Source organism: Bufo bufo, chromosome 4 (genome assembly GCF_905171765.1).
Source record: "Bufo bufo chromosome 4, aBufBuf1.1, whole genome shotgun sequence".
NCBI classification, from domain to species: Eukaryota; Metazoa; Chordata; class Amphibia; order Anura; family Bufonidae; genus Bufo; species Bufo bufo.
In genome coordinates, this window is record NC_053392.1 from 527605372 (window position 1) to 527677460 (window position 72089).

Here is a 72089-nt window from a genome sequence, read left to right on the forward strand (position 1 = left end):
CCCGCAGTATGTGGTTCCCAGCCGCCACTACTTCTCCAAGACAGCCGTGCCTTCCCTGCACATGCAAGTGTCCGATAAAATCAAGTGTGCACTGCGCAACGCCATTTGTGGCAAGGTCCACCTAACCACAGATACGTGGACCAGTAAGCACGGCCAGGGACGCTATATCTCACTAACTGCACACTGGATGAATGTAGTGGCGGCTGGGCCCCCGGCGGACAGTTCCTTGGCGCACGTCCTTCCGCCCCCTAGGATCGCAGGGCATCATTCTCTGCCTCCTGTAGCCTCCTCCTCCTACTCGGCTTCCTCCTCCACTGCTTCCACCAGCTCATCCGGTCAGCCACACACCTTCACCACCAACTTCAGCACAGCCCAGGGTAAACGTCAGCAGGCCATTCTGAAACTCATATGTTTGGGGGACAGGCCCCACAGCGCAAAGGAGTTGTGGCGGGGTATTGAACAACAGACCGACGAGTGGTTTCTGCCGGTGGGCCTCAAGCCAGGCCTGGTGGTATGCGATAATGGGCGAAGCTCTGGGACTAGCCGGTTTGACGCACATCCCTTGCCTGGCGCATGTGCTGAACTTGGTGGTGCAGAGGTTCATTCACCACTACCCCAACATGTCAGAGCTGCTGCATAAAGTGCGGGCCGTCTGTGCGCGCTTCCGCCGTTCACATCCTGCCGCTGCTCGCCTGTCTGCGCTACAGCGGAACTTCGGCCTTCCCGCTCACCGCCTCATATGCGACGTGCCAACCCGGTGGAACTCCACCTTGCACATGCTGGAGAGACTGTGCGAGCAGCAGCAGGCCATAGTGGAGTTTCAGCTGCAGCACGCTCGCGTCAGTCGTACTGCCGAACAGCACCACTTCACCACCAATGATTGGGCCTCCATGCGAGACCTGTGTGCCCTGCTGCGCTGTTTCGAGTACTCCACCAACATGGCCAGTGGCGATGACACTGTTATCAGCGTTACAATACCACTTCTATGTCTCCTTGAGAAAACACTTAGGGCAATGATGTTAGAGGGGGTGGCCCAGGTGGAGGAGGAGGAGGAGGATGAGGGCTCGTTTCTAACACTTTCGGGCCAGTCTGTTCGAAGTGGCTCAGAGGGAGGTTTGTTTAAGCAGCAGAGGACAGGTTCACAAGTCGCCAGCCAAGGCACTGTACTGGAGGACGAGGAGGATGAGGAGGAGGAGGTGGAGGGGGACGAGGATGACGCAAGTTCACAGCGGGGTGGCAGCCCAGGCCCATCACTGGTGCGTGGCTGGGGGGATACGGTGGACGATGACGATACGCCTCCCACAGAGGACAGCTTGTCCTTACCCATGGGTAGCCTGGCCCACATGAGCGAATATATGCTCCAATGCCTGCGCAACGACAGCAGAGTTGCCCACGTTTTAACGTGTGCAGACTACTGGGTGGCCACCCTGCTGGATCCCCGGTATAAAGACAATGTGCCCACTTTAATTCCTGAACTGGAGCGCGACCGTAAGATGCGCGAGTACAAGCGCACGCTGATAGAGGCGCTCTTGAGAGCATTCCCACATGTCACAGGGGAACAGGTGGAAGGTGAAGGCAGAGGAGTGGCAAGAGGTCGCCAACGCAGCTGTGTCACGGCCAGCTCATCTGAGGGCAGGGTTAGCATGGCAGAAATGTGGAAAAGTTTTGTCTCCACGCCACAGCTATCTGCACCGACACCTGATACGGAACGTGTTAGCAGGAGGCAGCATTTCACTAACATGGTTGAACAGTATGTCTGCACACCCCTCCACATCCTGACGGATGGTTCGGCCCCATTCAACTACTGGGTTTCGAAATTGTCCACGTGGCCAGAGTTAGCATGTTATGCCTTGGAGGTGCTTTCCTGCCCGGCGGCCAGCGTTTTATCTGAACGCGTATTCAGCACGGCAGGGGGCGTCATTACTGACAAGCGCAGCCGCCTGTCCACAGCCAACGTGGACAAGCTGACCTTCATAAAGATGAACCAGGCATGGATCCCACAGGACCTGTCCCTCCCTTGTGCAGAGTAGTCCTTATTAACTGCCTAAAACATGTCTTGTTGTGCTACGGGCCACTTCTTTATTTGATACAAATTTTATGAAACCCACAGTTGAATGAAACTCTTCTCTGTCTGGGCGCCGGGGCCTAACCAGATGGAAGTGGCCGGTTAAACTAACGGGTGACATGAAGCCATAACCTCTGCCATGCTACCTCTGTCTTCTGTCTGGGTGCTGAGGCCTAAGTCAAATAAAGCGGTCTTCTGCTGTGCTGGGGGATATGAAGCTAATCTCTGACCTCTCTCCTCTGTCTGGGTCCAAAGGCCTAAATCACTGAAAGAGGCCTTCTCCTGTGGTGTGTGATATGATGCCAGAATATGTGCTGTGGGGCCTCTCTCCTCTTCCTGGGTGCAGGGGTCAAATAAACTAAATTGTGGCCTACTCCTGTGGTGGTTGATATGATGCCTGATTCTCTGATGTGGAACCTCTCTCCTCTGTTTGGGTGAAGGGGTCAAAGTAACTAAATGGTGGCTTCTCCTGTGGTGGCTGATATGATGCCAGAATATGTGCTGTGGTGCCTCTCTCCTCTTCCTGGGTGCAGGGGTCAAAGTAACTAAATGGTGGCTTCTCCTGTGGAGGCTGATATGATGCCAGAATATGTGCTGTGGGGCCTCTCTCCTCTTCCTGGGTGCAGGGGTCAAAGTAACTCAATGGTGGCTTCTCCTGTGGTGGCTGATATGATGCCAGAATATGTGCTGTGGTGCCTCTCTCCTCTGTCTGGGTCCAAAGGCCTAAATCACTGAAAGAGGCCTTCTCCTGTGGTGTGTGATATGATGCCTGAATATGTGCTGTGGTGCCTCTCTCCTCTTCCTGGGTGCGGGGGTCAAAGTAACTCAATGGTGGCTTCTCCTGTGGTGGCTGATATGATGCCAGAATATGTGCTGTGGTGCCTCTCTCCTCTTCCTGGGTGCGGGGGTCAAAGTAACTCAATGGTGGCTTGTCCTGTGGTGGCTGATATGATGCCAGAATATGTGCTGTGGGGCCTCTCTCCTCTTCCTGGGTGCAGGGGTCAAAGGAACTCAATGGTGGCTTCTCCTGTGGTGGTTAGTATGATGCCAGAATATGTGCTGTGGGGCCTCTCTCCTCTTCCTGGGTGCAGGGGTCAAAGTAACTCAATGGTGGCTTCTCCTGTGCTGGCTGATATGATGCCAGAATATGTGCTGTGGTGCCTCTCTCCTCTTCCTGGGTGCGGGGGTCAAAGTAACTCAATGGTGGCTTCTCCTGTGCTGATTGATATAAAGCTGATGGTTGTGCCATCTGACATGGTTGCCAGGGTCTGATTCAATGGGGGCCTACTCCTGTGGTGGGTGATCTAAATGCCTGATTCTCTGCTGTGAAACCTCTCTCCTCCGTCTGGGTGTAGGGGTCAAAGTCTTTCAAAGTCGCCTTCTCCTGTGCGGATTGATATGAAGCTGATGGTTGTGCCATCTGACATGGTTGCCGGGGTCCCATTAAATTGTGGCCTACTCCTGTGGTGGTTGATATGATGCCTGATTCTCTGATGTGGAACCTCTCTCCTCTGTTTGGGTGAAGGGGTCAAAGTAACTAAATGGTGGCTTCTCCTGTGGTGGCTGATATGATGCCAGAATATGTGCTGTGGGGCCTCTCTCCTCTTCCTGGGTGCAGGGGTCAAAGTAACTCAATGGTGGCTTCTCCTGTGGTGGCTGATATGATGCCAGAATATGTGCTGTGGTGCCTCTCTCCTCTTCCTGGGTGCGGGGGTCAAAGTAACTCAATGGTGGCTTCTCCTGTGGTGGCTGATATGATGCCAGAATATGTGCTGTGGTGCCTCTCTCCTCTTCCTGGGTGCGGGGGTCAAAGTAACTCAATGGTGGCTTCTCCTGTGGTGGCTGATATGATGCCAGAATATGTGCTGTGGGGCCTCTCTCCTCTTCCTGGGTGCAGGGGTCAAAGTAACTCAATGGTGGCTTCTCCTGTGGTGGTTAGTATGATGCCAGAATATGTGCTGTGGGGCCTCTCTCCTCTTCCTGGGTGCAGGGGTCAAAGTAACTCAATGGTGGCTTCTCCTGTGGTGGCTGATATGATGCCAGAATATGTGCTGTGGTGCCTCTCTCCTCTTCCTGGGTGCGGGGGTCAAAGTAACTCAATGGTGGCTTCTCCTGTGCTGATTGATATAAAGCTGATGGTTGTGCTATCTGACATGGTTGCCAGGGTCTGATTCAATGGTGGCCTACTCCTGTGGTGGGTGATCTAAATGCCTGATTCTCTGCTGTGAAACCTCTCTCCTCCGTCTGGGTGTAGGGGTCAAAGTCTTTCAAAGTCGCCTTCTCCTGTGCTGATTGATATGAAGCTGATGGTTGTGCCATCTGACATGGTTGCCGGGGTCCCATTAAATTGTGGCCTACTCCTGTGGTGGTTGATATGATGCCTGATTCTCTGATGTGGAACCTCTCTCCTCTGTTTGGGTGAAGGGGTCAAAGTAACTAAATGGTGGCTTCTCCTGTGGTGGCAGATATGATGCCAGAATATGTGCTGTGGTGCCTCTCTCCTCTTCCTGGGTGCAGGGGTCAAAGTAACTAAATGGTGGCTTCTCCTGTGGTGGCTGATATGATGCCAGAATATGTGCTGTGGGGCCTCTCTCCTCTTCCTGGGTGCAGGGGTCAAAGTAACTCAATGGTGGCTTCTCCTGTGGTGGCTGATATGATGCCAGAATATGTGCTGTGGTGCCTCTCTCCTCTGTCTGGGTCCAAAGGCCTAAATCACTGAAAGAGGCCTTCTCCTGTGGTGTGTGATATGATGCCTGAATATGTGCTGTGGTGCCTCTCTCCTCTTCCTGGGTGCGGGGGTCAAAGTAACTCAATGGTGGCTTCTCCTGTGGTGGCTGATATGATGCCAGAATCTGTGCTGTGGTGCCTCTCTCCTCTTCCTGGGTGCGGGGGTCAAAGTAACTCAATGGTGGCTTCTCCTGTGGTGGCTGATATGATGCCAGAATATGTGCTGTGGGGCCTCTCTCCTCTTCCTGGGTGCAGGGGTCAAAGTAACTCAATGGTGGCTTCTCCTGTGGTGGTTAGTATGATGCCAGAATATGTGCTGTGGGGCCTCTCTCCTCTTCCTGGGTGCAGGGGTCAAAGTAACTCAATGGTGGCTTCTCCTGTGGTGGCTGATATGATGCCAGAATATGTGCTGTGGTGCCTCTCTCCTCTTCCTGGGTGCGGGGGTCAAAGTAACTCAATGGTGGCTTCTCCTGTGCTGATTGATATAAAGCTGATGGTTGTGCCATCTGACATTGTTGCCAGGGTCTGATTCAATGGGGGCCTACTCCTGTGGTGGGTGATCTAAATGCCTGATTCTCTGCTGTGAAACCTCTCTCCTCCGTCTGGGTGTAGGGGTCAAAGTCTTTCAAAGTCGCCTTCTCCTGTGCTGATTGATATGAAGCTGATGGTTGTGCCATCTGACATGGTTGCCGGGGTCCCATTAAATTGTGGCCTACTCCTGTGGTGGTTGATATGATGCCTGATTCTCTGATGTGGAACCTCTCTCCTCTGTTTGGGTGAAGGGGTCAAAGTAACTAAATGGTGGCTTCTCCTGTGGTGGCTGATATGATGCCAGAATATGTGCTGTGGGGCCTCTCTCCTCTTCCTGGGTGCAGGGGTCAAAGTAACTCAATGGTGGCTTCTCCTGTGGTGGCTGATATGATGCCAGAATATGTGCTGTGGTGCCTCTCTCCTCTTCCTGGGTGCGGGGGTCAAAGTAACTCAATGGTGGCTTCTCCTGTGGTGGCTGATATGATGCCAGAATATGTGCTGTGGTGCCTCTCTCCTCTTCCTGGGTGCGGGGGTCAAAGTAACTCAATGGTGGCTTCTCCTGTGGTGGCTGATATGATGCCAGAATATGTGCTGTGGGGCCTCTCTCCTCTTCCTGGGTGCAGGGGTCAAAGTAACTCAATGGTGGCTTCTCCTGTGGTGGTTAGTATGATGCCAGAATATGTGCTGTGGGGCCTCTCTCCTCTTCCTGGGTGCAGGGGTCAAAGTAACTCAATGGTGGCTTCTCCTGTGGTGGCTGATATGATGCCAGAATATGTGCTGTGGTGCCTCTCTCCTCTTCCTGGGTGCGGGGGTCAAAGTAACTCAATGGTGGCTTCTCCTGTGCTGATTGATATAAAGCTGATGGTTGTGCCATCTGACATGGTTGCCAGGGTCTGATTCAATGGGGGCCTACTCCTGTGGTGGGTGATCTAAATGCCTGATTCTCTGCTGTGAAACCTCTCTCCTCCGTCTGGGTGTAGGGGTCAAAGTCTTTCAAAGTCGCCTTCTCCTGTGCTGATTGATATGAAGCTGATGGTTGTGCCATCTGACATGGTTGCCGGGGTCCCATTAAATTGTGGCCTACTCCTGTGGTGGTTGATATGATGCCTGATTCACTGATGTGGAACCTCTCTCCTCTGTTTGGGTGAAGGGGTCAAAGTAACTAAATGGTGGCTTCTCCTGTGGTGGCTGATATGATGCCAGAATATGTGCTGTGGTGCCTCTCTCCTCTTCCTGGGTGCAGGGGTCAAAGTAACTAAATGGTGGCTTCTCCTGTGGTGGCTGATATGATGCCAGAATATGTGCTGTGGGGCCTCTCTCCTCTTCCTGGGTGCAGGGGTCAAAGTAACTCAATGGTGGCTTCTCCTGTGGTGGCTGATATGATGCCAGAATATGTGCTGTGGTGCCTCTCTCCTCTGTCTGGGTCCAAAGGCCTAAATCACTGAAAGAGGCCTTCTCCTGTGGTGTGTGATATGATGCCTGAATATGTGCTGTGGTGCCTCTCTCCTCTTCCTGGGTGCGGGGGTCAAAGTAACTCAATGGTGGCTTCTCCTGTGGTGGCTGATATGATGCCAGAATCTGTGCTGTGGTGCCTCTCTCCTCTTCCTGGGTGCGGGGGTCAAAGTAACTCAATGGTGGCTTCTCCTGTGGTGGCTGATATGATGCCAGAATATGTGCTGTGGGGCCTCTCTCCTCTTCCTGGGTGCAGGGGTCAAAGTAACTCAATGGTGGCTTCTCCTGTGGTGGTTAGTATGATGCCAGAATATGTGCTGTGGGGCCTCTCTCCTCTTCCTGGGTGCAGGGGTCAAAGTAACTCAATGGTGGCTTCTCCTGTGGTGGCTGATATGATGCCAGAATATGTGCTGTGGTGCCTCTCTCCTCTTCCTGGGTGCGGGGGTCAAAGTAACTCAATGGTGGCTTCTCCTGTGCTGATTGATATAAAGCTGATGGTTGTGCCATCTGACATGGTTGCCAGGGTCTGATTCAATGGGGGCCTACTCCTGTGGTGGGTGATCTAAATGCCTGATTCTCTGCTGTGAAACCTCTCTCCTCCGTCTGGGTGTAGGGGTCAAAGTCTTTCAAAGTCGCCTTCTCCTGTGCTGATTGATATGAAGCTGATGGTTGTGCCATCTGACATGGTTGCCGGGGTCCCATTAAATTGTGGCCTACTCCTGTGGTGGTTGATATGATGCCTGATTCTCTGATGTGGAACCTCTCTCCTCTGTTTGGGTGAAGGGGTCAAAGTAACTAAATGGTGGCTTCTCCTGTGGTGGCTGATATGATGCCAGAATATGTGCTGTGGGGCCTCTCTCCTCTTCCTGGGTGCAGGGGTCAAAGTAACTCAATGGTGGCTTCTCCTGTGGTGGCTGATATGATGCCAGAATATGTGCTGTGGTGCCTCTCTCCTCTTCCTGGGTGCGGGGGTCAAAGTAACTCAATGGTGGCTTCTCCTGTGGTGGCTGATATGATGCCAGAATATGTGCTGTGGTGCCTCTCTCCTCTTCCTGGGTGCGGGGGTCAAAGTAACTCAATGGTGGCTTCTCCTGTGGTGGCTGATATGATGCCAGAATATGTGCTGTGGGGCCTCTCTCCTCTTCCTGGGTGCAGGGGTCAAAGTAACTCAATGGTGGCTTCTCCTGTGGTGGTTAGTATGATGCCAGAATATGTGCTGTGGGGCCTCTCTCCTCTTCCTGGGTGCAGGGGTCAAAGTAACTCAATGGTGGCTTCTCCTGTGGTGGCTGATATGATGCCAGAATATGTGCTGTGGTGCCTCTCTCCTCTTCCTGGGTGCGGGGGTCAAAGTAACTCAATGGTGGCTTCTCCTGTGCTGATTGATATAAAGCTGATGGTTGTGCCATCTGACATGGTTGCCAGGGTCTGATTCAATGGTGGCCTACTCCTGTGGTGGGTGATCTAAATGCCTGATTCTCTGCTGTGAAACCTCTCTCCTCCGTCTGGGTGTAGGGGTCAAAGTCTTTCAAAGTCGCCTTCTCCTGTGCTGATTGATATGAAGCTGATGGTTGTGCCATCTGACATGGTTGCCGGGGTCCCATTAAATTGTGGCCTACTCCTGTGGTGGTTGATATGATGCCTGATTCTCTGATGTGGAACCTCTCTCCTCTGTTTGGGTGAAGGGGTCAAAGTAACTAAATGGTGGCTTCTCCTGTGGTGGCTGATATGATGCCAGAATATGTGCTGTGGTGCCTCTCTCCTCTTCCTGGGTGCAGGGGTCAAAGTAACTAAATGGTGGCTTCTCCTGTGGTGGCTGATATGATGCCAGAATATGTGCTGTGGGGCCTCTCTCCTCTTCCAGGATGCAGGGGTCAAAGTAACTCAATGGTGGCTTCTCCTGTGGTGGCTGATATGATGCCAGAATATGTGCTGTGGTGCCTCTCTCCTCTGTCTGGGTCCAAAGGCCTAAATCACTGAAAGAGGCCTTCTCCTGTGGTGTGTGATATGATGCCTGAATATGTGCTGTGGTGCCTCTCTCCTCTTCCTGGGTGCGGGGGTCAAAGTAACTCAATGGTGGCTTCTCCTGTGGTGGCTGATATGATGCCAGAATCTGTGCTGTGGTGCCTCTCTCCTCTTCCTGGGTGCGGGGGTCAAAGTAACTCAATGGTGGCTTCTCCTGTGGTGGCTGATATGATGCCAGAATATGTGCTGTGGGGCCTCTCTCCTCTTCCTGGGTGCAGGGGTCAAAGGAACTCAATGGTGGCTTCTCCTGTGGTGGTTAGTATGATGCCAGAATATGTGCTGTGGGGCCTCTCTCCTCTTCCTGGGTGCAGGGGTCAAAGTAACTCAATGGTGGCTTCTCCTGTGGTGGCTGATATGATGCCAGAATATGTGCTGTGGTGCCTCTCTCCTCTTCCTGGGTGCGGGGGTCAAAGTAACTCAATGGTGGCTTCTCCTGTGCTGATTGATATAAAGCTGATGGTTGTGCCATCTCACATGGTTGCCAGGGTCTGATTCAATGGTGGCCTACTCCTGTGGTGGGTGATCTAAATGCCTGATTCTCTGCTGTGAAACCTCTCTCCTCCGTCTGGGTGTAGGGGTCAAAGTCTTTCAAAGTCGCCTTCTCCTGTGCTGATTGATATGAAGCTGATGGTTGTGCCATCTGACATGGTTGCCGGGGTCCCATTAAATTGTGGCCTACTCCTGTGGTGGTTGACATGATGCCTGATTCTCTGATGTGGAACCTCTCTCCTCTGTTTGGGTGAAGGGGTCAAAGTAACTAAATGGTGGCTTCTCCTGTGGTGGCTGATATGATGCCAGAATATGTGCTGTGGTGCCTCTCTCCTCTTCCTGGGTGCAGGGGTCAAAGTAACTAAATGGTGGCTTCTCCTGTGGTGGCTGATATGATGCCAGAGAATGTGCTGTGGGGCCTCTCTCCTCTTCCAGGATGCAGGGGTCAAAGTAACTCAATGGTGGCTTCTCCTGTGGTGGCTGATATGATGCCAGAATATGTGCTGTGGTGCCTCTCTCCTCTGTCTGGGTCCAAAGGCCTAAATCACTGAAAGAGGCCTTCTCCTGTGGTGTGTGATATGATGCCTGAATATGTGCTGTGGTGCCTCTCTCCTCTTCCTGGGTGCGGGGGTCAAAGTAACTCAATGGTGGCTTCTCCTGTGGTGGCTGATATGATGCCAGAATCTGTGCTGTGGTGCCTCTCTCCTCTTCCTGGGTGCGGGGGTCAAAGTAACTCAATGGTGGCTTCTCCTGTGGTGGCTGATATGATGCCAGAATATGTGCTGTGGGGCCTCTCTCCTCTTCCTGGGTGCAGGGGTCAAAGGAACTCAATGGTGGCTTCTCCTGTGGTGGTTAGTATGATGCCAGAATATGTGCTGTGGGGCCTCTCTCCTCTTCCTGGGTGCAGGGGTCAAAGTAACTCAATGGTGGCTTCTCCTGTGGTGGCTGATATGATGCCAGAATATGTGCTGTGGTGCCTCTCTCCTCTTCCTGGGTGCGGGGGTCAAAGTAACTCAATGGTGGCTTCTCCTGTGCTGATTGATATAAAGCTGATGGTTGTGCCATCTGACATGGTTGCCAGGGTCTGATTCAATGGGGGCCTACTCCTGTGGTGGGTGATCTAAATGCCTGATTCTCTGCTGTGAAACCTCTCTCCTCCGTCTGGGTGTAGGGGTCAAAGTCTTTCAAAGTCGCCTTCTCCTGTGCTGATTGATATGAAGCTGATGGTTGTGCCATCTGACATGGTTGCCGGGGTCCCATTAAATTGTGGCCTACTCCTGTGGTGGTTGATATGATGCCTGATTCTCTGATGTGGAACCTCTCTCCTCTGTTTGGGTGAAGGGGTCAAAGTAACTAAATGGTGGCTTCTCCTGTGGTGGCTGATATGATGCCAGAATATGTGCTGTGGGGCCTCTCTCCTCTTCCTGGGTGCAGGGGTCAAAGTAACTCAATGGTGGCTTCTCCTGTGGTGTGTGATATGATGCCAGAATATGTGCTGTGGTGCCTCTCTCCTCTTCCTGGGTGCGGGGGTCAAAGTAACTCAATGGTGGCTTCTCCTGTGGTGGCTGATATGATGCCAGAATATGTGCTGTGGTGCCTCTCTCCTCTTCCTGGGTGCGGGGGTCAAAGTAACTCAATGGTGGCTTCTCCTGTGGTGGCTGATATGATGCCAGAATATGTGCTGTGGGGCCTCTCTCCTCTTCCTGGGTGCAGGGGTCAAAGTAACTCAATGGTGGCTTCTCCTGTGGTGGTTAGTATGATGCCAGAATATGTGCTGTGGGGCCTCTCTCCTCTTCCTGGGTGCAGGGGTCAAAGTAACTCAATGGTGGCTTCTCCTGTGGTGGCTGATATGATGCCAGAATATGTGCTGTGGTGTCTCTCTCCTCTTCCTGGGTGCGGGGGTCAAAGTAACTCAATGGTGGCTTCTCCTGTGCTGATTGATATAAAGCTGATGGTTGTGCCATCTGACATGGTTGCCAGGGTCTGATTCAATGGGGGCCTACTCCTGTGGTGGGTGATCTAAATGCCTGATTCTCTGCTGTGAAACCTCTCTCCTCCGTCTGGGTGTAGGGGTCAAAGTCTTTCAAAGTCGCCTTCTCCTGTGCTGATTGATATGAAGCTGATGGTTGTGCCATCTGACATGGTTGCCGGGGTCCCATTAAATTGTGGCCTACTCCTGTGGTGGTTGATATGATGCCTGATTCTCTGATGTGGAACCTCTCTCCTCTGTTTTGGTGAAGGGGTCAAAGTAACTAAATGGTGGCTTCTCCTGTGGTGGCTGATATGATGCCAGAATATGTGCTGTGGTGCCTCTCTCCTCTTCCTGGGTGCAGGGGTCAAAGTAACTAAATGGTGGCTTCTCCTGTGGTGGCTGATATGATGCCAGAATATGTGCTGTGGGGCCTCTCTCCTCTTCCTGGGTGCAGGGGTCAAAGTAACTCAATGGTGGCTTCTCCTGTGGTGGCTGATATGATGCCAGAATATGTGCTGTGGTGCCTCTCTCCTCTGTCTGGGTCCAAAGGCCTAAATCACTGAAAGAGGCCTTCTCCTGTGGTGTGTGATATGATGCCTGAATATGTGCTGTGGTGCCTCTCTCCTCTTCCTGGGTGCGGGGGTCAAAGTAACTCAATGGTGGCTTTCCTTGTGGTGGCTGATATGATGCCAGAATCTGTGCTGTGGTGCCTCTCTCCTCTTCCTGGGTGCGGGGGTCAAAGTAACTCAATGGTGGCTTCTCCTGTGGTGGCTGATATGATGCCAGAATATGTGCTGTGGGGCCTCTCTCCTCTTCCTGGGTGCAGGGGTCAAAGTAACTCAATGGTGGCTTCTCCTGTGGTGGTTAGTATGATGCCAGAATATGTGCTGTGGGGCCTCTCTCCTCTTCCTGGGTGCAGGGGTCAAAGTAACTCAATGGTGGCTTCTCCTGTGGTGGCTGATATGATGCCAGAATATGTGCTGTGGTGCCTCTCTCCTCTTCCTGGGTGCGGGGGTCAAAGTAACTCAATGGTGGCTTCTCCTGTGCTGATTGATATAAAGATGATGGTTGTGCCATCTGACATGGTTGCCAGGGTCTGATTCAATGGGGGCCTACTCCTGTGGTGGGTGATCTAAATGCCTGATTCTCTGCTGTGAAACCTCTCTCCTCCATCTGGGTGTAGGGGTCAAAGTCTTTCAAAGTCGCCTTCTCCTGTGCTGATTGATATGAAGCTGATGGTTGTGCCATCTGACATGGTTGCCGGGGTCCCATTAAATTGTGGCCTACTCCTGTGGTGGTTGATATGATGCCTGATTCTCTGATGTGGAACCTCTCTCCTCTGTTTGGGTGAAGGGGTCAAAGTAACTAAATGGTGGCTTCTCCTGTGGTGGCTGATATGATGCCAGAATATGTGCTGTGGTGCCTCTCTCCTCTTCCTGGGTGCAGGGGTCAAAGTAACTAAATGGTGGCTTCTCCTGTGGTGGCTGATATGATGCCAGAATATGTGCTGTGGGGCCTCTCTCCTCTTCCAGGATGCAGGGGTCAAAGTAACTCAATGGTGGCTTCTCCTGTGGTGGCTGATATGATGCCAGAATATGTGCTGTGGTGCCTCTCTCCTCTGTCTGGGTCCAAAGGCCTAAATCACTGAAAGAGGCCTTCTCCTGTGGTGTGTGATATGATGCCTGAATATGTGCTGTGGTGCCTCTCTCCTCTTCCTGGGTGCGGGGGTCAAAGTAACTCAATGGTGGCTTCTCCTGTGGTGGCTGATATGATGCCAGAATCTGTGCTGTGGTGCCTCTCTCCTCTTCCTGGGTGCGGGGGTCAAAGTAACTCAATGGTGGCTTCTCCTGTGGTGGCTGATATGATGCCAGAATATGTGCTGTGGGGCCTCTCTCCTCTTCCTGGGTGCAGGGGTCAAAGGAACTCAATGGTGGCTTCTCCTGTGGTGGTTAGTATGATGCCAGAATATGTGCTGTGGGGCCTCTCTCCTCTTCCTGGGTGCAGGGGTCAAAGTAACTCAATGGTGGCTTCTCCTGTGGTGGCTGATATGATGCCAGAATATGTGCTGTGGTGCCTCTCTCCTCTTCCTGGGTGCGGGGGTCAAAGTAACTCAATGGTGGCTTCTCCTGTGCTGATTGATATAAAGCTGATGGTTGTGCCATCTGACATGGTTGCCAGGGTCTGATTCAATGGTGGCCTACTCCTGTGGTGGGTGATCTAAATGCCTGATTCTCTGCTGTGAAACCTCTCTCCTCCGTCTGGGTGTAGGGGTCAAAGTCTTTCAAAGTCGCCTTCTCCTGTGCTGATTGATATGAAGCTGATGGTTGTGCCATCTGACATGGTTGCCGGGGTCCCATTAAATTGTGGCCTACTCCTGTGGTGGTTGACATGATGCCTGATTCTCTGATGTGGAACCTCTCTCCTCTGTTTGGGTGAAGGGGTCAAAGTAACTAAATGGTGGCTTCTCCTGTGGTGGCTGATATGATGCCAGAATATGTGCTGTGGTGCCTCTCTCCTCTTCCTGGGTGCAGGGGTCAAAGTAACTAAATGGTGGCTTCTCCTGTGGTGGCTGATATGATGCCAGAATATGTGCTGTGGGGCCTCTCTCCTCTTCCAGGATGCAGGGGTCAAAGTAACTCAATGGTGGCTTCTCCTGTGGTGGCTGATATGATGCCAGAATATGTGCTGTGGTGCCTCTCTCCTCTGTCTGGGTCCAAAGGCCTAAATCACTGAAAGAGGCCTTCTCCTGTGGTGTGTGATATGATGCCTGAATATGTGCTGTGGTGCCTCTCTCCTCTTCCTGGGTGCGGGGGTCAAAGTAACTCAATGGTGGCTTCTCCTGTGGTGGCTGATATGATGCCAGAATCTGTGCTGTGGTGCCTCTCTCCTCTTCCTGGGTGCGGGGGTCAAAGTAACTCAATGGTGGCTTCTCCTGTGGTGGCTGATATGATGCCAGAATATGTGCTGTGGGGCCTCTCTCCTCTTCCTGGGTGCAGGGGTCAAAGGAACTCAATGGTGGCTTCTCCTGTGGTGGTTAGTATGATGCCAGAATATGTGCTGTGGGCCTCTCTCCTCTTCCTGGGTGCAGGGGTCAAAGTAACTCAATGGTGGCTTCTCCTGTGGTGGCTGATATGATGCCAGAATATGTGCTGTGGTGCCTCTCTCCTCTTCCTGGGTGCGGGGGTCAAAGTAACTCAATGGTGGCTTCTCCTGTGCTGATTGATATAAAGCTGATGGTTGTGCCATCTGACATGGTTGCCAGGGTCTGATTCAATGGGGGCCTACTCCTGTGGTGGGTGATCTAAATGCCTGATTCTCTGCTGTGAAACCTCTCTCCTCCGTCTGGGTGTAGGGGTCAAAGTCTTTCAAAGTCGCCTTCTCCTGTGCTGATTGATATGAAGCTGATGGTTGTGCCATCTGACATGGTTGCCGGGGTCCCATTAAATTGTGGCCTACTCCTGTGGTGGTTGATATGATGCCTGATTCTCTGATGTGGAACCTCTCTCCTCTGTTTGGGTGAAGGGGTCAAAGTAACTAAATGGTGGCTTCTCCTGTGGTGGCTGATATGATGCCAGAATATGTGCTGTGGGGCCTCTCTCCTCTTCCTGGGTGCAGGGGTCAAAGTAACTCAATGGTGGCTTCTTCTGTGGTGGCTGATATGATGCCAGAATATGTGCTGTGGTGCCTCTCTCCTCTTCCTGGGTGCGGGGGTCAAAGTAACTCAATGGTGGCTTCTCCTGTGGTGGCTGATATGATGCCAGAATATGTGCTGTGGTGCCTCTCTCCTCTTCCTGGGTGCGGGGGTCAAAGTAACTCAATGGTGGCTTCTCCTGTGGTGGCTGATATGATGCCAGAATATGTGCTGTGGGGCCTCTCTCCTCTTCCTGGGTGCAGGGGTCAAAGTAACTCAATGGTGGCTTCTCCTGTGGTGGTTAGTATGATGCCAGAATATGTGCTGTGGGGCCTCTCTCCTCTTCCTGGGTGCAGGGGTCAAAGTAACTCAATGGTGGCTTCTCCTGTGGTGGCTGATATGATGCCAGAATATGTGCTGTGGTGTCTCTCTCCTCTTCCTGGGTGCGGGGGTCAAAGTAACTCAATGGTGGCTTCTCCTGTGCTGATTGATATAAAGCTGATGGTTGTGCCATCTGACATGGTTGCCAGGGTCTGATTCAATGGGGGCCTACTCCTGTGGTGGGTGATCTAAATGCCTGATTCTCTGCTGTGAAACCTCTCTCCTCCGTCTGGGTGTAGGGGTCAAAGTCTTTCAAAGTCGCCTTCTCCTGTGCTGATTGATATGAAGCTGATGGTTGTGCCATCTGACATGGTTGCCGGGGTCCCATTAAATTGTGGCCTACTCCTGTGGTGGTTGATATGATGCCTGATTCTCTGATGTGGAACCTCTCTCCTCTGTTTTGGTGAAGGGGTCAAAGTAACTAAATGGTGGCTTCTCCTGTGGTGGCTGATATGATGCCAGAATATGTGCTGTGGTGCCTCTCTCCTCTTCCTGGGTGCAGGGGTCAAAGTAACTAAATGGTGGCTTCTCCTGTGGTGGCTGATATGATGCCAGAATATGTGCTGTGGGGCCTCTCTCCTCTTCCTGGGTGCAGGGGTCAAAGTAACTCAATGGTGGCTTCTCCTGTGGTGGCTGATATGATGCCAGAATATGTGCTGTGGTGCCTCTCTCCTCTGTCTGGGTCCAAAGGCCTAAATCACTGAAAGAGGCCTTCTCCTGTGGTGTGTGATATGATGCCTGAATATGTGCTGTGGTGCCTCTCTCCTCTTCCTGGGTGCGGGGGTCAAAGTAACTCAATGGTGGCTTCCCTTGTGGTGGCTGATATGATGCCAGAATCTGTGCTGTGGTGCCTCTCTCCTCTTCCTGGGTGCGGGGGTCAAAGTAACTCAATGGTGGCTTCTCCTGTGGTGGCTGATATGATGCCAGAATATGTGCTGTGGGGCCTCTCTCCTCTTCCTGGGTGCAGGGGTCAAAGTAACTCAATGGTGGCTTCTCCTGTGGTGGTTAGTATGTATGATGCCAGAATATGTGCTGTGGGGCCTCTCTCCTCTTCCTGGGTGCAGGGGTCAAAGTAACTCAATGGTGGCTTCTCCTGTGGTGGCTGATATGATGCCAGAATATGTGCTGTGGTGCCTCTCTCCTCTTCCTGGGTGCGGGGGTCAAAGTAACTCAATGGTGGCTTCTCCTGTGCTGATTGATATAAAGATGATGGTTGTGCCATCTGACATGGTTGCCAGGGTCTGATTCAATGGGGGCCTACTCCTGTGGTGGGTGATCTAAATGCCTGATTCTCTGCTGTGAAACCTCTCTCCTCCGTCTGGGTGTAGGGGTCAAAGTCTTTCAAAGTCGCCTTCTCCTGTGCTGATTGATATGAAGCTGATGGTTGTGCCATCTGACATGGTTGCCGGGGTCCCATTAAATTGTGGCCTACTCCTGTGGTGGTTGATATGATGCCTGATTCTCTGATGTGGAACCTCTCTCCTCTTCCTGGGTGCAGGGGTCAAAGTAACTCAATGGTGGCTTCTCCTGTGGTGGCTGATATGATGCCAGAATATGTGCTGTGGTGCCTCTCTCCTCTTCCTGGGTGCGGGGGTCAAAGTAACTCAATGGTGGCTTCTCCTGTGCTGATTGATATAAAGCTGATGGTTGTGCCATCTGACATGGTTGCCAGGGTCTGATTCAATGGGGGCCTACTCCTGTGGTGGGTGATCTAAATGCCTGATTCTCTGCTGTGAAACCTCTCTCCTCCGTCTGGGTGTAGGGGTCAAAGTCTTTCAAAGTCGCCTTCTCCTGTGCTGATTGATATGAAGCTGATGGTTGTGCCATCTGACATGGTTGCCGGGGTCCCATTAAATTGTGGCCTACTCCTGTGGTGGTTGATATGATGCCTGATTCTCTGATGTGGAACCTCTCTCCTCTGTTTGGGTGAAGGGGTCAAAGTAACTAAATGGTGGCTTCTCCTGTGGTGGCTGATATGATGCCAGAATATGTGCTGTGGGGCCTCTCTCCTCTTCCTGGGTGCAGGGGTCAAAGTAACTCAATGGTGGCTTCTCCTGTGGTGGCTGATATGATGCCAGAATATGTGCTGTGGTGCCTCTCTCCTCTTCCTGGGTGCGGGGGTCAAAGTAACTCAATGGTGGCTTCTCCTGTGGTGGCTGATATGATGCCAGAATATGTGCTGTGGTGCCTCTCTCCTCTTCCTGGATGCGGGGGTCAAAGTAACTCAATGGTGGCTTCTCCTGTGGTGGCTGATATGATGCCAGAATATGTGCTGTGGTGCCTCTCTCCTCTTCCTGGGTGCAGGGGTCAAAGTAACTAAATGGTGGCTTCTCCTGTGGTGGTTGATATGATGCCTGATTCTCTGCTGTGAAACCTCTCTCCTCCATCTGGGTGTAGGGGTCAAAGTCTTTCAAAGTCGCCTTCTCCTGTGCTGATTGATATAAAGCTGATGGTTGTGCCATCTGACATGGTTGCCAGGGTCTGATTCAATGGGGGCCTACTCCTGTGGTGGGTGATCTAAATGCCTGATTCTCTGCTGTAAAACCTCTCTCCTCCGTCTGGGTGTAGGGGTCAAAGTCTTTCAAAGTCGCCTTCTCCTGTGCTGATTGATATGAAGCTGATGGTTGTGCCATCTGACATGGTTGCCGGGGTCCCATTAAATTGGGGCCTACTCCTGTGGTGGGTGATCTAAATGCCTGATTCTCTGCTTTGAAACCTCTCTCCTCCGTCCGGGTGTAGGGGTCAAAGTCTGTCAAAGTCGCCTTCTCCTGTGCTGATTGATATAAAGCTTATGCTTGTGCCATCTGACATGGTTGCCGGGGTCTGATTCAATGGTGGCCTACTCCTGTGGTGGGTGATCTAAATGCCTGATTCTCTGCTGTGTAACCTCTCTCCTCCGTCTGGGTGTAGGGGTCAAAGTAACTAAATGGTGGCCTACTCCTGTGGTGGGTGATATGATGCCTGGTTCTCTGCTGTGGGACCTCTCTCCTTTGTCTGGGTGCTGTGGTCAAAATAATAGTAAGTGACCTTCTCCATTGGTGGGTGACTTGAAGCCTGATTCTGTGCTATGGGACCTCACTCCAATTAATATTGTTTAATTTTTATTTATTTTATGTTAACTCATCATTTCCCTATCTACATTTGTTTGCAGGGGATTTAACTACATTTTGCTGCCTTTTGCCGCCCTCTAGCCCTTTCCGGGTGTGTTTTACAGCCTTTTTAGTGCCCAAAAGTTCGGGTCCCCATTGACTTCTATGGGGTTCGGGTTCGGAATGAAGTTCGGGTCGAGTTCGGATCCCGAACCCGAACATTTTTCGAAAGTTCGGCCGAACTCGTCGAACCCGAACATCCAGGTGTTCGCTCAACTCTAATCACAAGTAGATTTCTACAAGTATCTGAGATAACCACTGAGGCACCTTTTTTTCAAGCTAAACAAGCCTGATTTTTCAAACCTCTCATTGTTTGGAACCTTGCCTCCCATTTAATAAGTTGACTGCCTCTCCCGCTCTTCTACATCCCTTTTAGAATGTGGAGCCCAAACCTAAATCCCATAGTCCAGATGTAGTCCTTCTTTTCTATGATCATCCATAGGGGCGTAACGATCGGGCCCGGCAAAGGGGGGGGGGCCCGCAAGTGCTTTTAGCCAGCCTAGTCATCCTCCACTTTGCTTTGTCTATTTAAAAAGTAAGTGCCTAGTGCGGCTGTGCACATCCCCATACACACACCTGCAGCAGAAAGGGTGCATTTCTGGGGATGTGCGCAGCCGCACTAGGCACTTACTGCTCAATGTCGGCGATATCCGGCGCTGGAGGTCACGGGTCTCGCAGGAAGATGTGATAATGCTGCTAGTGAGACGGGGCGACCAAACGCGGAGCAGAGCAGAGGTAAGTTTTTTGCACCATACTGGGGGCACCCGGCACTATGAATTGAATTTAGAAAGGCTTGGGGGGGGGGGGGGGCACAAAAAGAAAATAAACTCTATACAGAGAGGGTGGCAGCCTGGCAGGGGCTGTGCCATACTGGGGGCACCTGGCAGTGGCCCTATGAATTGAATTTAGAAGGGGGGCCCGCAACAGCCATATAAGAGGGGGCCACAAAAAATATAATCTATACAGAGTGAGAGGGGGCAGAGGCAGCAAATCATTCAATTATATACAGGGTGGGGGCCAAATGAAATATATATAGTCTGGGTTGGGGGCCAAATGAAATATATACAGTCTGGGTGGGGGCCAAATGAAATATATACAGTCTGGGTGGGGACCAAATGATATATATACAGAGCGAGTGGCGGAAGAGGGGCCGGGGTAATGGGGTTGTGAGTTAATGGGGGTGGGGGGCCCCAATCCAAAGTTTGCCCTGGGGCGCCACTGATCATCCAGTAATAAAATATTTATCAGGCCCCACAAAATACAGACATATTACCATTATTTTTATCCTACCTGTTTTAGAACCTATTATCAGTATCATCACTTTACTGTAACAAACTCAAGATGTTTTTGATTGGACTCATTTATGACTTGACACATTTTCTGTCACTTTTAAACTACATCCCACACGCTAGTTATATTGTCTGTGTTTTATTTTATCCTTTAGTATTCCTTTTTATTATGCATTATCACGTCTCTTATAAGTTCTCTGACCTTATTCTAAACTCAATAGAACTTTGCAGGATCTCATTTTTCTTTTACTAATGTTTGCTCTGTGTTGTTTATAAGACTTGTGTTTGTATTAATATCTATATTGTTTGTACGACATTTATAGTGTTAAAACAAAACACCTGCAGACTCATATCTCACTCCATCTCTTGTACAGTGATTCATTGACCAGCTGTGATTTACCACATATTAATAATTTTCTGCTGTGTAGGTTGACATTACATTTATTATAGCAGTGGAACTTTATTTACAAAAGACCTTATAATCCATTAATAATGATCAGTTTGAATACTGGATTTTTTGCACATTTGCTTTGTGTACAGTGCTGGATTAGGTACAGTATCTCACAAAAGTGAGTACGCCCTCACATTATTAAAAACATTTTATTATATCTTTTTATGGGACAACACTGAAGATATGACACTTTCATACAATGTAAAGTAGTTTAACACACCTGCTCCCTATTCACACTTGAGACATTGTAACAATAATGAGTCACATGACACCGGTGAGAGAAAATGGCTAATTGGGCACAATTTGGACATTTTCACTTAGGGGTGTACTCACTTTTGTTGCCAGCAGTTTAGACACCAAATTTACACCGTTATACAAGCTGTACACTGACTACTTTACATTGTATCAAAGTGTCATATTTTCAGGGTTGTCCCATGAAAAGATATAATAAAATATCTACAAAAATGTAAGGGGTGTACTCACTTTATATCTGTATTTTTAAAGTGTACCAGAAGTGATCTAATTAAAAAATATCAGTGTGTAAATTCAAGTTCCTAATGTTGAATTGAAAAAAAAAAAAAAGACAATTTAGGACCCTATGCTGTTTATTGGCTTAGTTCACTCTCAGGCTGCACACTCATTATACAGTATGGAACAGTAGGAGCAGACTTGAAATCCTTCATTTTTTCATTATTGAGAGCATAACAAGATAAAAATGTAGCTAAAATAACTTTAATATCTTGCCTAAACAAGGGACCTTTAAGATAGTTTTGTTTCTGTAGAGGGAACTTACTAGATAATAAAATCCTGTGATCACAGCAGCCTCAGCACTGATTCACGCAGGCAATCTCTCTTGGCAGTGTGAATGGAAGAAGGAGAGGGGAAGAATGGAAAGTCTAATCTGTGTAAAGCTAGTCATAGACATTAGATAGCTGTCACCTGGATGCTTAATGTCTACAGCTACCTCTCCCAATCATCCCATACATATGCATATTCGTGAATATGGGAGGAGGAGGGAAAGCAGCTGCCAGACTCCTCTGACATTGCTTTATCTCCCTGCTAAGAAAAGGATTGGGCAATTGAATCCGACTTGCCTGATCCTTATCTTCCCTGACATCAGCTTTTGAGGAAGAGTCAGGACAGGAGGTCACCAAACGCATGAGATAACCAACCCAACTCATCAAAATTATTGGGTTTACTTGATATGCATCTAATGTGTATGGCCAGCTTTAGCTGGCTTATGGAGAGCATAACAAGGTCTGTATCTGTAACATGGCAGAAAATGATAAGACCGTCCTGTTAGTAAATTAGGAAAGAGAGACCTGCAGCACCACAAGTATACTAATATACTGTATATGAAAATCTAACAGCACTGTGGAGATTTTATTTCTCACTGAAGGTCACTTTAAAGCAAAAGTCCTTGCTTTTATCTTAGGTAGATGGATATTTTAATTTATTGTAAAGTGACATTTTAAAGTGATTAAGAGGTGCTGTCCATATGAAAAGGTTTTACATACATAATAGAACACAAAAACAATGCGGGATTCACATTCATTATAAAAACAAAACAACTACAAATAACAGAAGTACGGGCACATAACTGACACTAAAGGTGCCCATTGACCTTAATCGGGACTGTCAGGTTTCCTTTAGGTTGTCTGTCATTTTACTACATGCAGGATTTTCATGTCTGGTATCTATGAGTGGATGGACACATTTATATGCCTGTACTTGTCGAGCAGATGAACACTGCCTTTTTATTCAGGTTCCTCAATAAGTTGATGGTTGCTGTAAATCAACTGCAACAACCTACGAGACTAGAGACAATTAATATTGCTGAGTATATCAAGCATTAATGACATTTGCTAATAGTTTGTGTAACGTGTCCTCTATTCTTCAATGATATAGCTGTTTTCCAAGCACCTGTCCTCCTGCACATTCCATAGGAGATGTATACTGAAGTTGTAGGAACAATGTTATCTGATAAAATTGTCTAAAACCATTGACATGTTAGGCATGCAGGATTTCATAATCCAGAAGATAATCAGTTAAAGGGAGTCTGCCACCAGGAAATTCACCAGTAAACCTTGCACAATGTCTTGTAGGGCTAGCAAAGCTGAATGTAATAATATTTTTCACTTCTGCAATCTGTGGCAATATGTTTACTCCATATGAAATTGAGCAGTTAAGTGCACCAATGGCTGATGCAAGCCATTTTGTCCACCATTGCTTCTCCTTCTTCCTCTGCCAGACCGTCCTTCTCTTGATTGGCAGGACTAGGCGAGATGACTATGTAACAAACTGGTCCTGTCAAGAGGAGAGAGAGAAAAAGAAAGCGGGAATAATCTTTGTTGAAATTCTGTGGTATTTTCTATTTTTCTTAAGGTATGTCCCCTTGTTTACAAAGTCTTTTGTGCTGTCCACAGAGAGGTCCATAAAATAGCCTCAATGATCTGGAGTGAAACTCATTAACATAGCTATCCAGACCCACTTTTCCACCCACACCACAAAACTGGAGTGAGTGGTGTAAAAATGCAAAAAGTCACAAAATTTTGTGCAAGCAAGTGCAAAAAGTTGCAAAAACCCTATTTTTGCTACTTTTTGACATTAGAATTCTGAAGTGAAGGTATGATAAATCAGAGCCAATGTACTCAGTTTAACAGTAAATTTCCTTGTGATAGACTCCCTTTAAGTGTCACTGAGTGGCTTCATGACATAATGGTTCTCAGACCAGGAAAATAATTTAGAAATTTAAAAAACACAGATAACAGTGTGGGAACCTGTGGCAAACCAGGCCCACACACTTTCTTGATGCACACCGGTTGGTTCTGGAGAATACTTGTAGTCAGTTTAATTGCCATTGGTGAGCCTTGCAAAAAAGCACCTTTGAAGCAATGTGCAAATTTGCTGTTAAGTGCAGGACAGGTCCTGGGCCCCTGTTTTCTTCCAGCCGCTCCCTCTCCTATTTGAAGGCCAGTCTTCTGAACCTTACTCTAGCCAGGAACAGAAATCTTCAGTTATTAGTTAGGAGGGCACTCCACTATCTGCTGTCACATGGAAACAAATACAACTTAGTTCTACTACACTCTTTCATTTATTGGAATAATATATCAGCAAATGTAAAAATATAAAAACATAATAAATTCATATAAATATGTACACCTAACACCCTGAAAATGTTATAGATACGGCAAATAGGTATGGTGGTTATTAATTGAATCCCAACATGTATCAAAATATCATAATTCTATTAGTGAATTTAATATATATAACCGTTTCATATAAATCGATAAAATCAATACACCATAATTATCTCATCATTGAATACCATAATACACATTTCATGATTAGCAAGAATTTAAAATGATAAATAATTCAATTCATGATTAGAATCTAGAATTGCACTATAATTCTGAGAAATGTGGATAATGGTTGTAAAGAGCTCATAACATCATATATGTCCTTAGGACTCCATGTATATCATTGAGAGCTCTGTTTGTACCAAAGGAACTGAAATCTTGCACCAGTGCTGTGTCTTTCAATCCTGGTGCAAGGGCAGTACAGAAGATTGATCCTTCCCGGCCTATAATCTGGTCCCTTGTTCTCTTCTGGATGTAGTGTGACATAATCAGAGCATGTGCAATACAGTTCTTTTAGGCCAGACAAGATCAATTTGCTGTATGGTGCTTGCACAGAGATTGAACCGCACGGCACAGGCACGAGATTACAGGGTTGGACTAGAGGTAGATTCAGAAGCTGGAGATGAAGTGGTAAGAAAAGAACAGCGATGGAGCTAGAGTGCACCGAGGGCTGAAAGACCGCCCTCGGGGAACCTAATAGCTCATTTGCATATTTATGGCAATGCAGAAACTGTGAGAAAAACAAAGGTACTGTTGTTTTGCAGTATACAAGCCACGGAAGGGAATTGACGGACTCGCTCTAATGCCAAATATCTGTGATCAGGTTGAAACTAACCAGAGAGTCGCTCTTGGGGCTTATAGAAGAATGATGATGCTCAATAGTAAGAATACATATAACTTGTTCCTATTTCTGATACATGCTGAGATCATCACAGCTTATATAAACTGTGATGTCGACTATTATTACACAGCTTTAAACCATCATTGTCTAGTTCTGTTTGTAAGAATGATGCTTTATAGGTCTGTGCAAGGATGACAAGTACAGGGGCTCTAGAGGTTGTCATCCCTAGCAGAGAAGATTGCCTTACATGACATAATTCCCTGTTCCTAATGTTCACCACACTTGTGTGATATCCTTATTTTTCCTACACTGAACATCTCCTGCAGGCAGAATAGATTACTTTTCTGCATCATATGACGCCCGTAAACTAGGCTGAATGCACAGAATAAGTAATGTGCAATGTAGAAACTAAGAACACACAAAAAATACACAATGCAGACATAAATCATGGTTTTAGTCTGTGTTACTTCTGAGAAAGTTGGGTTTTTTCTATTGTACGACAACATTTTACCGACGTCCACGGATTTTAGGTGAATTATCTCATTGTTAAGAACAATCTATTTTTAGGTGGTGCCACATTTGGTCCTATCAGTTTATACAAAATTGTATATGCTGTACTTGAACAATATATCCAGGGGCATAGCTAGGGTGGGTGGGGGTAAACCTCTGGCACCAGATGCATTTTTTACTTAAAGGGAATGTGACATCAGAAAATGACCAATTGTTTTAATCAAGTTTTAATGTTATTTTATTTTTTTTAATTTACAGTGATCTATTTATTTTTAGCTTTTCCATGTGTCTTTCTATATTTAAAGGGGTTGTCCGGGTTCAGAGCTGAACGTGGACGTAGCCCCTTCTTCCCCTACTCGGCCTCTCTAACATGAGCATTGGAGCAATACAGCGCAAGTCAAGGGCTTTTTTGTTTACATTTTTATACTGCTAGGTGAAGGCTTTCTCCTAGCAGTGTTCTCAGCTATTGATGTATCCAGCTACAGCTTCCATGTATTCAGCTTTTGATGTACTCAGCAATCAATTCTGGAGGAATAAAAAGCCTGTTGCACCGAATGGCGAGTGCAGCCTGAATCTTTTCATTTTCTTTGAAATTACATTGTTGTGGGCAGAGCACCATTAGGTAGCATATCAGCAAATCCAGTGTGCAAAAAGTGACGTTTTTCCAGCCTTGAAGACAGTGGGAAGGATAGCAATGCCATTCAAAACAGTTTTCTTAAAAAATTGTCTGGTACACAGCGAAGCAGACAAGAGACACTTTAGCACTTGGAGATAGACATTCTAAAACCATGAGGTTGCCCAGGCATCTTCCTGTAGTAGGAAGCACCTTTAAATACGTGTTGCAATCCAGCCATAGGCTGGTGAGACAGAGGGCGTGTATGTGCTGCCTCATAGGTAAAGAGAGACACACCCACGCAAGCTTAAACACCAGTGCAAGTCTCCGGCAGGAAGAAAACTCTGGCATGGAACACAGATAGCATAGTTGAGCTACCTGCTGCCCACGTTTGGCAGGAGGAAAAAGAGGGAGCTCGGTGCCCGTGCCTGCGGTTAGAGGCAGCGGCGCCGGCACCGACCGCTAGGCTATTTGTTGCCAGGGAACCTCAGGAACAGGAGAGTCTTATTTTGCACACAGGATGGACAAGCAGCTACAAATTCTTGAATGTCTTGTCGCATGGATGGCCACCAGTACCGCTGAGCAATGAATTTGAAAGTCTTTTGTTGTCCGGCATGACCTGCAATTTTTGAGGAATGACCCCAGACTAGAACTTGCTTCCTGAGGTTCTACGCAACAAAAGTCATTCCGGGCGGAATCTCAGACAATTTGACAATACAAACAGGAATTTTTGTGGGATCAATGATATGTTGAGGCTCCTCCTCCCGATCAGTAGCATCAAAGGACTTCGAGAGAGCATCTGCTTTGATATTCTTCTCTGCGGAATGGAAATTAAGAACGAAATAAAAACGGGCAAAGAATAAGGTCCATCTGGCTTGACGGGGATTCAGTCTTTGAGCAGACAGCAAATAGGTCAGATTTTTGTGGTCGGTGTAGATCGCCACAGGATGAGATGCTCCCTCTAAAAGGTAACGCCATTCCTCCAGTGCCATCTTGATGGCTAATAACTCCCTGTCCCCAATCGAATAGTTGCGCTCAGGAGCAGAGAAGGCCCTGGAGAAGAAACCACAGGTTACCATCGTACCAGAGGAAGCTTTTTGTGAAAGCACCGCCCCAGCTCCAAGAGACGATGCATCTACCTCCAGGTAGAATTGCTTGTTGGCATAAGGGCGATGGAGAACCAGAGCCGCAGAAAAGGCCTGCTTCAAGGCTTGGAAGGCAGATTCAGCCTTAGCTGTCCAATTCTTAGGATTTGCTCCCTTATGGGTCAAGGCGGAGATGTGGGTAGTCAAGGATAAGAAGTGCGGCATAAACTGGCGATAGTAGTTGGCGAATCCCAGGAACCGCTGGATTGCTTTTAAACCTGAAGGACGAGGCCACTTTAAAATCGCTGACAGCTTCTCAGGATCCATCTGCAGGCCAGTATAGGATATTATGTATCCTAAGAATGGCAGTGAGGACTGCTCAAAGGAACATTTATCGAACTTGGCGTACAGACGATTTTCTCTTAACCTTTGAAGGACCAGAAGAACCTGTTTCCGGTGAGTAGCCAAATCTGGAGAAAAAACAAGGATATGATCTAGGTACACCACAACACAGGAATATAGCAAGTCTCTGAAGATATTATTAACAAATTCTTGAAACACTGGAGGGGCACTGCTTAGTCTAAAGGGCATTACCAGGTATTTATAGTGACCATCGTGTGTGTTGAAGTCTTCCACTCATCTCCCTGGTAAATCCTGATCAGGTTGTAGCCCCCATGTAGGTTCAATTTGGAGAAAACTTTAGCTCCTCTGAGGCGATCAAACAGTTCAGGAATTAGGGGAGGAGGATACTTATTTTTTATGGTTATTTTGTTAAGACTCCTGTAGTCGATGCATGGACGTAGTGAGCCATCTTTCTTCTTCACAAAGAAGAAACCTTCAACAGCCGGAGAGGAAGATTTGCGGATAAATCCTCTGTCAAGGTTCTCCTTGATATACTAAGACATGGATTGAGTCTCTGATGGTGACAGGGAAAAGATACGTCCACGAGGAGACGAGGAGCGCGGAACCAAGTCAATAGGGCAGTCATAAGGCCTGTGAGGAGGTAGTGTCTCAGCCTCCTTCTTGTCAAAGACATCGGCATAAGCATGATAGGCTGCTGGTAGACCCTGGAGATTGGGTGATACCCGAGGTGACCGAGCTGTCTGAACAGAAGAAAGACACTTCCCAAGAAAGGACTGTCCCCAATGAAGCACCTCTCCGGACCTTCAGTCAAGGACAAGTTCATGAACACGAAGCCACCTAAGTCCCAGGAGGAGAGGATGAGACAGACTTGAGAAGACCATGAACGAAATCTCTTCAGAATGAGTCGCTCCCACCTGTAATTTTACAGGTTCCGTGATGAACTGTATGGACTCAGATAGAGCCTTTCCATCGACGGACAATACTGTCAGAGGACTCTGCAGGCATCAAACAGGTATCTGATGACGATCCACTAGGCATTGTTGCAGGAAGTTCCCTGCTGCTCCGGAATCCAGAAGCGCCGTCTCTGTAAATGGAACATCACCTAACGACAAGGTTACTGGCAGAGTCAGAGGACGAGAGGAATTGTCTTCACCTAGGGTCGCTTCTCCAACAGACCCTAGGCTCAGGAGTTTTCCCGGCTTCAGAGGACAGGAACAGAGAAGTAGACCAGTACCGCCACAATAGAAGCTAAGCCCCCTTGTACGACCACGTTCTTGCTCAGTCAGCCTGACTCGGTCACCCTGCAAGGGTTGTGGCGCAGCCGCAGACGTAGAAGGCTGAGGGACTGAAGACACTGAATGATATGGTCTACTCTCACGTGCTACCTCCTTAGCACGCTCCTGGAAGCGCAGATCAATCCAGATGGCCAGGGAAATAAGGTCATCCAGGGTAGAAGGAACATCCCGACCGGCCAGTTCATGCTTAATTTTCACGGAGAGACCCTCCCAAAAGGTGTCCAGTAAAGTATTATTCCAGCCCAATTCAGAGGCCAGTGTCCAGAACTGGACTGCATACTGGCCCACGGACTGACTTCCTTGGCGCAACCGCAGTTTAGAAGATACCTATCGTGGTGTGTCACCCATGAAGGTACTTGGAGCAAAGGAACAGTTTTATGTACTGATGTATGACCGGTTTGTGACAGAAATTAATATAGCTGTCACTACCTTCACATAACACTGAAGTATTGGTGGGGTAAGAGTTTATGATTTTATGTTTTATTTTGTGACCCCTCAATGCAACATGTTGCTAGTACGTGGCCACTTATTTTCAGTAGACCCCACGTCTCAACTGTTAGAGACACTCAGTGTGTCTAGCGTGTTACAACTTAGAGATGGTTATATCTTTTTGCAACAATTGGCAATACTTTTTGCACCAATTGGCAATACTTAGATAGTAACCATCTTGTGCTGCTAGTACTGTATATTGGCACTTGATTGCAACAATGTTACTGGATTTGAAGGTCTCTCCTTTATTCTATAAACTCTTTACTGTGCCTTGTGTTCCTAAACAGCTAGATCTAAGCTTGATTGGTAATGACACTCTGCAATTTGTCTGTTTCTATCTGATCCAAAACTGTTGCTAATGCTCTTACTAGTCCTCTCACTGTAAACTGCCTAAAATGCCTAAAACATAGCGCTGAACTATAGCACCCCTCCCGACATGTTTCGCCACTGGCGTGGCTTCGTCAGGGGAAGTGGGGTCCTTAGCATGCGCTCCCATTGACCTCTATTTATGCACTGCAAGTGTCCGCCCAACCTCTGTCTACAGCTTGTCAAACACCCTACGGAAATCCTCTAGGAGGGCCTGTAGATTCATAACGACTGGGTCACTCCTCTCTCAGAGTTGGTTGATCCAGGCCAGGGCTTCTCCTGTAAGGTGCGACATTAAAAAGGCAACCTTGGCTCGGTCAGAAATAAACTGATACGGCATCAGCTCAAAGTGCAGAGTGCACTGATTAATGAATCCCCTGCACTGTTTAGGGTCTCCATCAAAACGTGGCGAAGCTGACAGATGAGGACTAGAACATGGCACATAGAGTGTCGACGGAGCTGGCGCCAGGTTAGCTGCTGCAGCAGGAGCTGAAGGTGCAGGGTTGGTGGGCGACAGGTCATTAAGGCGCATGTTCACATTGCGCATATAGGACAGAATCTGAACCTGACATTCTCTCTCCTGAGCCAACTCCCGGCACAGTTCGGTGAGGCTTGGTGCGTTCTGATCAGCGGTATCCATGGCCTGAGCAAACTGTTATGCAAGCGGGTGTGGACCCACTGCGCCACTGACTGGCCTCTGATGGTGAGGATAGGCTTGAGTCATTAGGGTAGTTGCCAGGTGCCACTCAAGAACAGTCCATGAGTCAGTGGCAGCTGACCAGGGGGTCAGAGTACCAGGTGCAAGAACCGAAGGGACGTGCCTGGCCAGTAGGATCCGGGTCTGGACAGGCAGCGATCAAGAAAGGTCAGTAAGCGAAGTCTGAGGTCAGAAGCAGGTGGCAAACAGGCAAAGTCCAGGAGTTCAATAAGCAAGATCTGGTACACAGCGAAGCAGACAAGAGAGACACCTTAGCACTTGGAGATAGACAAGCTAAAACCATGAGGTTGCTCAGGAATCTTCCTGTAGCAATACCTGTTGCAATACAGCCATAGGCTGGTAAGACAGAGGACGTGTATGTGTTGCCTCATAGGTGAAGAGAGACACACACATGCAAGCTTAAACACCAGTGTAAGTCTCCAGCAGGAAGAAAAAACTCTGGCATGGAACACAGATAGCAGGGGCGGACACAGACAGCAGAGGGCCCCTGTGCAAAGAATGTTCCTGGGCCCCCCCTTCCCTAAGCCAAATTCGCAACCTAACCTATTCCGTGCTAACATTACTTATAGCAATACAAAACATACAGGGTAAGGCTACTTTCACACCTGCGGCACTACACTACGGCCACCTGATCCAGCAGAAAATGCAAGGAATCGGCCGGACACGAACCAGTCCGGCTGATTCTCAGCATTTTTGCCAAATTGTGGCTGGATCTCTGCCATACCCCATTAGATTCAGTGAATTCCAGCAGACTGTTCTCTGCTGGTACAGCCTGCCAGAATCACTAACACAGATGTGAAAGTAGTCTAATACAGGTCCACATACCTCTTCCATCCAGTGACGTCTTTGATGTAGATGTTCTCTGTCCTCATCTTCTCCTTTCAGACCAGACCGCCATGATGATTTCTTTTAGCCATCTCTTCTCTCTGCAGAGTTTGACAGACATCTTAGTTTCCTACTTTTCCATCATCCTCCCACCTTCTGAACACCCAATTGTCACACACACAGGAGGTGGGGAAGTGACCACTGAGCTCAACCTGCGCCCCTGTCCCTGCCTACTTGCCTCGCAAGTCCTAGTGACAAGGGACAACTGGTCACCAAACAGTCAGCTAGGATAAGTGCAGGGAAGACAGACAATACATGCAACAGAGTAGTCAAACAAGCCGAGTCAGAAACCAATAGAGCAGCACTGTACCAGAGGCGCAAGCGGAGGATCGTCAGGAGAAGCCGAAGTCAGAACTAGGAGGAAACGCCAAGACCAAGGGATGAGACGGACGGGTAATCAGAAGACAAGCAGGATCAACAAACCAGGTAATATCGCAGGAAGGACCTCAATAACAGGCAATCTGTGGCCAGCAGATTGCCTGTTTAAATAAGGCGCCAGTGGAGTCATGTGACGTGGCCAGCGTCACATGACTCCTGAGTTCCAACACAGCCGAACGCCGGGTGATCAGCTTGGCACTCAGCCCCAGTGTGGCTACCACGGGAATGGGCGACGCCGGGCGCGCCGATGACGCGAGCGCGCCTCGGCAGTCCCCACCTCTTGGAACCACGCACAGAGTGCATTGTGACACCCATCCTGCCACCCCCAATACTGTGCCCACTGTGCTCCCTATACAAGTTACACACAGATAGTTCTTCTTCAATAATTATTGGCACACAGTGTCCTCAAAAATAACTGTGCCCAGGAAACAGTGTCCCTGACACTAATAGTGTAAACATAATGTACCCCAAAAGTAATTGTGCTAAGCTGATACCGTGCCAGGGTGCCCCCGACAGTACATAGAAACATAGAATGTGTCGGCAGATAAGAACCATTTGGCCCATCTAGTCTGCCCAATATATAGAATACTATGAATAGCCCTTGGCCCTATGTAATATGAAGGATGGCCTTATGCCTATCCCATGCATGCTTATACTCCTTCACTGTATTTGCAGCTACCACTTCTGCAGGAAGGCTATTCCATGCATCCACTACTCTCTCCGTAAAGTAATACTTCCTGATATTACTTTTAAACCTTTGCCCCTCTAATTTAAAACTATGTCCTCTTGTAGCAGTTTTTCTTCTTTTAAATATTCTCTCCTCTTTTACCTTGTTGATTCCCTTTATGTATTTAAAAGTTTCTATCATATCCCCTCTGTCTCATCTTTCTTCCAAGTTATACATGTTAAGGTCCTTTAATCTTTCCTGGTAAGTTTTATCCTGCAATCCATGTACTAGTTTAGTAGCTCTTCTCTGTACTATCTCCAAAGTATCAATATCCTTCTGGAGATATGGTCTCCAGTACTGCGCACAATACTCCAAATGAGGTCTCACTAGTGCTCTGTAGAGCGGCATGAGCACCTCCCTCTTTCTACTGTTAATGCCTCTCCCTATATACCCAAGCATTCTGCTAGCATTTCCTGCTCCTCTATGACATTGTCTGCCTACCTTTAAGTCTTCTTAAATAATGACCCCTAAATCCCTTTCCTCAGATACTGAGGTTAGGACTGTATCACTGATTTTATATTCTGCTCTTGGGTTTTTACGCCACAGGTGCATTATCTTGCACTTATCAACATTAAATTTTAGTTGCCAGATTTTTGACCATTCCTCTAGTTTTCCTAAATCCTTTTCCATTCGGTGTATCCCTCCAGGAACATCAACCCTGTTGCAAATCTTTGTGTCATCAGCAAAAAGACACACCTTACCATCAAGGCCTTCTGCAATTTCACTGATAAAGATATTAAACAATATGGGTCCCAGAACAGATCCCTGAGGTACCCCACTGGTAACAAAACCATGGTCTGAATATACTCCATTGACTACATCCCTCTGTTGTCTGTCCCTCAGTCACTGCCTAATCCATTCAACAATATGGGAGTCCAAGCACAAAGACTGCAATTTATTGATAAGCCTTCTATGTGGGACAGTATCAAAAGCCTTACTAAAGTCTAGATAAGCGATGTCTACTGCACCTCTGCAATCTGTTATTTTAGTTACCCAATCAAAAAAATCAATAAGATTAGTTTGACATGATCTCCCTGAAGTAAACCCGTGGTATTTTAGATGTTCCACAATCCTCTCCTTAAGTATGGTTTCCATTAATTTCCCCACTTTTGATGTCAGGCTTACTGGCCTATAGTTGCCCGATTCCTCCCTACTACCTTTCTTGTGAATGTGCACAACATTTGCTAATTTCCAATCTTCTGGGACGACTCCTGTTACCAGTGATTGGTTAAATAAATCTGTTAATGGTTTTGCTAGTTCACTGCTAAGCTCTTTTAATAGCTTTGGGTGTATCCCATCAGGCCCCTGTGACTCATTTGTAGTAATTTTAGACAGCTGACTTAGAACCTCTTCCTCTGTGAAGACACATGCATCAAAAGATTCATTAGTGTTTCTTCCTAACTGAGGTCCTTTTCCTTCATTTTCCTTTGTAAAAACTGAACAGAAGTATTCATTGAGGCAGTCAGCTAGTTCTTTATCTTCTTCCATATACCTTCCTTCTTTTGTTTTTAATTTGTTAATTTCTTGTTTTAGTTTCCTTTTTTCATTTATGTATCTGAAGAATGTCTTATCGCCTTTTTTCACTGACTGAGCTAATTTCTCTTCTGCCTGTGCTTTAGAAGCTCTTATAACTTTTTTGGCCTCTCTCTGCCTAATCTTATAAATTTGCCTGTCATCCTCTTTTTTTTTTTTTTATAATTACTAAATGCTATCTTTTTGTTTTTAATGATTTTGGCCGCTTCTGTTGAGTACCACAGGGGTCTCTTCCTTTTTTTGCTTTTACTGACAAGCCTAATGCTATTATCTGTTGCCTTCAATAGTGCCACTTTTAAGTAGTCCCATTTCTCCTGGACCCCTTTAAAACTGTTCCAATCTAATAGGGACTCATATACCACTAATCTAATTTTAGAAAAGTGAGTTTTTCAAAAATCTAAAACTTTTGTTTTTGTGTGGTGTGACTCAGTCACTGTACTTATAGTAAACCACACTGACTGGTGATCACTAGATCCCAAGCTTTCCCCTACAGTAATATCAGATACCAAATTCCCATTTGTGAATACTAAATCTAAAATGGCCTCCTTCCGGGTTGGCTCCTCAACTACTTGCTGTAGAGATAATCCCAGTAGGGAATTTAGAATATCTGTACTCCTGGCAGAACTAGCTATTTTGGTTTCCAGTTTACATCAGGAAGATTAAAGTCTCCCATAATAACTTCCCCTTTCAATGTCATTTTAGCTATTTCCTCAACTAGTAGATCATCTAATTCTTTGTCTTGGCTAGGTGGTCTATATATCACACCTGCATGAGTTACCTTATGATTATCAAGCTGCAAGGTAACCCAAAATGACTCTAAATTGGTCTTGCTAACTTGTATTAAATTAGATTTTATGCTATCTTTCACATACAGGGCCACCCCTCCCCCTTTCTTGCCTTCTCTGTATTTCCTATATAGAGAAAATCCTGGTATTATTATATCCCAGTCATTACTCCCATTGAACCATGTCTCAGTAACAGCCCCTAAATCTATATTCTCAGATGCCATTATAGACTCAAGTTCATTGATCTTATTCCCTAAACTGCGAGCATTTGTAGACAAGACTCTGAACTTGTCATTTCTTAACCTATGTGCTACTGGCATCTTCTGGCATTGTTGCGGGGGGCAGTCGGACTGCTGGATTATCACTCTTTTGCCCCCCTTTCCTAGTTTAAATGCTCCTTAGCAAATACTTTGAACTGTTCACTGAGGACATTAGTTCCCTTGAGAGAAAGATGCAAACCATCTTTTTTGTACAGTTATTTCCCATTCCAACGAGAGCTAACATGAGACACAAAGCCAAACCCTTGGTTCAGACACCATTCACCAAGCCATACATTGAATTCCTTAATGCGCATCTTCCTGTCATGCTGAAGGTTATGCACAGGCAAAACTGCAGAGAATGAAACAGTTGATGCAACCTCCCATATATCATTTCCAAGTCGGTGAAAAGCTTCCTTCACCTTTGAAACCTCATTGCAAACCAGATCATTTGTCCCAAGATGGACAATAACATTCACCTCCCTTTCCTGCTTTGCTTGCCTAACAATATTAAGGATACGTCGTCTATCTCTGCTAGCGGTAGCACCAGGGAGACATCTCACAAAACCATTTTCCTCAAACTTCACACCTCTTATGATAGAATCACCCACTAACAGCTGCTTACTATCAGTCCTCACCTTATCGTTTTTGTTTTTGGCTGCAGTCTTGCATACTTTAGGCATGGGAGATGATTGTTCCTCACCCACTGTGCGTGAGCCATCCTCCATGTTGCTCTTGCGCTCTGAAAGTGCTGCAAATGAACTATGGAGAGCCACAGACTGTGGGACATGTCTTCTATCAACAACTCTCAGTCTACCAGAACCTGTAGTAACCCATCTTCCATTTCTAGGGGGCCTCTGTGGCAGTGGCATTGCAACATTCCCAGCCTGAGTTTGTTTAACAGGTAATTTACAAATCTCAGATTTCAAAAATGCAATTTCCTGCTGCATTATGGAGAGCTGTCTAGAGATCAGACAGCATCCAAACCTCCGAAGAGTTGAACCTGAAATAAAAGCACAACAATTCCTGCACTGAACCAGGTCTGTAATACTGTTCCCCAAAGTCCCACCAATAGAAATAATCTTCTACCAGACAATACGTAGTAGTAATAGTGCCCCTACAGTAATAAGTATTCATATTCCTCATAGTCCCTCAACTGTAATAAAGCCCACCATAATGCCCCTGGTAGTAATAATTCTCTTTATAATGTCTTACAGTAAAAAAAATAAATAATGTTGAATCAGAATTTCATGGTGTCAACAAATCCCCAAAAAGTTAGGACAAGGCCATTTTCACCACTGTGTGGCATCTCCCCTTCTTCTTACAACACTCAACAGACGTCTGGGGACCGAGGAGACCAGTTTCTCAAGTTTAGAAATAGGAATGCTCTCCCATTCTTGTCTAATACAGGCCTCTAACTGTTCAATCGTCTTGGGCCTTCTTTGTTGCACCTTCCTCTTTATGATCCGCCAAATGTTCTCTATAGGTGAAAGATCTGGACTGCAGACTGGCCATTTCATTACCCGGATCCTTCTCCTACGCAGCCATGATGTTGTGATTGATGCAGAATGTGGTCTGGCATTATCTTGTTGAAAAATGCAGGGTCTTCCCTGAAAGAGATGATGTCTGGATGGGAGCATATGTTGTTCTAGAACCTGAATATATTTTTCTGTATTGATGGTGCCTTTCCAGACATGCAAGCTGCCCATGCCACACGCACTCATGCAACCCCATACCATCAGAGATGCAGGCTTCTGAACTGAGTGTTGATAACAACTTGGGTTGTCCTTGTCCTCTTTGGTCCGGATGACATGGCGTCCCAGATTTCCAAAAAGAACTTCGAATCGTGACTCGTCTGACCACAGAACAGTCTTCCATTTTGCCACACTCCATTTTAAATGATTCCTCGCACAGTGAAAACGCCTGAGCTTGTGGATCTTGCTTAGAGATGGCTTCTTCTTTGCACTGTAGAGTTTCAGCTGGCAACGGCGGATGGCACGGTGGATTGTGTTCACTGACAATGGTTTCTGGAAGTATTCCTGAGCCCATTCTGTGATTTCCTTTACAGTAGCATTCCTGTTTGTGGTGCAGTGTCGTTTAAGGGCCCGGAGATCACGGGCATCCAGTATGGTTTTACGGCCTTGACCCTTACGCACAGAGATTGTTCCAGATTCTCTGAATCTTCGGATGATGTTATGCACAGTTGATGATGATAGATGCAAAGTCTTTGCAATTTTTCGCTGGGTAACACCTTTCTGATATTGCTCCACTATCTTTCTGCGCAACATTGTGGGAATTGGTGATCCTCTACCCATCTTGGCTTCTGAGAGACACTGCCACTCTGAGAAGCTCTTTTTATACCCAATCATGTTGCCAATTGACCTAAGTGTTAATTGGTCTTCCATCTCTTCGTTATGCTCAAATTTACTTTTTCCAGCCTCTTATTGCTACTTGTCCCAACTTTTTTGGGATTTGTTGACACCGTGAAAATTGGAATCAACGTATTTTACCTTTAAAATGATACATTTACTCGGATTAAACGTTTGATCTGTCATCTATGTTCTATTACAAATATTGACATTTTCCATCTCCACATCATTGCATTCAGTTTTTATTCACAATTTGTTTAGTGTCCCAACTTTTTTGGAATCCGGTTTGTATAAAATACTACTATATCGTGCCCCAATAGTGTGCCTCCCCTTATCCCCATGGTGCCTGACAATGTGCCAGTATAAAATTCCCCCGTAATGTGTGCCAGTATAATTCCCCTATATAATGACCACCATAGTGCTCCTCTCCCTCCATAGTGCCCCCCATGTGTGCCAGTATACAAGATAGGGCCCCCTATAGTGCTCTTCCCCCTCCATAGTGCCCCCCATGTCTGCCAGTATATAAAATGGGCAGGCCCCCCATATGTCAATTGCTCAGGCCCCCCCATATGTCACTTGCTCAGAACCCCCAGAGTCAGGAGGACCCCCGCAATATTAGTTGTTAATTATTTATTCAGGCCCCCCATATCGATGTGACAGACCCCCCATCAGACCTCAGATCAGACTAAAAATAAATAATTAAAACTTACCTCTCCTGCTCTGCCGTGGTGTCCTGATGTGAGTGCCTGCCCTGCTGGTCTCCAACAGCCCACACTGCACAGTCACATGACCTGACTGCGTACAGCGTCAGGTCATAGTGCGCGCTGTAAAGCAGTCAGACTGGAGGAGACCAGGGAGGAAGCCACAGCCTCTCTCTTCCATACTAGAGGGGGCCCATTCATACTAGTGAGCTCTTCTGGATACGCTCACTAGTATGATACTAGTGAGCGCTTCCAGAAGCACTCAATAGTATGAATGGGCCCCCTCACACGCTGGGCCCCTGTGCAGCTGAACCGGCTGAACAGGCGATATGTCCGCCCCTGACAGATAGCATAGTTAAAGGGAACCTGTCATGTGGATATTTGATTATAATCTAACTAATTATATACAATCATTAACTGCTAAAAAGTGCCTTAGATGTATTCACTTACTGGCGTGACAGATGGTTACCTCATAATATACACACAAAGCTGCCACATGCCGCATGCTAATGAGCTGATTGGAGTCCGGCGTGATGTCATTGAGTCCGGCGTATATTTAATTCAGAGCTATAGTCACTCCCCTGCCCACCTGCTGCTGATTCTTATGGAAACAAACTGTCATTCAGCAGCAGGTGGGCAGGGAGAGTCAGGAGCTCATAAATATTCATGACTCATCATTATCAGCTGGAGCTTTTCAATACAAGATGTTGGCAGATTGACTGGGTCAATTAAAGAAAGTGACCAGCATTGTGCTAAGAGAATCAATCACTTATTTATGTTGCCTTTAGTTAGGACACCATAAAACTGGTGACAGGTTCCCTTTAAGCTACCTGCTGCCCGCGTTTGTCAGCATGGCGGCAGGAGGAAAAAGAGGGAGTCGGGCGCCCATGCAGACACATAGGCCATCAACAAAATGGTCAGGGTCCACACTGACTTCTATGGAACAGTTTTCTAGGCTTGCTCTGTCACCTGTGCAGAGGTCAGGAGGGAGTAGATAACCTTTGATATCACCTATTATGAAGGGTAGATCCTGTGTTAATTATACAATGACGAAATCTGTAATTGTAATTCTGCCTGTGATGATGAGGCAATGACTACTTAAAAGTTACCTGTGCAGGACAGGAGGTCTCAACATATTATTAGGCCTATTGGTCAATGTGAAAACTGCAAGATGATGATATATACACTCACCTAAAGAATTATTAGGAACACCATACTAATACGGTGTTGGACCCCCTTTTGCCTTCAGAACTGCCTTAATTCTACGTGGCATTGATTCAACACCTGATAGCATTCTTTAGAAATGTTGGCTCATATTGATAGGATAGCATCTTGCAGTTGATGGAGATTTGAGGGATGCACATCCAGGGCACAAAGCTCCCATTCCACCACATCCCAAAGATGCTCTATTGGGTTGAGATCTGGTGAATGTGGGGGCCATTTTAGTACAGTGAACTCATTGTCATGTTCAAGAAACCAATTTGAAATGATTCGAGCTTTGTGACATGGTGCATTATCCTGCTGGAAGTAGCCATCAGAGGATGGATACATGTTCTCATTCTGTTTACGCCAAATTCAGACTCTACCATTTGAATATCTCAACAGAAATCGAGACTCATCAGACCAGGCAACATTTTTCCAGTCTTCAACAGTCCAATTTTGGTGAGCTCGTGCAAATTGTAGCCTCTTTTTCCTATTTGTAGTGGAGATGAGTGGTACCCGGTGGGGTCTTCTGCTGTTGTAGCCCATCTGCCTCAAGGTTGTGCGTGTTGTGGCTTCACAAATGCTTTGCTGCATACCTCGGTTGTAACGAGTGGTTATTTCAGTCAACGTTGTTCTTCTATCAGCTTGAATAAGTCGGCCCATTCTCCTCTGACCTCTAGCATCCACAAGGCATTTTTGCCCACAGGACTGCCGCATACTGGATGTTTTTCCCTTTTCACACCATTCTTTGTAAACCCTAGAAATGGTTGTGCATGAAAATCCCAGTAACTGAGAAGATTGTGAAATACTCAGACCGGCCTGTCTGGCACCAACAACCATGCCACGCTCAAAATTGCTTAAATCACCTTTCTTTCCCATTCTGACATTCAGTTTGGAGTTCAGGAGATTGTCTTGACCAGGAGCACACCCCTAAATGCATTGAAGCAACTGCCATGTGATTGGTTGACTAGATAATTGCATTAATGAGAAATAGAACAGGTGATATAATAATAATTCTTTAGGTGAGTGTATATAGCAGGGATTCGCTCTGGTAGACAGGATAAGCGGATGCAGTATAGAGGCACCAACCAGTTCTTAAATCAAATAGTTCAGTGTTTATTCACACTCTTGGCAAATTCATAAACAAAAGGTCACATTCAACAAAAAAAGTCACCTTTTGGTTTTGGTGTTAGTTTACACCCAGCTGGCAGTTCTGTCTCAAAGAGTCCATGAACAGACTTTAGGCGGCCTGTTTCCCCTCACACTGGTCTCAGACCTCCAAGCCCGGCACAAGCCTCAGATCCCAATACAGAGATTCATTCTGCTGAACCCAGCTGTCTTTTAAAGGCATTTACGTGTTGTCAAAACCCGGACCGGCACATGAGTCCAGTCCGGTGTTTGACCCCACCTGGCCGCTAAACAGTCCAGCAGCACATACTGGGAGGAAAATACCTGCCTCCCCATACAACTCCCTTTATTGTGTCACATATCCCCCCCCCCCTTTGTTTAACCTTAGGGGGTTAACACATGCCAAACAGTGCACCCGGGACAGGGCATCCGTGTTTCTCTGCAACCAGCCTGTAAGGATAAGAACTATCTGGTGACCCGAGCATTCCTCTCTTTGACCTGGCTCATCCACTTGAGAGGGGAGTGGTCGGTCACCAGACGGAAATTTCTCCCCAACAGATAATAGCGGAGATACTCGAGTGCCCATTTGATGGTCATGCACTCTTTCTCCACTATACTGTACCTAGTCTCGGCTCGGGTGAGTTTTGCGGCTCAGGAAAACAACGTGATGTTCCTTCCCATTGATTTCCTGAGAGAGTACAGCTCCAAGGCCTACTTCAAAGGCATCGATCTATACGACAAACTCCCTCTTGAAGTCGGGCATCACCACAACCGGTGACCCGCACAGAACCGACTTCAACGCGGAAAAGGCCTCTTCCGCCTGGTCATTCCAGCGGACCATCACGGACTTCCGTCTCTTCAAAAGCCCTGTCAACAGAGCCGCTAAAGTGGCAAAATGCGGAACGAACCTCATATAATAGCCCACTATTCCCAGGAATGACTTTACTTGCCTAGTGGTGACAAGTCGGGGCCAGTTCCATGTCGCCTCTATTTTGTTCAATTGGGGTTTGATGAGTCCGCAGCCAATGACATATCCTAGGTATTTAGTCTCCTCTAACCCTATCGCACATTTTTTTGGGTTAGCGGTTAGTCCAGCCTTCCGAAGGGAGTCCACTACGGCCTGCACCTTGGGCAAGTGACTCTCCCAGTCGGTACTATGAATGACAATATTGTCCAGGTAAGCCGAGGCGTACCTACGATGGGGACGATGTACAATGTGCATTAATCGTTGAAACGGGGCGGGGGCGCCATGAAGGCCAAAGGGTAACACCTTATACTGATACAGACCTCAGGGGTGATGAAGGCAGTTTTTTCTTTGGCAGTCTCCGTTAAGGGCACTTGCCAGTACCCTTTGGTGAGGTCCAAGAACGAGAAATACCTTGCCTGTCCTAACCGCTCATCCACCCGGGGCATGGGATACGCATCAAATTTAGAAATCTCATTTAATTTTACGAAAATCATTACAGAACCGTTATGTCCCGTCTGGCCTGGGTATTAGAACTTTTGGGCTGGCCCGCTCACTTTTAGACTCCTCGATGACATCCAACCTCAGCATTAGCTACACTTCCTCCGAGATGGCTTTTCGCTGAGCATCCGGTATGGCTTTAACCAGACTTTTGGCTGGGGCTCGGTGACAATATCATGCTGGATTATGGAAGTGTGTCCAGGAAATTCCGAGAACACATCCGTGTTCCGACTAACGAACTCCCGGCTTCCTGAGCCTGTTTAGAGGAGATGCTGTCAGCAATTCTTATTGTGGCAACCGCTTCCCCTGCAGCAGACAGAGGGACCAAAACCTCTTCCCCTAGACAAACCGACTGCGGTCTGTCCTCAGTGCAGGTCTCCCTATCCTTCCAAGGTTTTAGTAGATTAACATGGTAGACCTGCTCCGGCTTTCGCCGCCCTGCTTGGTGTACCTTGTAATTTACATCTCCAATTTTTTCTATTACCTCGTAGGGCTCCTGCCACCTAGCCAAGAACTTACTGTCCACTGTCGGTACCAGAACCAAGACCCGGTCACTTGGGTTAAAGCTCCGGACTCAAGCCTGCTGGTTATAGATTCGACTATGGGCTTGCTGAGTCGCCTCCATATGTTCCCGAACCAGAGGCATCACAGTCTCTATCCGTTCTTGCATCTGGGTGACGTATTCAATAACACTTTTATATGGAGTGGGCTGTTGTTCCCATGTCTCCTTGGCTATGTCCAACAGCCCGCAAGGATGTCTGCCATATAGCAGTTCGAAGGGCGAGAACCCAGTAGAGGACTGGGGCACTTCTTGCACTGCGAACATGAGATAGGGCAGGAGGAGGTCCCAGTCCCTTCCATCTTTGGACACCACTCTTTTTAACATATTTTTTAAGGTTTGGTTAAACCTTTCTACCAGCCCATCTGTTTGCGGATGATAGACAGACATCCGTAACTCTTTTATGTGCAGCAACTTTCACAATTCCCTCATGACCTTGGACATGAACGGGGTCCCTTGGTCCGTCAAAACCTCTTTGGGTAGTCCTACGCGGGAAAACATCTCCATTAACTCTTTAGCTATGAGTTTGGTCGATGTATGCCACAGTGGCACCGCCTCCAGGTACCGGGTAGCGTAGTCTAGGATAACTAGATTGTGTTGGTGCCCTCTAGTGGACTTTGGTACTGGTCCTATGAGATCCATAGCGATTCTTTTAAACGGGACCTCGATGATCAGGAGAGGTACTAAGGGACTATGGAAATGGGGCTGGGGGCTAGTTATCTGGCAGGTCAGGCAAGATTTACAAAACTCTTCCACCTCTCTAAACATACTGGGCCAGTAAAACTGCTGTAGTATACAGGTCCTGTGTTTTCTGCAATCCCAGATGTCCCCCGAGAACATGTTGGTGCGCTAGATCTAGTACCAGTTTGTGATAAGCCTTGGGCACCACCAACTGTTCCACATTCTCGGCCCTTAGTTAGTTGACCCGATACAGCAAATCATGGAGAACCACAAAACGTGGAAATATTGACTCAGCCCCCGGTCATTGTGGTTCTCCATCGATCATTAACACATTCTCCCAGGCTCGGGATAATGTTGGGTCCCTGTGTTGTGCTGTATTGAAATTATCACCGGACACTTTCAAGTCTACCAATTCAAGGCCCGGCAGCAAGTCCTCCACCTCCCCAACCATCACATTCAACTGGGTTGTTCCCCCCTCATCCACCGAAGTGGCAGTCACCCTTTCCGCTGGCAAGGCCAATCCCCTGGGATTATCCCTGACTCTTGGAGACCGGTAAGTCTCATAGCTGGCCACAGTTCCGGGAAGCCCGGGAAGTTTCTTCCTATTATTAATTCATAGTGTAGATTTGTGGCAAAGGCCACTTTATGAATCTTCTTGTCGGCAACCGTGGTTAAAGACACCAGAGCGGTGGGGTAGTCTTTTATTTCACCATGTATGCACATTACCTCGACTTTCCAGCCAGTAAACTCAGCGAGTCACACCAGGGTAGCCCTTACCAAGGTCACTAGACTCCCCGAGTCCAGCAGAGCCACCGCTGGAGTGTCTCCCACTTCCACCTGCACAGGTGATTATTATCTAGAGACTCCCTGGTACCTGTTGCACACAGCTTCCTGGCATATAGCGACCGACGGTAGCCATAGTTAGTGTCCATGGGCTCAACCCTATGGGGACAGTCGGTCCTTACGTGACCAGACTCATGACACCGCTAACAGATCACCAGAGCCAGGTCCGCAGTGGGTACCTCCCGGGCGGGTTTTTTCAGCTCCAGTCTCCGGGTCTGGGGTGGGGATTGTCGGGGTTTAACTGCCCCCTTCCCGAAAGAGCCCCCTTTAGTTAACTGATAGCCTAATATAATTCAGCCAGGTCCACCATATCAAGGGCATTAACAGGAGATGACTGGCCAATCCAAAGCTGAAGAGGGTATGGCAACGCCCTCCAGAACATATCAGCTAAAATACGGTCCACCATAGCAGTGGTAGTCATTACGTCCGGTTGTAGCCATTTTTGCAAAAGGTGGAATAAAGCATAATTCTGGGGTCTCCCTGGCTCAGCCGGCTTAAACTCCCACTGGTGCACCCTCTGGGCCTGGACCAACACATTCACCCCCAGCCTCGCCAGGATCTCACCCTTGACTTTCTGGTAATCGACATCATCCATGGGTGCCATCTTGGGGATTGCCGTGCAAACCGCTTTCCGGGCATCGTGAACGCTCAGGGATTCTCCTGCCGTCTGTAGAGCCATCAAGCAGCTGGTTTGTTTCTTGCTTCTGCTTATTAGCCTACCGATGTTGCAGGTTAGCCTCCAAGAGGGCCTTCATTACAGCTACCATTTTGCCGAGTAACACGTTTTGAAATTTAGCTGGTTTAATCCAGGACATACATCCGTGTCCAGAGGGAAAAAAATTTAAAATATTTTGGCTTTTACGCCAGCCTCACTGCAGTTGCACGCATCCTCCACTAACTGTGGGGATTCGCTCTGGTAGACAGGATAAGCGGACACAGTATAGAGGCACCAACCAGTTCTTAAATCAAACAGTTCAGTGTTTATTCACACTCTTGGCAAGTTCATAAACAAAACGTCACCTTTTGGTTTTGGTGTTAGTTTACACCCAGCTGGAAATTCTGCCTCAAAGAGTCCATGAACAGACTTTAGGTGGCCTGTTTCCCCTCACACTGGACTCCAAGCCCAGCACAAGCCTCAGATTCCAATACAGAGATCTGATCTGAACCCAGCTGTCTTTTAAAGTCAGTTAGGTGTTGTCAAAACCCGGACCGGCACATGAGTCCAGTCTGGTGTTTGACCACACCTGGCCGCTAATCAGTCCAGCAGCACACACTGGGAGGAAAATACTTGATCATTCCGCGCCCAATTACATACCCCAGGTACTTGGTCTCTTCTAACCCTATTGCACACTTTTTTGGGTTAGCGGTTAAGCCAGCCTTCTAAGGGAGTCCACTACAGCCTGTACTTTAGGTAGGTGACTTTCCCAGTCGGTGCTATGGACAACGATATCGTGCAGGTACGCCAAAGCGTATCGACGATGTGGACGGAGTACAATATCCATTAGCCTTTGAAATGTGGCGGGAGCGCCATGTAGACCAAAGGGTAATACCTTGTACTGATACAGCCCCTCTGGCGTGACGAAAGCAGTTTTTTCTTTGGCAGCCTCTGTCAAGGGTACCTGCCTGTAACCTTTGGTGAGGTCCAACACAGAAAAATACCGGGCTTGGCCCAACTTTTCAATAAGCTCATCCATTCGGGGCATGGGATACGCGTCAAACGTGGACACCTCATTAAGTTTGCGGAAGTCATTACAGAACTGCAATGTCCCGTCTGGCTTGGGTATTATTACTATCGGACTGGCCCACTCACTTTTTGAATTCTCGATGACACCCAGCTGGAGCATTAGCTGCACTTCTTCCGTGATGGCTTGTCGCCAAGCCTTGGGTACCCGGTACGGTTTTAACCGGACTTTCGCCTGAGGCTCAGTGATAATGTCATGCCGTATTACGGACGTGCGTCCAGGGAGGTCTGAGAACACATCCGTGTTCCGATTAATGAACACCCTGGCTTCCTGAGCCTGTTTAGAGGAGAGGCTGAAAGCAATTTTCACTGTGGCAGCCGCTTCCCCTGCTTCAGACCGAGGGGCCGAAACCGCTTCCCCTAGGAACCCTGGTCATGGGCTGTCTTCCGTACAGGTTTCCCTTTCCTTCCATGGCTTGAGCAGATTCACGTGGTACACCTGCTGCGGCTTTCGCCTCCCTGGCTGGTATAATTTGTAATCTACCTCTCCAATTTTCTCAAGTACCTCGTAGGGCCCCTGCCATCTAGCTGGGAACTTAATGTCTACAGTCGGTACCAGAACCAACACCCGATCACCCGGGTTAAATTTTCAGACCCGAGCCTGCCGATTATAGACCCTACTCTGGGCTCGCTGCGCTGCCTCCATATGCTCCCTAACCAGAGGTAACACTGTTTCCATCCGTCCCTGCATCTGGGTGACATACTCAACAACACTTTTGTGCGGTGTGGGTTGTTGTTCCCACGCCTCTTTGGTGACGTCCAACAAACCGCGAGGGTGTCTGCGTATAGCAGTTCGAAGGGCGAGAACCCGGTAGAGGCCTGGGGCACCTCTTGCACTGCGAATATGAGATAGGGCGGAAGAAGGTCCCAGTCCCTCCCATCCTTAGACACCACTCTTTTCAACATATTTTTTTACGTCTGGTTAAACCTCTCTACCAGGCCATCCGTTTGCGGATGATACACGGATGTCCGTAACTGTTTTATGTGGAGCAACTTGCAGAGTTCCCTCATGACCTTGGACATAAACGGGGTCCCTTGGTCAGTTAGAACTTCCTTAGGCAGACCCAGTCGAAAAAACATCTCCATTAACTCCCTAGGTATGAGTTTGCTGACGTATGACGCAGTGGCACTGCCTCCGGGTACCGCGTGGCGTAGTTGAGGATGACCAGGATGTGCTGTTGCCCTCTAGCTGACTTCGGTACTGGGCCTATGAGATCCATAGCGATCCGCTCGAATGAAACCTCAATAATTGGGAGAGGGACCAGGGGACTACGGAAATGTGGCTGGGGGCTCGTTATGTGGCAGGTTGGGCAAGACTTGCAATACTCTTCTACCTCTCTGAACACACTGGGCCAGTAGAACTGCTGTAGAATCCGGTCCTGCGTTTTCTGCTGGCCCAGGTGTCCCCCAAGAACATGTTGGTGGGCTAAATCCAACACGAGCTTGCAATACGCCTTGGGCACCACCAGCTGCTCAATATGCTCACCCCGTACTCGGTACAGCATCTCCTGTTGAACCACAAAACGGGGGAACATAGACTCGGCCCCCGGTTGTTGTGGCTCAACCACTACTACATTTTTCCAGGCTCGAGATAGAGTCGGGTCCTGGTGCTGTGCCGTACCAAAATTATCTCCGGAGACGTTGAGTTCTGCTAACTCCGGACCCGGCGGAAAGTCCTCCACGTCTCCTACCATCACACTTAGCAGGGTTGTCTTCCCCTCCTCCACCGAAGTGGCGGTCACCCCTACCGCTGGCCCTTCGGACTCAGGTTCCCAGGATTCTGGTCTCCCCCCTGACCCGGGACACTCTGCTAGGGTTATATCTGTCTTATGTGTATTGGTGACTCTCGCCTCAGGCCACAGTGATGGGAAACCGGGGAAGCCTCTCCCAATTATTAATTCATAATGTAGCCCTGTGGCCACGACCACCTCATGAGTCCACCTGCCAGCCACCGTTGATAGACAGACCAATGCGGTGGGATAGTCCTTTAAGTCCCGATGGATACAGACTACGCCGACCTTTCGGCCAGTATACTCGGCAGGCCGCACCAAGGCAGCTCTTACCAGGGACACCAGGCTCCCTGAATACAGCGGTCCCACCGCCAGAGTGTCCCTCACTTCCACCTGGCACAGGTGGCCATTGTCCATAGTCTCGGAGGTTCCTGTGGCACACAACTTTCTGGCATATAATGAGTGGCGGTAGCCATAGTTGGTGTCCATGGGTTCCCCCCAATGGAGACAGTCAGCCCTTATGTGTCCAGACTCCTGACAACGCCAGCAGACCACCGAGGTTGGGTCTGCAGGGGGTACGTCCCGGGCGGGTCTAGCTGGCACCGGCCGCCGGGTCTGGGGTGGAGACTTCCGGGGTTTGACTGGCCCCCTCCCAAAAGAACCCCCCTGTAAATTTCTGGTGGCCTCATAGCGCTCGACCAGGTCGACCATCTCCAAGGCATTACCCGGAGACATCTGGCCGATCCAGTGCTGGAAAGGGTACGGCAAAGCCCTCCAGAACACATCTGCCAGAAGACGGTCCAGCATAGCGGTGGGAGTCAAAACGTTAGTAATGGCTGTAAAAAAAGTCAGAGTGGCACTGCATATGAGTGAAAAAACTTTAGCAAGTAAGTCTGCACGGAAAGAGCTGTCGGTGGTGCTCTGTCCCACATGTAACAAGATAGTTACGCTTCGACGATTTCATATACAAGTAGAGACAAACGGACGGCACTCACCCGGAGTGCCGTCCGTTTGTCTCTACTTGTATATGGAGTCAAAACGTCAGGCTGCAGCCATTTTTGCAACCCGTGTAATAGTTCATAGTACTGTGGCCTGGCAGGTTCAGCCAGGTTAAATTCCCAGTGATGCACCCGCTGGGCCCGGACCAACACATTCATCCCCAGGTCTCTCCAGGATCTCACCTTTTACTGTCAGGTAGTCGGCCGCTTGATCATCGGGGAGATAAAAAAAAACTTGCTGGGGTCCAGACGCCAGGAACGGAGCGACGATCTCAGCCCACTGGTCTCGGGGTAATTTTTCCCTCATGGCGACCTTTTCGAATACCGCCAGATAGGTCTCGACATCATCCGAGGGGTCATCTTAGGGATCGCCGCACGGACAGATTTCCGGGCATCGTAGACGTTGTGGACGCTCCTGTAGCTTGCAACTAGTGTTGATCACGAATATTCGAATTTCGCGAATATAGGTAATTCGAAAATTCTCGAATGTTTAGAATATAGTGATATATATTCGTAATTTTGAATATTCGAGATTTTTTTCATTGCGAATTTTCGTAATGCAAATTTTTTATCACAAATTTTTCAATTGCCGAGTAAAAACATGATTCCTCCCTGCTTCTTGCTTGTGGGCCAATGACTCATTGGCCCACAAGCAAGAAGCGGGGAGGAATCATGACTTTAAATGGGAAAAATTATGAATATTCTAAAAAACTAATATATAGCACTATATCGAATATATTTGTTTTTTCGAATATTCGTAATATTCTAAAACAAGATTATATAGCAATATAGCGAATATTCGAAAAAAAACTAATGTAGAGCAATTAAGCTAATATAGTGCTATAATCTTCTTTGTCTAATAGTTGTAATTTTTTTCTCATCTGAAGTTCAGATTGGAAAAAAATTTCAACTATTGAAAAAAAGATTATAGCACTATATTAGCTAAATATCTCTATATTAGTTTTTTTTTCGAATATTCGCTATATTGCTATATATTCTTGTTTTAGAATATTACGAATATTCGAATAAAATATATATATTCGATATAGTGCTATGACTCATTGGCCAACAAGCAAGAAGCAGGGAAAAATCATGTTTTTGCTCGGCAATTGAAAAATTTGCGATACAAATTATTACGCGATCATTACCTTGTCGAAATCTTAGAATATAACGAATATTAGAATTTCCAAATATTCGGCGAATATTCTACAAAATATTCGCGAAATATCGCGAACTCGAATATGGCTACTGCCGCTCATCACTACTTGCAACGCCATCACATGTTGCAATAGTAGCTGGTTAGTTTCCTGCTGCTGCTTGTTAGGCTCCCGCTGCTGCAAGTTAGCCTCCACGAGGGCCTTCACGACTGCCTCCATTTTGTCAGGGGACATGGGTAGGCAACCTTGCCGGCTTGATATGACACATGCACTTGTGTCGGGGAAAACAAAAACTTTTCGGCTTTCAGGCCTGCCTCACTGCGTTTGCCCGCATCCTCCACTAAATGTGGGAATTCGCTCTGGTAGGCAGGGTAAGCGGACGCAGTACAGAGGCAAAAACAAGGTTGTAAAGCAAAGTTCAGTGTTTATTCACACATAAAAAATAAAAATAAAAAGTAACCATGTTCAGTTTTAGTGCCTGTTCACACCACACAAAGTCCACAGTGCAAAAAGCCTTCACCTGGTCAGCAGATTTCCACCCGCAGTCCACAGCAGGCTTTAGAGGCCTGTTTCCCCAGCATGCGGCTCTCACAAATAGATGGCCTCAGTGTCTCAAGACACTGACTCCACAGCTTCTCTGTCATGGAGGATAATCCACACCAGCTGAACGTGCTGGCTGGATTTTTATATCCCAGCCAAAACCCGGCCTGGAACCATGAGGAACAGCCACCCACCCTACTCTTTGGCTGCTCCCAATAAGAAGCAGCCCGGATCGGCTTTACTGGCATGCTAACAGCTGAAGTGTCAGACTGCACACTGCAAAACTGACACTTCAGGGAAAAACCCGGTTCTTACCTCACCAAGGCCAGGAACCTAGGTGACACGTATCTTCCGTCAATGACGGCCCCTTGTTCCTTCTTACAATATATAAATATATATATATTTATATTTTTTTTAATAATTTTTTTTACGTAGATGTGACATGGAAAATTAAAACAAAAATCACCAAAATTTCTAAAAATCATTTTCTGATGACACATACCCTTTAAGGGTTGTTTCACACGAGAGCATGCCGTGCGTGTCATCCGCAGCGTGAAAGACAGCCAAGCCCTGCTCTGGACAGCAGAGACACAGGGCATTAACATGATTGATAATGCTCCGTGCCTCTCTGTGATCTTTTTGCTACAAAATCATAGTGAGAAAAAGTTGTCACCGTGATTTTGTAGCAATACTCCGTTTCTCTGCTGTTCAGTGCACGGCTTGGCTGTCATTTACGCTGCGGATGACACGCACGGCATCCGCTCGTGTGAAACAGCCATAATAGTTGACAGTAGACACAATTGTAAGGTGGAGGAGGGTGGATTGCATAATCTCTGAGCACTTCACTGCACACTTCTATGTGATAACAGTACTACAATCCAGAGACCATATGGTTGGCCTATTATAGTGAATGGGTGGCCAAACTCAAGAAAAAAAGCTAAACAGAACCATCAGGACACAAGGTATCACAGTGATTTCCTGTGGGTTGGATATTGGAGGTAAAGGGGTTTTCCTGGTGTTTAAACATAGCAGAAACCAATGCAGGGAAATGTGAGAAAGCACCATAACGTTGCATGATGCATAGCCTATGCACATGGGTGGCATCATGGAGACACGTTTTGGTAGTGGGAAAACTCTTTTAAGATTCTGCTTGTAGTTCTTAGAAGCCTATTAATTCTGACTAAATCAGAAAGTACAGTTACAGAAATACAAGTCCAAATCTATGCTTGTACACAAGCTATTGGTCTGATTGGTCAGAAATTGGTCAGACAATCTATTGGTGTAATACAGCCCCTAGAGTCTAGAGTATTTGCAGCACTAAACTTAGTGCCAGTGTCAATGTTTCCTTTTTGTGTTTTTTGCTTCATTTTGTTTCTTCCTTTCTCGACTTGCATGTTCCCTTATTCTTATTCAGAAAAGTTTGGAAAGCAGATTGAGAAACTCCTGTTAGATGCTAGAGGTCTTCTACAATAGTAATATTTGCTATTTAAGTATTTTATTATATGATCGTCTTGATTATATTACTGATGTATGCTTATTGATATATGCATATATACTATACTGTGATGAATACAGTGGCTATATGTTCTGACATCCTTGCATGGAAAAATGTTGCATGTGTAGAAAGGTTTATTCTGGTTTTGTACTTGGTTATTCTGTTTGCAGCATATTGGTGATGTATTTGAGGGTCCACAAGTATACTCATAGGTGGTTTATGTGGCATTTGGCTCAGAGGCAGAACAGTATAGGGATGTTAATTTTTACAGTAGACCCGGCAGAAGAATGCAAGGGAAGTCATGGGAAAGCATAAGGGTTAAGAGGAGACACACACCTCCATACGGGGTATTGTGCTAGGCTTTAGTGAAGCTGCTCTGGAATAGGCAGGAGAAGGAACGCTTCGGCTTGTACAGTGCTCAGTGCGGCTGCAGGTGAGTCTGTACTCCTATACACAGTAGTGCACAGATTCTAAAGTGCATTAGGTACCTGAACTCCCCCAGAGTGACCATAGGACTCTTGGCTGTTTCTCTAATTAGTGATCCCCTTGCCTGGGCTGCTAGTTTAGTTGGACGGCAATGTCTTGGTAGGCTTGCAGTTGTGCCATACTCCTAGTTTCAGATGATGGATTGAACAGTGCTCCGTGAGATGTTCTGAGCTTGGGTTATTTTTTTGAAAGCTAACTATGCTTTACACTTCTCCCCAACTTTATCCCTGACCTGTCTGGTATGTTCCTTAGCTTTCATGATGCTGTTAGATCACTAATGTTCTCTGACAAACCTCTGGGGCCTTCACAGAACAGTTGTAGTTATTTTGAGAATACATTTCACACAGGTGGAATCTATTTACTAATTAGGTGATTTCTGAAGGCAATTGGTCAAACTGGATTTTATTTATTGGTATCAGAGTACTTTTCAGATTTTTAATTATTAAACATTTTTAAAACCATGTATAATTTTTTTTTTCAATTCACACAGACTTGCTACATTGTGTTGGTCTATCACATCAAAATCCCAATAAAATATATATATCAGTTTGTGGGTGTAACATGAAAAAAATATGAATTCAAGGGGTATGAATACATTTTCAAAGCACTGTACATGAATGTTAGCCGCTAGTTGAACCTAGTTGAAGGATTATGACCTGCATTTCACAAATTAAATAGTCAACCAACAAAATTTAGCAAAATGTTCCTATGTACTAGAAAAAGAGGAACCATGTAAAACACAGCAATTGGTCATCATGTGTTGTGTACTTCTAAGAATTTGCTTTTTGAAAATAAACTGAGAGCTTGATTCACACAACCACGAGCCAGTGTGATCTTGTGTGCTCACGGCCAAATCATGAGATCCCAGACCTAAAGTTTACTATCTACTCTAACACCTTGTCAATACAGGATGATTACTTGATATTTTTTTCTAGCCATACACAGTACTGCTTTATGCACATGACCATAGTTTTGGTCTTCATCTGATCCGCATTTTTTACTGATCGCTAATTAATTTCTAGAGCTCTGCAAAAATGCAGACAGCACACAGATGTCATCCATGTGGCTGTTCCATGATTTATAGAACATGTCCTATTTTTGTCCATTTTGCGGATAAGAATAGCCAGTTTAAGTAGAAAAATGAGGACTGCAAAATGGGTATAGCCGTGTGCATGAGACCTAAATAAAAGTTGGCTGAACTGATTGATTGTGACGAGATTGCCCAAGGGGCGGACTGGGAACTTAAAGTGGCCCTGGAAAAAAAATACCACCCCAGCAGAACCAAAAACCATAGTGCAGCACAAAATACTGCCTCATCAGACCCAAATACCACAGTGTAGCACAAAATACTGAGGACAACATTATCATTCAATTCAGGAGGGCACCTGAGGCCACTGACCAGGTGCATAAGTGCCTGATGCTCCTACATTAATTAATGTTGAGAGCATCACATTTTTCTGTACCTTGCTGATGGCCTGGAGGAAGGATTAAGCTGCCCCCTTGGAAATTTCCCTGTAGGGTCTATGGCCAATCAGCCCTTGGATATAACATAGTGGTGGCCAAATAGTACATCACAATCTACTTGTAGATTCCTATCAAAGTTATAAGGACGTCAGAGCATATTGTAATTCTACCTATCTATCTATCTATCTATCTATCTATCTATCTATCTATCTATCAGTTTTTGTCTTACTTTTCTGCTTTGCTATGTAGACTGCGACAGGGTCAGCAGACAGTAACATTTTCCTGCTGAAGGAGTCAACTCAGATCCTGATCATGGTGTCAGCTTTATTGCACTGCCAGCACCTCTCGTATGGAGCAAACTCTGCTCGTGAGCCTGCTCCATGCATTCCTTACACACAAATAAAGTACATGCATGTTATTTTACATTTTTAAAGAGACGACCTGTACCTAAACCCAGTGGCGTATCGTGTGTTGCCAGCACCCAGGGCGAACCTAGTATGGCGCCCCCTAACTTTTGTGCATGCGCCTTTTTATAGAATGACGCCCCACAGGCATACCAAGACCAATATTACTACTAATACTATAAAAGAGACATATACCGCAATCCATTGCAGGATCTCATAAAATACAGGGCTCCATATGGCTTTACATACCATACATAATGGACACTGATATCCAGTTTCATCTTGATCTGTTCCCATGAGTCCAGAACACAGCTCTACACAATCCCTGATCCATAGAAAGCTTCTGTGCTTAGATTCCTACTGCCAGTTACTGTCATGGCACTGCTGTACTGTGCAACATCCTGATAACAGATAAACTCTGATCTGCTGCTGAATTGGTTTGTAGTAAAACAAGAAGTAAAACAAGAAGCAGGCCAGAACCTACAAAAACAAAAGCAATACTTAAAATCTAGTAGACAACATTATAGCTAATGTTCAGTCAATTCTAAATCCAAGTAAATCCACTTACCTCAGGCACTGCTGTACTGTGCAACATCCTGATAACAGATAAACTCTTAACTGCCGCTGAATTGGTTTGTAGTAAAACAAGAAGTAAAACAAGAAGCAGGCCAGAACCTACAAAAACAAAAGCAATACTTAAAATCTAGTAGACAACATTATAGCTAATGTTCAGTCAATTCTAAATCCAAGTAAATCCACTTACCTCAGGCACTGCTGTACTGTGCAACATCCTGATAACAGATAAACTCTTAACTGCCGCTGAATTGGTTTGTAGTAAAACAAGAAGTAAAACAAGAAGCAGGCCAGAACCTACAAAAAACAAAAGTAATACTTGAAATCTAGTAGACAACATTATAGCTAATGTTCAGTCAATTCTAAATCCAAGTAAATCCACTTACCTCAATTTAAAATTGCCTGCTTTTGATTTTTGAAAATTTTTCAATCACGGTTTCGAACTCTATTTTGAAATCTCGCTCAATTGAAAGCATTGGTAGGTTAGGCTACTTTCACACTAGCGTTCTGCTGTCCGCTCGTGAGCTCCGTTTGAAGGGGCTCACGAGCGGAGCAGAACGCTTCCGTCCAGCCCTGATGCAGTCTGAATGGATGCGGATCCGCTCAGACTGCATCAGTCTGGCGGCGTTCAGCCTCCGCTCCGCTCGCCTCCGCACGGCCAGGCGGACAGCTGAACGCTGCTTGCAGCGTTCGGGTGTCCGCCTGGCCGTGCGGAGGCGTGCGGATCCGTCCAGACTTACAATGTAGTCAATGGGAACGGATCCGCTTGAAGATGACACCATATGGCTCAATCTTCAAGCGGATCCGTCCCCCATTGACTTTACATTGAAAGTCTGAACGGATCCGCTCAGGCTACTTTCGCACTTAGAAATTTTTCTAAGTTATTAATGCAGACGGATCCGTACTGAACGGAGCCTCCGTCTGCATTAATATGATCGGATCCGTTCAGAACGGATCCGATCAAGCGCAAGTGTGAAAGTAGCCTTAGTCAGTCTTTCCTGGCTCATTGTAGATCTTAGATATGTTTTGATTAATTTCAGTTTGGAGAAACTTCTTTCACAACTGGCATTTGAAACAGTGATGGCTAAAAATATTCTTAATGCAAGTTAGTCAAACTCTCCTGCAGCTTCCACTTGTACACCCATCGAAGCAAATCTAAAAGCGGTCCAGTTAGCGGGCTGCTCATCGGTGTTGACTTCCTTATACAAGACAATGTGCTTCCGAAGGCAATTTATTTCATTGAACATAGCTGCAGCATTCAACTCTGTGTACTTAGCACATGTGTGCTGAATTTGTTCAATGATAAAATCCTCTTTTTCAATATCTAGCAAAGTCTGCATTTGCAGGGAAGCAAATCTCTGGTAAAGCATATTCATCTGTGTTGAGCGTTTTGTGATTTCTGCCTCAAGACGATCAATTGCTTCTAGTTGTTCTCTTCTTGTTTCTTGTATTAAGGTCAAGCCAGCATCCAACTTAGCTCACCAGGCATCTTTTTACGTCTTCTAACTCTTCTCTCTGTAGAAATGTTGTACATTTGACATATCTGCAGAGCTTTCTCAGTTGCCTCTAACAGTACACTGTCTCGTTTTTCCTGGCAAAATAAAACCAGTGCTTTCAGCTTTTGCACACATTGATCAAGGTCAAGTCCTTTTTGCTGCAGGTAGAACTGAGCATCATTCAATTTATTTAATGCTGGACTCCAAAAATGCAAGAATGAAAAAAAAAAGGATAAGTCATAATGCAAACTAATAGACTTCCTGCATCCCCTTTGGCTTCAGAGGTTTCTTCTGGCCCATCTCGCAGCATTTCCAAAGCATCTATTATTTTATCAGTGTGTTTAGCAAGTACACATACAGCTTCATGCTTTGAACTCCATCTTGTGTCACATGATCGCTTTAAGTTAATTGGTACATGTTCCTTAAGAACATCCCATCTATGGGTGGAGCTTGAGAAGAAAGTATATAATTTTTCTACAGTGCTAAAGAAAGTTATAGACTTTGTTCCAACACCAACTGCATGCACACCGGCAAGATTGAGCGAGTGATTGTTACATGGCACAAACACTGCTTTGGGATTGATATCTAAAATGCGCTTCTGTACTCCACTAATGTGTCCAGCCATAGTTGCTGCGTTGTCGTATCCTTGGCCATAGCAGTGCTCCAGCTTAAGGCCATCTGTCTGTAACTTGTCACAAATGTGCTTTGTAATAATATCTGCTGATTTCCCAGATAACTGAATAAAATCAATGAATGATTCGAGAACGTTGACTTCAGTATCTTCAATGTGAACATATCGAATCACTTGTGACATTTGGTCAGTGTGAGAAATATCTGGAGTGCTATCAAACATGATAGCAAAATACTTGGCCTTTGTGATTCTTTGCAAGATGGCTGTTCTAACATGATCACCAAGCAAGCTGATGAACTCATTCTGGCTCTGTGGAGAGAGGTAGGATACAGAGTACCCATGTGCCTGCTGAACTTTGTGAAGGTGCTGATTGGCAACTGGGTCATATTTTGCTAGTAGCTTGAAAGTTTCTAGGAAGTTTCCACACTTATCATCAGTGCTTATATTTTCAGAGTGACCACGTAAGGGTAAGTATTGCCTTGCTAGATATAGCACACAGTCAAGTATTCTGGCTAGGATTGCCTTCCACTTTTCAATTGACCTCTGTTGTGCAAGCTGGGCAGCAACATCAATAGTTTCTTGTTTTTGTAGCCACATTTCAAATTCTTTCCACATTGTAAATGCATGAAGGTGGTAAAAACTACGCTCATGTTCTAGCAACCTGGAGTTTAGTTTTCTCCATGCTTTAAATCCATTAGACTTTCCAAAATAACTTTTCCCTTTGGCCTTCTGGAAAAGCATACAAGGAAAGCAATATGCAGCACATTTCATAGGTGAAAACACTAATCATGTCCTTAACATAGTCTCGCCATTCTCCAAATTCATGTAGAACCAGTCCTTAGAAAATGACCTGCCATCACTATCTTTTGGAAAAAATGCATCCTTATTCTGTAGTTCCACTGTTCCTCTCTTGACAAGTTCAGATTTCAAAGTTTCATCCACAGTTTCTGGCCAATAGCCAATATCGGTGAAGACTTTGAGGTCAATTCTTTCTAGTATAATATTTGGCTGAGCAGACGTAGGAGCATCTTCACACAAAGCTGTCTCTTCTGTTTCTAAAGTAACAAAAGGAATGTCCACAGGCACTTGTTCCAGTTCGTGAGGCTCTTGTGATGCTACCGGTGATGGTGATCCTAATGTACTTACAGGTGTTCACAAGAAACCTGTCAAGGCTTCCAGCTATTTTAGCTTGCTGCTTCTGCTCTATCTTTCTCCTCTTTCTGCCTTGTGCACCTGATTCTATTTTGTTTGGAATAATAGCTAACAGCAAAGGTGTAGTCTTCTGCCCAAAAAAAAAATATTCTAACTAAAATATTTATTCACGGTTAGAGTTGAGCGAACACCTGGATGTTCGGGTTCGAGAAGTTCGGCCGAACTTCCCGGAAATGTTCAGGTTCGGGATCCGAACCCGACCCGAACTTCGTCCCGAACCCGAACCCTATTGAAGTCAATGGGGACCCGAACTTTTGGGCACTAAAAAGGCTGTAAAACAGCCCAGGAAAGAGCTAGAGGGCTGCAAAAGGCAGCAACATGTAGGTAAATCCCCTGCAAACAAATGTGGATAGGGAAATGAATTAAAATAAAAATAAAAAAAATAAAAATTAACCAATATCAATTGGACAGAGGTCCCATAGCAGAGAATCGGGCTTCATGTCAGCAGAGAATCAGTCTCTTCATGCCATAGCAGAGAATCTGGCTTCATGTCAGCAGAGAATCAGTCTTCATGTCATAGCAGAGAATCAGGCTTCACGTTACCCACCACTGGAACAGGCCACTGTCACACATTTAGGCCCCGGCACACAGACAGAGGAGAGAGGTCCCGTAACAGAGAATCTGGCTTCATGTCAGCACAGAATCAGTCTTCATGTCATAGCAGAGAATCAGGCTTCACGTCACCCACCACTGGAACAGGCCACTGTCACATATTAAGGCCCAGGCACCCAGGCAGAGGAGAGAGGTCCCATAACAGAGATTCAGGCTTCATGTCAGCAGAGAATCAGTCTTCATGTCATAGCAGAGAATCAGGCTTCACGTCAACCACCACTGGAACAGGCCACTGTCACATATTTAGGCCCAGGCACCCAGGCAGAGGAGAGAGGTCCCATAACAAAGATTCAGGCTTCATGTCAGCAGAGAATCAGTCTTCATGTCATAGCAGAGAATCAGGCTTCACGTCACCCACCACTGGAACAGGCCACTGTCACATATTTAGGCCCAGGCACCCAGGCAGAGGAGAGAGGTCCATAACAGAGATTCAGGCTTCATGTCAGCAGAGAATCAGTCTTCATGTCATAGCAGAGAATCAGGCTTCACGTCACCCACCACTGGAACAGGCCACTGTCACATATTTAGGCCCAGGCACCCAGACAGAGGAGAGAGGTCCCATAACAGAGATTCAGGCTTCATGTCAGCAGAGAATCAGTCTTCATGTCATAGCAGAGAATCAGGCTTCACGTCACCCACCACTGGAACAGGCCACTGTCACATATTTAGGCCCAGGCACCCAGGCAGAGGAGAGAGGTCCCATAACAGAGATTCAGGCTTCATGTCAGCAGAGAATCAGTCTTCATGTCATAGCAGAGAATCATGCTTCACGTCACCCACCACTGGAACAGGCCACTGTCACATATTTAGGCCCAGGCACCCAGGCAGAGGAGAGAGGTCCCATAACAAAGATTCAGGCTTCATGTCAGCAGAGAATCAGTCTTCATGTCATAGCAGAGAATCAGGCTTCACGTCACCCACCACTGGAACAGGCCACTGTCACATATTTAGGCCCAGGCACCCAGGCAGAGGAGAGAGGTCCCATAACAGAGATTCAGGCTTCATGTCAGCAGAGAATCAGTCTTCATGTCATAGCAGAGAATCAGGCTTCACGTCACCCACCATTGGAACAGGCCACTGTCACATATTTAGGCCCAGGCACCCAGGCAGAGGAGAGAGGTCCCATAACAAAGATTCAGGCTTCATGTCAGCAGAGAATCAGTCTTCATGTCATAGCAGAGAATCAGGCTTCACGTCACCCACCACTGGAACAGGCCACTGTCACATATTTAGGCCCAGGCACCCAGGCAGAGGAGAGAGGTCCCATAACAGAGATTCAGGCTTCATGTCAGCAGAGAATCAGTCTTCATGTCATAGCAGAGAATCAGGCTTCACGTCACCCACCACTGGAACAGGCCACTGTCACATATTTAGGCCCAGGCACCCAGGCAGAGGAGAGAGGTCCCATAACAGAGATTCAGGCTTCATGTCAGCAGAGAATCAGTCTTCATGTCATAGCAGAGAATCAGGCTTCACGTCACCCACCACTGGAACAGGCCACTGTCACATATTTAGGCCCCGACACCCAGACAGAGGAGAGAGGTCCCGTAACAGAGAATCTGGCTTCATGTCAGCACAGAATCAGTCTTCATGTCATAGCAGAGAATCAGGCTTCACGTCACCCACCACTGGAACAGGCCACTGTCACACATTTAGGCCCTGGCACCCAGACAGAGGAGAGAGGTCCCGTAACAGAGAATCTGGCTTCATGTCACCACAGAATCAGTCTTCGTGTCATAGCAGAGAATCAGGCTTCACGTCACCCACCACTGGAACAGGCCACTGTCACATATTTAGGCCCAGGCACCCAGGCAGAGGAGAGAGGTCCCATAACAGAGATTCAGGCTTCATGTCAGCAGAGAATCAGTCTTCATGTCATAGCAGAGAATCAGGCTTCACGTCACCCACCACTGGAACAGGCCACTGTCACATATTTAGGCCCAGGCACCCAGGCAGAGGAGAGAGGTCCCATAACAAAGATTCAGGCTTCATGTCAGCAGAGAATCAGTCTTCATGTCATAGCAGAGAATCAGGCTTCACGTCACCCACCACTGGAACAGGCCACTGTCACATATTTAGGCCCAGGCACCCAGGCAGAGGAGAGAGGTCCCATAACAGAGATTCAGGCTTCATGTCAGCAGAGAATCAGTCTTCATGTCATAGCAGAGAATCAGGCTTCACGTCACCCACCACTGGAACAGGCCACTGTCACATATTTAGGCCCAGGCACCCAGGCAGAGGAGAGAGGTCCCATAACAGAGATTCAGGCTTCATGTCAGCAGAGAATCAGTCTTCATGTCATAGCAGAGAATCAGGCTTCACGTCACCCACCACTGGAACAGGCCACTGTCACATATTTAGGCCCCGGCACCCAGACAGAGGAGAGAGGTCCCGTAACAGAGAATCTGGCTTCATGTCAGCACAGAATCAGTCTTCATGTCATAGCAGAGAATCAGGCTTCACGTCACCCACCACTGGAACAGGCCACTGTCACACATTTAGGCCCTGGCACCCAGACAGAGGAGAGAGGTCCCGTAACAGAGAATCTGGCTTCATGTCACCACAGAATCAGTCTTCGTGTCATAGCAGAGAATCAGGCTTCACGTCACCCACCACTGGAACAGGCCACTGTCACATATTTAGGCCCAGGCACCCAGGCAGAGGAGAGAGGTCCCATAACAGAGATTCAGGCTTCATGTCAGCAGAAAATCAGTCTTCATGTCATAGCAGAGAATCAGGCTTCACGTCACCCACCACTGGAACAGGCCACTGTCACACATTTAGGCCCCGGCACACAGACAGAGGAGAGAGGTCCCGTAACAGAGAATCTGGTTTCATGTCAGCACAAAATCAGTCTTCATGTCATAGCAGAGAATCAGGCTTCACGTCACCCACCACTGGAACAGGCCACTGTCACATATTTAGGCACCGGCACCCAGACAGAGGGGAGAGGTCCCGTAACAGAGAATCTGGCTTCATGTCAGCACAGAATCAGTCTTCATGTCATAGCAGAGAATCAGGCTTCACGTCAGCCACCACTGGAACAGGCCACTGTCACATATTTAGGCCCAGGCACCCAGGCAGAGGAGAGAGGTCCCATAACAGAGATTCAGGCTTCATGTCAGCAGAGAATCAGTCTTCATGTCATAGCAGAGAATCAGGCTTCACGTCACCCACCACTGGAACAGGCCACTGTCACATATTTAGGCCCAGGCACCTAGGCAGAGGAGAGAGGTCCCATAACAGAGATTCAGGCTTCATGTCAGCAGAGAATCAGTCTTCATGTTATAGCAGAGAATCAGGCTTCACGTCACCCACCACTGGAACAGGCCACTGTCACATATTTAGGCCCAGGCACCCAGGCAGAGGAGAGAGGTCCCATAACAGAGATTCAGGCTTCATGTCAGCAGAGAATCAGTCTTCATGTCATAGCAGAGAATCATGCTTCACGTCACCCACCACTGGAACAGGCCACTGTCACATATTTAGGCCCAGGCACCCAGGCAGAGGAGAGAGGTTTCATAACAAAGATTCAGGCTTCATGTCAGCAGAGAATCAGTCTTCATGTCATAGCAGAGAATCAGGCTTCACGTCACCCACCACTGGAACAGGCCACTGTCACATATTTAGGCCCAGGCACCCAGGCAGAGGAGAGAGGTCCCATAACAGAGATTCAGGCTTCATGTCAGCAGAGAATCAGTCTTCATGTCATAGCAGAGAATCAGGCTTCACGTCACCCACCACTGGAACAGGCCACTGTCACACATTTAGGCCCTGGCACCCAGACAGAGGAGAGAGGTCCCGTAACAGAGAATCTGGCTTTATGTCACCACAGAATCAGTCTTCGTGTCATAGCAGAGAATCAGGCTTCACGTCACCCACCACTGGAACAGGCCACTGTCACATATTTAGGCCCAGGCACCCAGGCAGAGGAGAGAGGTCCCATAACAGAGAATCAGGCTTCATGTCAGCAGAAAATCAGTCTTCATGTCATAGCAGAGAATCAGGCTTCACGTCACCCACCACTGGAACAGGCCACTGTCACACATTTAGGCCCCGGCACCCAGACAGAGGAGAGAGGTCCCGTAACAGTGAATCTGGCTTCATGTCAGCACAAAATCAGTCTTCATGTCATAGCAGAGAATCAGGCTTCACGTCACCCACCACTGGAACAGGCCACTGTCACATATTTAGGCCCCGGCACCCAGACAGAGGAGAGAGGTCCCGTAACAGAGAATCTGGCTTCATGTCAGCACAGAATCAGTCTTCATGTCATAGCAGAGAATCAGGCTTCACGTCACCCACCACTGGAACAGGCCACTGTCACATATTTAGGCCCAGGCACCCAGGCAGAGGAGAGAGGTCCCATAACAGAGATTCAGGCTTCATGTCAGCAGAGAATCAGTCTTCTTGTTATAGCAGAGAATCAGGCTTCACGTCACCCACCACTGGAACAGGCCACTGTCACATATTTAGGCCCAGGCACCCAGGCAGAGGAGAGAGGTCCCATAACAGAGATTCAGGCTTCATGTCAGCAGAGAATCAGTCTTCATGTTATAGCAGAGAATCAGGCTTCACGTCACCCACCACTGGAACAGGCCACTGTCACATATTTAGGCCCAGGCACCCAGGCAGAGGAGAGAGGTCCCATAACAGAGATTCAGGCTTCATGTCAGCAGAGAATCAGTCTTCATGTCATAGCAGAGAATCATGCTTCACGTCACCCACCACTGGAACAGGCCACTGTCACATATTTAGGCCCAGGCACCCAGGCAGAGGAGAGAGGTTTCATAACAAAGATTCAGGCTTCATGTCAGCAGAGAATCAGTCTTCATGTCATAGCAGAGAATCAGGCTTCACGTCACCCACCACTGGAACAGGCCACTGTCACATATTTAGGCCCAGGCACCCAGGCAGAGGAGAGAGGTCCCATAACAGAGATTCAGGCTTCATGTCAGCAGAGAATCAGTCTTCATGTCATAGCAGAGAATCAGGCTTCACGTCACCCACCACTGGAACAGGCCACTGTCACACATTTAGGCCCTGGCACCCAGACAGAGGAGAGAGGTCCCGTAACAGAGAATCTGGCTTTATGTCACCACAGAATCAGTCTTCGTGTCATAGCAGAGAATCAGGCTTCACGTCACCCACCACTGGAACAGGCCACTGTCACATATTTAGGCCCAGGCACCCAGGCAGAGGAGAGAGGTCCCATAACAGAGATTCAGGCTTCATGTCAGCAGAAAATCAGTCTTCATGTCATAGCAGAGAATCAGGCTTCACGTCACCCACCACTGGAACAGGCCACTGTCACACATTTAGGCCCCGGCACCCAGACAGAGGAGAGAGGTCCCGTAACAGTGAATCTGGCTTCATGTCAGCACAAAATCAGTCTTCATGTCATAGCAGAGAATCAGGCTTCACGTCACCCACCACTGGAACAGGCCACTGTCACATATTTAGGCCCCGGCACCCAGACAGAGGGGAGAGGTCCCGTAACAGAGAATCTGGCTTCATGTCAGCACAGAATCAGTCTTCATGTCATAGCAGAGAATCAGGCTTCACGTCACCCACCACTGGAACAGGCCACTGTCACATATTTAGGCCCAGGCACCCAGGCAGAGGAGAGAGGTCCCATAACAGAGATTCAGGCTTCATGTCAGCAGAGAATCAGTCTTCATGTTATAGCAGAGAATCAGGCTTCACGTCACCCACCACTGGAACAGGCCACTGTCACATATTTAGGCCCAGGCACCCAGGCAGAGGAGAGAGGTCCCATAACAGAGATTCAGGCTTCATGTCAGCACAGAATCAGTCTTCATGTCATAGCAGAGAATCATGCTTCACGTCACCCACCACTGGAACAGGCCACTGTCACATATTTAGGCCCAGGCACCCAGGCAGAGGAGAGAGGTTTCATAACAAAGATTCAGGCTTCATGTCAGCAGAGAATCAGTCTTCATGTCATAGCAGAGAATCAGGCTTCACGTCACCCACCACTGGAACAGGCCACTGTCACATATTTAGGCCCAGGCACCCAGGCAGAGGAGAGAGGTCCCATAACAGAGATTCAGGCTTCATGTCAGCAGAGAATCAGTCTTCATGTCATAGCAGAGAATCAGGCTTCACGTCACCCACCACTGGAACAGGCCAATGTCACACATTTAGGCCCTGGCACCCAGACAGAGGAGAGAGGTCCCGAAACAGAGAATCTGGCTTCATGTCACCACAGAATCAGTCTTCGTGTCATAGCAGAGAATCAGGCTTCACGTCACCCACCACTGGAACAGGCCACTGTCACATATTTAGGCCCAGGCACCCAGGCAGAGGAGAGAGGTCCCATAACAGAGGTTCAGGCTTCATGTCAGCAGAGAATCAGTCTTCATGTTATAGCAGAGAATCATGCTTCATGTCAGCACAGAATCAGTCTTCATGTCATAGCAGAGAATCAGGCTTCACGTCACCCACCACTGGAACAGGCCACTGTCACATATTTAGGCCCAGGCACCCAGGCAGAGGAGAGAGGTCCCATAACAGAGATTCAGGCTTCATGTCAGCAGAGAATCAGTCTTCATGTTATAGGAGAGAATCAGGCTTCACGTCACCCACCACTGGAACAGGCCACTGTCACATATTAAGGCCCCGGCACCCAGGCAGAGGAGAGAGGTCCCATAACAGAGATTCAGGCTTCATGTCAGCAGAGAATCAGTCTTCATGTCATAGCAGAGAATCATGCTTCACGTCACCCACCACTGGAACAGGCCACTGTCACATATTTAGGCCCAGGCACCCAGGCAGAGGAGAGAGGTTTCATAACAAAGATTCAGGCTTCATGTCAGCAGAGAATCAGTCTTCATGTCATAGCAGAGAATCAGGCTTCACGTCACCCACCACTGGAACAGGCCACTGTCACATATTTAGGCCCAGGCACCCAGGCAGAGGAGAGAGGTCCCATAACAGAGATTCAGGCTTCATGTCAGCAGAGAATCAGTCTTCATGTCATAGCAGAGAATCAGGCTTCACGTCACCCACCACTGGAACAGGCCACTGTCACACATTTAGGCCCTGGCACCCAGACAGAGGAGAGAGGTCCCGTAACAGAGAATCTGGCTTCATGTCACCACAGAATCAGTCTTCGTGTCATAGCAGAGAATCAGGCTTCACGTCACCCACCACTGGAACAGGCCACTGTCACATATTTAGGCCCAGGCACCCAGGCAGAGGAGAGAGGTCCCATAACAGAGGTTCAGGCTTCATGTCAGCAGAAAATCAGTCTTCATGTCATAGCAGAGAATCAGGCTTCACGTCACCCACCACTGGAACAGGCCACTGTCACACATTTAGGCCCCGGCACCCAGACAGAGGAGAGAGGTCCCGTAACAGAGAATCTGGCTTCATGTCAGCACAAAATCAGTCTTCATGTCATAGCAGAGAATCAGGCTTCACGTCACCCACCACTGGAACAGGCCACTGTCACATATTTAGGCCCAGGCACCCAGACAGAGGGGAGAGGTCCCGTAACAGAGAATCTGGCTTCATGTCAGCACAGAATCAGTCTTCATGTCATAGCAGAGAATCATGCTTCACGTCACCCACCACTGGAACAGGCCACTGTCACATATTTAGGCCCAGGCACCCAGGCAGAGGAGAGAGGTCCCATAACAGAGATTCAGGCTTCATGTCAGCTGAGAATCAGTCTTCATGTCATAGCAGAGAATCAAGCTTCATGTCACCCACCACTGGAACAGGCCACTGTCACATATTTAGGCCCAGGCACCTAGGCAGAGGAGAGAGGTCCCATAACAGAGATTCAGGCTTCATGTCAGCAGAGAATCAGTCTTCATGTCATAGCAGAGAATCAGGCTTCACGTCACCCACCACTGGAACAGGCCACTGTCACATATTTAGGCCCAGGCACCCAGGCAGAGGAGAGAGGTCCAATAACAAAGATTCAGGCTTCATGTCAGCAGAGAATCAGTCTTCATGTCATAGCAGAGAATCAGGCTTCACGTCACCCACCACTGGAACAGGCCACTGTCACATATTTAGGCCCAGGCACCCAGGCAGAGGAGAGAGGTCCCGTAACAGAGATTCAGGCTTCATGTCAGCAGAGAATCAGTCTTCATGTCACAGCAGAGAATCAGGCTTCACGTCACCCACCACTGGAACAGGCCATTGTCACATATTTAGGCCCCGACACCCAGACAGAGGAGAGAGGTCCCGTAACAGAGAATCTGGCTTCATGTCAGCACAGAATCAGTCTTCATGTCATAGCAGAGAATCAGGCTTCACGTCACCCACCACTGGAACAGGCCACTGTCACATATTTAGGCCCAGGCACCCAGGCAGAGGAGAGAGGTCCCATAACAGAGATTCAGGCTTCATGTCAGCAGAGAATCAGTCTTCATGTCATAGCAGAGAATCAGGCTTCACGTCACCCACCACTGGAACAGGCCACTGTCACATATTTAGGCCCAGGCACCCAGGCAGAGGAGAGAGGTCCCATAACAGAGATTCAGGCTTCATGTCAGCAGAGAATCAGTCTTCATGTCATAGCAGAGTATCATGCTTCACGTCACCCACCACTGGAACAGGCCACTGTCACATATTTAGGCCCAGGCACCCAGGCAGAGGAGAGAGGTCCCATAACAAAGATTCAGGCTTCATGTCAGCAGAGAATCAGTCTTCATGTCATAGCAGAGAATCAGGCTTCACGTCACCCACCACTGGAACAGGCCACTGTCACATATTTAGGCCCAGGCACCCAGGCAGAGGAGAGAGGTCCCATAACAGAGATTCAGGCTTCATGTCAGCAGAGAATCAGTCTTCATGTCATAGCAGAGAATCAGGCTTCACGTCACCCACCACTGGAACAGGCCATTGTCACACATTTAGGCCCCGGCACCCAGACAGAGGAGAGAGGTCCCGTAACAGAGAATCTGGCTTCATGTCAGCACAAAATCAGTCTTCATGTCATAGCAGAGAATCAGGCTTCACGTCACCCACCACTGGAACAGGCCACTGTCACATATTTAGGCCCCGGCACCCAGACAGAGGGGAGAGGTCCCGTAACAGAGAATCTGGCTTCATGTCAGCACAGAATCAGTCTTCATGTCATAGCAGAGAATCAGGCTTCACGTCACCCACCACTGGAACAGGCCACTGTCACATATTTAGGCCCAGGCACCCAGGCAGAGGAGAGAGGTCCCATAACAGAGATTCAGGCTTCATGTCAGCAGAGAATCAGTCTTCATGTCATAGCAGAGAATCATGCTTCACGTCACCCACCACTGGAACAGGCCACTGTCACATATTTAGGCCCAGGCACCCAGGCAGAGGAGAGAGGTCCCATAACAAAGATTCAGGCTTCATGTCAGCAGAGAATCAATCTTCATGTCATAGCAGAGAATCAGGCTTCACGTCACCCACCACTGGAACAGGCCACTGTCACATATTTAGGCCCAGGCACCCAGGCAGAGGAGAGAGGTCCCATAACAGAGATTCAGGCTTCATGTCAGCAGAGAATCAGTCTTCATGTCATAGCAGAGAATCAGGCTTCACGTCACCCACCACTGGAACAGGCCACTGTCACATATTTAGGCCCAGGCACCTAGGCAGAGGAGAGAGGTCCCATAACAAAGATTCAGGCTTCATGTCAGCAGAGAATCAGTCTTCATGTCATAGCAGAGAATCAGGCTTCACGTCACCCACCACTGGAACAGGCCACTGTCACATATTTAGGCCCAGGCACCCAGGCAGAGGAGAGAGGTCCCATAACAGAGATTCAGGCTTCATGTCAGCAGAGAATCAGTCTTCATGTCATAGCAGAGAATCAGGCTTCACGTCACCCACCACTGGAACAGGCAACTGTCACATATTTAGGCCCAGGCACCCAGGCAGAGGAGAGAGGTCCCATAACAGAGATTCAGGCTTCATGTCAGCAGAGAATCAGTCTTCATGTCATAGCAGAGAATCAGGCTTCACGTCACCCACCACTGGAACAGGCCACTGTCACATATTTAGGCCCCGACACCCAGACAGAGGAGAGAGGTCCCGTAACAGAGAATCTGGCTTCATATCAGCACAGAATCAGTCTTCATGTCATAGCAGAGAATCAGGCTTCACGTCACCCACCACTGGAACAGGCCACTGTCACACATTTAGGCCCTGGCACCCAGACAGAGGAGAGAGGTCCCGTAACAGAGAATCTGGCTACATGTCACCACAGAATCAGTCTTCGTGTCATAGCAGAGAATCAGGCTTCACGTCACCCACCACTGGAACAGGCCACTGTCACATATTTAGGCCCAGGCACCCAGGCAGAGGAGAGAGGTCCCATAACAGAGATTCAGGCTTCATGTCAGCAGAGAATCAGTCTTCATGTCATAGCAGAGAATCAGGCTTCACGTCACTCACCACTGGAACAGGCCACTGTCACACATTTAGGCCCCGGCACCCAGACAGAGGAGAGAGGTCCCGTAACAGAGAATCTGGCTTCATGTCAGCACAAAATCAGTCTTCATGTCATAGCAGAGAATCAGGCTTCACGTCACCCACCACTGGAACAGGCCACTGTCACATATTTAGGCCCCGGCACCCAGACAGAGGGGAGAGGTCCCATAACAGAGAATCTGGCTTCATGTCAGCACAGAATCAGTCTTCATGTCATAGCAGAGAATCAGGCTTCACGTCACCCACCACTGGAACAGGCCACTGTCACATATTTAGGCCCAGGCACCCAGGCAGAGGAGAGAGGTCCCATAACAGAGATTCAGGCTTCATGTCAGCAGAGAATCAGTCTTCATGTCATAGCAGAGAATCAGGCTTCACGTAGCTCACCACTGGAACAGGCCACTGTCACATATTTAGGCCCAGGCACCCAGGCAGAGGAGAGAGGTCCCATAACAAAGATTCAGGCTTCATGTCAGCAGAGAATCAGTCTTCATGTCATAGCAGAGAATCAGGCTTCACGTCACCCACCACTGGAACAGGCCACTGTCACATATTTAGGCCCAGGCACCCAGGCAGAGGAGAGAGGTCCCATAACAGAGATTCAGGCTTCATGTCAGCAGAGAATCAGTCTTCATGTCATAGCAGAGAATCAGGCTTCACGTCACCCACCACTGGAACAGGCCACTGTCACATATTTAGGCCCAGGCACCCAGGCAGAGGAGAGAGGTCCCATAACAAAGATGCAGGCTTCATGTCAGCAGAGAATCAGTCTTCATGTCATAGCAGAGAATCAGGCTTCACGTCACCCACCACTGGAACAGGCCACTGTCACATATTTAGGCCCAGGCACCCAGGCAGAGGAGAGAGGTCCCATAACAGAGATACAGGCTTCATGTCAGCAGAGAATCAGTCTTCATGTCATAGCAGAGAATCAGGCTTCACGTCACCCACCACTGGAACAGGCCACTGTCACATATTTAGGCCCAGGCACCCAGGCAGAGGAGAGAGGTCCCATAACAGAGATTCAGGCTTCATGTCAGCAGAGAATCAGTCTTCATGTCATAGCAGAGAATCATGCGTCACGTCACCCACCACTGGAACAGGCCACTGTCACATATTTAGGCCCAGGCACCCAGGCAGAGGAGAGAGGTTTCATAACAAAGATTCAGGCTTCATGTCAGCAGAGAATCAGTCTTCATGTCATAGCAGAGAATCAGGCTTCACGTCACCCACCACTGGAACAGGCCACTGTCACATATTTAGGCCCAGGCACCCAGGCAGAGGAGAGAGGTCCCATAACAGAGATTCAGGCTTCATGTCAGCAGAGAATCAGTCTTCATGTCATAGCAGAGAATCAGGCTTCACGTCACCCACCACTGGAACAGGCCACTGTCACATATTTAGGCCCAGGCACCCAGGCAGAGGAGAGAGGTCCCATAACAAAGATTCAGGCTTCATGTCAGCAGAGAATCAGTCTTCATGTCATAGCAGAGAATCAGGCTTCACGTCACCCACCACTGGAACAGGCCACTGTCACATATTTAGGCCCAGGCACCCAGGCAGAGGAGAGAGGTCCCATAACAGAGATTCAGGCTTCATGTCAGCAGAGAATCAGTCTTCATGTCATAGCAGAGAATCAGGCTTCACGTCACCCACCACTGGAACAGGCCACTGTCACATATTTAGGCCCAGGCACCCAGGCAGAGGAGAGAGGTCCCATAACAGAGATTCAGGCTTCATGTCAGCAGAGAATCAGTCTTCATGTCATAGCAGAGAATCAGGCTTCACGTCACCCACCACTGGAACAGGCCACTGTCACATATTTAGGCCCCGGCACCCAGACAGAGGAGAGAGGTCCCGTAACAGAGAATCTGGCTTCATGTCAGCACAGAATCAGTCTTCATGTCATAGCAGAGAATCAGGCTTCACGTCACCCACCACTGGAACAGGCCACTGTCACACATTTAGGCCCTGTCATCCAGACAGAGGAGAGAGGTCTCGTAACAGAGAATCTGGCTACATGTCACCACAGAATCAGTCTTCGTGTCATAGCAGAGAATCAGGCTTCACGTCACCCACCACTGGAACATGCCACGTTCACATATTTAGGCCCAGGCACCCAGGCAGAGGAGAGAGGTCCCATAACAGAGATTCAGGCTTCATGTCAGCAGAGAATCAGTCTTCATGTCATAGCAGAGAATCAGGCTTCACGTCACCCACCACTGGAACAGGCCACTGTCACACATTTAGGCCCCGGCACCCAGACAGAGGAGAGAGGTCCCGTAACAGAGAATCTGGCTTCATGTCAGCACAAAATCAGTCTTCATGTCATAGCAGAGAATCAGGCTTCACGTCACCCACCACTGGAACAGGCCACTGTCACATATTTAGGCCCCGGCACCCAGACAGAGGGGAGAGGTCCCGTAACAGAGAATCTGGCTTCATGTCAGCACAGAATCAGTCTTCATGTCATAGCAGAGAATCAGGCTTCACGTCACCCACCACTGGAACAGGCCACTGTCACATATTTAGGCCCAGGCACCCAGGCAGAGGAGAGAGGTCCCATAACAGAGATTCAGGCTTCATGTCAGCAGAGAATCAGTCTTCATGTCATAGCAGAGAATCAGGCTTCACGTCACCCACCACTGGAACAGGCCACTGTCACATATTTAGGCCCATGCACCTAGGCAGAGGAGAGAGGTCCCATAACAGAGATTCAGGCTTCATGTCAGCAGAGAATCAGTCTTCATGTTATAGCAGAGAATCAGGCTTCACGTCACCCACCACTGGAACAGGCCACTGTCACATATTTAGGCCCAGGCACCCAGGCAGAGGAGAGAGGTCCCATAACAGAGATTCAGGCTTCATGTCAGCAGAGAATCAGTCTTCATGTCATAGCAGAGAATCATGCTTCACGTCACCCACCACTGGAACAGGCCATTGTCACATATTTAGGCCCAGGCACCCAGGCAGAGGAGAGAGGTTTCATAACAAAGATTCAGGCTTCATGTCAGCAGAGAATCAGTCTTCATGTCATAGCAGAGAATCAGGCTTCACGTCACCCACCACTGGAACAGGCCACTGTCACATATTTAGGCCCAGGCACCCAGGCAGAGGAGAGAGGTCCCATAACAGAGATTCAGGCTTCATGTCAGCAGAGAATCAGTCTTCATGTCATAGCAGAGAATCATGCTTCACGTCACCCACCACTGGAACAGGCCACTGTCACATATTTAGGCCCAGGCACCCAGGCAGAGGAGAGAGGTCCCATAACAAAGATTCAGGCTTCATGTCAGCAGAGAATCAGTCTTCATGTCATAGCAGAGAATCAGGCTTCACGTCACCCACCACTGGAACAGGCCACTGTCACATATTTAGGCCCAGGCACCCAGGCAGAGGAGAGAGGTCCCATAACAGAGATTCAGGCTTCATGTCAGCAGAGAATCAGTCTTCATGTCATAGCAGAGAATCAGGCTTCACGTCACCCACCACTGGAACAGGCCACTGTCACATATTTAGGCCCAGGCACCCAGGCAGAGGAGAGAGGTCCCATAACAAAGATTAAGGCTTCATGTCAGCAGAGAATCAGTCTTCATGTCATAGCAGAGAATCAGGCTTCACGTCACCCACCACTGGAACAGGCCACTGTCACATATTTAGGCCCAGGCACCCAGGCAGAGGAGAGAGGTCCCGTAACAGAGAATCTGGCTTCATGTCAGCACAGAATCAGTCTTCATGTCATAGCAGAGAATCAGGCTTCACGTCACCCACCACTGGAACAGGCCACTGTCACACATTTAGGCCCTGGCACCCAGACAGAGGAGAGAGGTCCCGTAACAGAGAATCTGGCTTCATGTCACCACAGAATCAGTCTTCGTGTCATAGCAGAGAATCAGGCTTCACGTCACCCACCACTGGAACAGGCCACTGTCACATATTTAGGCCCAGGCACCCTGGCAGAGGAGAGAGGTCCCATAACAGAGATTCAGGCTTCATGTCAGCAGA